General features: G+C 38.0%; 2 protein-coding genes across 2 annotated transcripts in view; one reads left to right on the forward strand and one right to left on the reverse strand.

Moving 5' to 3' along the window:
* Window positions 1-391: 391 nt before the first annotated feature.
* LOC134678969 (uncharacterized) lies at window positions 392-58,930 on the reverse strand. The gene is made up of 9 exons (XM_063537729.1): window positions 58,788-58,930; window positions 50,334-50,484; window positions 40,731-40,846; window positions 38,487-38,609; window positions 33,030-33,197; window positions 19,527-19,701; window positions 3,464-3,611; window positions 3,004-3,156; window positions 392-2,215 (listed from the first exon to the last, which is right to left on the reverse strand). The coding sequence occupies exons 2-9, from the start codon at window positions 50,474-50,476 to the stop codon at window positions 2,099-2,101; spliced, it is 1,143 nt and encodes a 380-aa protein (XP_063393799.1). The 5' UTR covers window positions 50,477-50,484; window positions 58,788-58,930; the 3' UTR covers window positions 392-2,098.
* An 11,016-nt stretch (window positions 58,931-69,946) lies between these two features.
* LOC134679236 (uncharacterized) overlaps window positions 69,947-72,089 on the forward strand; it is a 6,915-nt gene continuing 4,772 nt past the window's right edge. Inside the window, exon 1 of the mRNA XM_063538122.1 lies at window positions 69,947-72,089. This exon is cut by the window's right edge and continues 4,772 nt beyond it. Coding sequence (XP_063394192.1) covers window positions 69,981-70,478 — 498 coding nt within the window. The 5' untranslated portion in view covers window positions 69,947-69,980 and the 3' untranslated portion in view covers window positions 70,479-72,089.

Raw genomic sequence — 72,089 nt, forward strand, 5'->3', positions numbered from 1 at the left:
TCACCTACAACTTGTTACTCTAGCTGTAAGTTTTCCTAACAAATAAAATAAAATATTTATTTAATTACCTACAATATGTTTATCCAATATACTTGTATCTATAACTATAAAAATGCACAATTTTCGAAAGGCTACAAATATAATGACCACCAAAAAATACTTTCATACCCTAAATAAAAAAATCATGCTTACCAAAAAAAATTTCTGAACACCAAAAAAATAAGCCCTAAAATTACAAAAGTACCACCGCTTTAATTACGACTGCACTTCAAATTGTATTCGAATACCAAATATAATCAATGATTACCAAAAATCATTAATGATCACCAAATCTTGAAGACCAAATTAATGCAATATTTTCACCTAAATAAATCACTATGATTACCAAAAAATGTATACATATTACCAAATAAAGTAAAATGATGCCAAAATTACTAGCCCCTCCCGCTCAACCCCCCGTATCCCGCACCGCATACCTACCTAACCTAACCTACTTTTCTAGTACCTAGCATACTGAAATGCTACTACAAAAGTAGGTTAGGTTAGGTTTGAACTGCTATCAGTTAAATGGGCTAGGTTAGCACTGCGACTCTTACAGAAACGAAATGCTACTAGAAAAGTGGGTTAGGTTAGGTTTGAACTGCGACCCTTACAGAAAAGAAATGCTACTAGAAAAGTGGGTTAGGTTAGGTTTGAACTGCGACCCTTACAGAAACGAAATGCTACTAGAAAAGTGGGTCAGGTTAGGTTTGAACTGCGACCCTTACATAAACGAAATGCTACTAGAAAAGTTGGTTAGGTTAGGTTTGAACTGTGACCCATACAGAAACAATTGTGGTTACAATTTGGGGGTCATTTACTATTTTCGGGTTTACAATGATTATTTTGGAGTCATTTGCTTTAATAGGATAGCAAGATTTAAAAATTTGGTTATAATTTTACATTAAAATGGAGTTCTAATTTTGGTGGTCATTTACTATTTTTGGGTTTACATTGATTATTTTGGTGTCATTTTATTTAATAGGATAGCAAGATGTAAAAATTTGGTTACCAATTGACATTAAAATGGGGTTTGAAATTTGGTAATCATTTTCAATTTTTGGGTTAATAATGATTAGTTTGGTGTCATTTCCTTTAAAAGGATAGTAAAATGTAATAAAATTGGTAATCATTTCACATTAAACTGGTGTTATAATTTTGGTGATCATTCATTATTTTAGGGTGGTAAAGTAGATTTTTTTGGTAGTAAATTTTATTAAATCTGGTGATCAGTTAAATAGCAGCCTTTTCGAAATACCAAGTAACAATTGTAAAATAATTTAAATTACTTAAAGATACATTTTAACTGACCGCGCAACAATAGCGCCGCTAGCGGTGAATTCTCGCGATATTCTCTAATTCAAACTTCTTTGAAAATATCGATAAGAACAGCACTGGCCAAACTGTGGTATCATTTTGGGCGAGCTCGCTCCATCGTAGGCCACGTCTACGCCTCGGCTAGTCTGTGGCCATGAGTAAGCCCATTCATAATAAAAAAAATAATTGTGCACATTGACCTGTCAATTTAGTTCGCGAGATTCTGGAGGCAACCTTACGTTTTAGAAGGATACAAAAAGCTTCGTTTATATAAGGCATCACGAAACTGCCCTTAAGCTAGGGATAAAGACAGATGTGTGTGAGATCTTTCTGATGGACAAATCTATCAAATATCAATATTTGGCCACCGTTACGCACGGATGTGTCCGTGGGTCGAGCTCCGTAGTGCCGTAACTACACCGAGGCCCGTAGCGCGCATCGAGTGTGACATACGCTCGGTATCGATAGCTCTGTACTATACTCACGGCCTCTTGGTAAAATGGGGTCCTTCGAGCCAGGGCACTGTACCATTTTGCCCACTTTGCCAGCATACCCTCGTAACTCCCCGCGTACCTACTTGTGCAAGTACAAATTAAACTCGAATTTTGATAGAAATAAAGTTCGAGACTCAAAAGCACAAAAATTGTCCTGGGTGTTATGTACATGACTAGGTATATATGTATAGTTACGCCACTGGATTTCCGGCAATCGCATCTGTATATCCCCAGGCGGAGCCGCTCACTTAATAGACGTTGTGGAAGCGCAGGATGGCGCGGCCCCTGACCTCCGAGTGGCACAGCTTGCGGACCACCTCCTGCGCCTGCTCGGCCGGGAACACCGAGTGGGGGGGAGGGGCGATCTGGAAAAGGGGACTCATTTTTTTATAGAGATCTAAAATGAAAGCCAGGAAAAAAGGAAAAAGAAGCGATAGATAATCTTTAATAGAAAAAAAACCGGGCAAGTGCGAGTCGGACTCGCGCACGAAGGGTTCCGTACCATAATGCAAAAAACGGCCAAAAAAAAAAACGGTCACCCATCCAAGTACTGACCCCACCCGACGTTGCTTAACTTTGGTCAAAAAACACGTTTGTTGTATGGGAGCCCCACTTAAATCTTTATTTTATTTTGTCTTTAGTATTTGTTGTTTAACGGCAACAGAAATACATCGTCTGTGAAAATTTCAATTGTCTATATAGCTATCACGGTTCGTGAGATACAGCCTGGTGACAGACGGACGGACGGACGGACAGCGAAGTCTTAGTAATAGGGTCCCGTTTTACCCTTTGGGTACGGAACCCTAAAAATCGACTTCTCAAAATAGTTTGAAATGCCTTATAAATTATTGGCTGGTATTTAACTGATCACCAGATATAGTAATCCACTTGTTTTTCTGGTAGCATATTTCGTTTCTGTAAGGGTCGCAGTTCTAACCTAACCTAACCTTACCCACTTTTCTAGTAGCATTTCGTTTCTCTAAGGGTCGCAGTTCTATCCTAACCTAACCCACAAAATCGAAATCGCAAAACTATGTGTCGTTGAAGAGTTCTGATCTGATCATCATGAGCAGTTCTACTCGCTCGCGCAGCTGCTCCAGCGTGCCGTTGGGCTCCTCGGCCCTCTGTGAGTGGCCTCCCCCCTGACATTTACCTCCCCCCTGGCGACGAGCCCCACCAGCTCGCGCAGCTGCTCCAGCGTGCCGTTGGGCACGACCGCCACGTGCACGTGCAGCTCCTCGGCCTTCTTCGCGAACTTGGGCAGGAGCTTCTCGCCCACGTCCTCGGTCACTAGCACCACGCCGCCCTGGAAGGATACACTGAGTAAGTACACCGTATATAGCAACTATACTTTGCGTAGAATACCCCATTGCCCATTTCTATCCCCCGAAGCACCTCAGGGCCCGACGTCCTTGTGTATGACGATATTCATAAAGGAGTTTAAGGCACTGTAAGGAGCGGGAAACGGTGCCAAAGATCATCAGGCACTGCAGAACGCGAGGTGGTGCCGTAGTTCATGACGAGGTCGACGGGGCCGCCGCAAGCGGCTGTTGTCTCTCGGCTGCTCGCAGAGTTACTGACTAGAGCCACATGTACTGTGTAAAGGACATTACCGGCGCCAGGCACTGCAGTGAGCGGTGTAGTGAACGCGAGGTGGTGCCGTAGTTCATGACGAGGTCGACGGGGCCGCCGCACGCGTCTGTGGTGCGCTCGATCAGCTGTTTCTCGTATAGGTCCTCGTTCCATTGTACTACTTTTATTCTGAAAATAAATACATTTAACTAAATTTATTTAGTATTTCATAGAACGGTGGGTTTTTTTTTTGGAATACGAGTATATACGTATGGTTTTATTTATACATGTTTGTCAAATTTATTAAACTGTTGATAATGGTTTGTCACTATCCATCTTTTTGACATTTCTGTTTGTTAGAGAGAGACAAAAACAGAGGTCTGTAAAAGTGTGGGATGCTATGTTTTATGAAGAAGGGAAATATTACAACGTTTAGGAGGAAAAAAGCAGGAATATGCTATATTTTTTGAAACTTTTTATAGTGTCCGTCTAAGCTAACTTTGCATGTATGAAGTGATGACATTGTAGCTAGCTGGTGCCAGCTGACTTGTACCCACCATGGGGACGCTGACGTCGACGGCCACGCCCCGGCGTATACGACTCTACTATATTCAGTATTCTTTAATTAACATGTTCGTTCTCTGACTCACACTCCCCCGTCATATCGGTTTACCTACTTATTAACATGTAGTAGGAAATAAAATATATTCAAGTGAAATCAAGTGTTTGGAAGTTTAGTGATTCGTATTAATTAATTACCGCCCACCTACGGCACCCGAATATATAGTAAGGACAATAATCCTGTCAGTGATGATAGATCGATCCTAATGGAGCGTGGCACGACCATCCTCGACAACAGGCGTAGGCGAGTACTTGTTTACTATCCCATGCATGCCGCCTTGCGACCCGCAGTACTTAGGCACTTGTCCCACCAAGAGCGAGCGACGCGAGTAAAATAGCCCGTCGCACTCGAACACTCGCCTATAGCCGAGCGACAAAACTATTGGAGCTAACAATTCGCTTCTCCCCGCTCGCCCACTCGTTTCTAGTTTATCGTTCTACTCGCTTATCGCTCATCGTCGGCGGTGGGACAAGTGCCTTAGTGCCACAGGTTTGTGCCAGTTCTCGTTTGCCAAGGAGAGCGGCGCGGCGTCAGGTTGCTGTCTACTGCCACCGCATCGCGATGTATCTTACACTCGTTGTTAAGGAAATAATTCTTAAGATTGTACACCTCGCGGTTATGGAGGTCAGTGGCGTTTAGGAAGCTTTGACCTCTACACTTCCGTGAGATGTTATAAATTCTTGTTATTAATAAAATATTTATTATTAAACATACAATAATAACATTTGTAACAATAGAAATTAATAAAAAAATACTATAAATTAACTTAGAATTAAAAATTAATAATAAATTAGTACCTACCTAGAATATTTACAGTATAAAAACTTAACCCAATCATAACAGATATGCCCCGTCTAACAGTTCGGACTGCGGCAAGGACCCCATTACACTGGCGGCGTTACCTCTCTGTACCGCTATAGGGCGATTCGCTGAGAGAGGTACGCGCCAGCCCTACGGTCCCCTGTGGAATCGACCAGCCGCGCCGACAAAGCCTTCATGTCAGATGACCAAGGTCCCAGAGTCTCAACTGCGGGCGTCGCAAAAAAAAAAATGTATTTGTTTGATGTAGGTACAATCTCGTAACTGACGGATGTGGGGCAATTTGATTTAACGTTGTCCCCTACACTTCTTTTATCAAAAATGGGATTTTTTTATGTTACGAGGGTTGCACTGAAAATGTCGGGAATAGAGAAAACTGTCGCATCTAGACAGTCAATCTTTATTTTAATGCATACTTAAACTCAAACTGACCACGCATATAAATTTTCTTTTGAAAGTAATCATTCTGTAATGCACACGGCTCATAATCCCAAAGTCCTTTTTGTATGGCGATTTTGGGGCCTTAGTGGTTTTGTATGAAATTCGTAGAGTAGCCAACGGAATTGAAGTTTTTTTTACATATATCTATATATAAAAGATTTTTTTACTGTTGTCATATGAATATTTAGGAATGTCGAAATCTGCCGATATGCAACTTTTTTGGCAGTCTTTTTAATTAACAGCACAAATGCGATCTTAAATTTTGACGTCGCTTTGGAATGACATGCTTCTTTAAGATCACCCATGGGATAAAATGAAAGTGACTTTCATATATAATTTTAACTGCAAACGAGCGTACGATGAACTCTAGTTCATAAAAAAATAACAGAAGCCCATTGTAACTTTTATTTGTTCGCTGAGGGCATATTGAAAACCGTTTAAAAATGTGATCCGAAAAATCACTTGGCCAAAAATTCAAATAATGTTCGACATACAATTTTCAAATTGTCAGTAAATTTTAAATATAAATGACAACCAAATGGAATATACCTTAAAAGTTTTATAAAGAGTTACATTTTTATAAATTATATGCCTCATTCTATTATGTTATTTCTAAGTGTCCCATTCCCGAATATTTCAGTGCGACCCTCGTATTTCTACTCAGAATCACGAGCTCTTTCTATCCTAATAGGGACACATTTTTCCCAAGGTTTTTTTCCCATTCTGTTACCATTTTTTGATAGACTTTGTATGGCGGTTTCGGAATGGAAAGATCGAACAATGTATGGAAATCTTGGGACACTTTTTTTCTCAGCTTTAAAAAAAAGCTCATGATTGTGAGTAGAAATAACATTAAAAAATCCCAATTATGAAAAAAAGTGTAGGGGACAACTTTAAATAAAATGGGCCGGGTGTGACATATACGGTGAGCAGTAGTCGGACGCTCCGGTCTAGGGCATTCAGTTCAGTTAATAAAATGGGCCGGGTGTGACATATACGGTGAGCAGTAGTCGGACGCTCCGGTCTAGGGCATTCAGTTCAGTTAATAAAATGGGCCGGGTGTGACATATACGGTGAGCAGTAGTCGGACGCTCCGGTCTAGGGCATTCAGTTCAGTTAATAAAATGGGCCGGGTGTGACATATACGGTGAGCAGTAGTCGGACGCTCCGGTCTAGGGCATTCAGTTCAGTTAATAAAATGGGCCGGGTGTGACATATACGGTGAGCAGTAGTCGGACGCTCCGGTCTAGGGCATTCAGTTCAGTTAATAAAATGGGCCGGGTGTGACATATACGGTGAGCAGTAGTCGGACGCTCCGGTCTAGGGCATTCAGTTCAGTTAATAAAATGGGCCGGGTGTGACATATACGGTGAGCAGTAGTCGGACGCTCCGGTCTAGGGCATTCAGTTCAGTTAATAAAATGGGCCGGGTGTGACATATACAGTGAGCAGTAGTCGGACGCTCCGGTCTAGGGCATTCAGTTCAGTTAATAAAATGGGCCGGGTGTGACATATACGGTGAGCAGTAGTCGGACGCTCCGGTCTAGGGCATTCAGTTCAGTTAATAAAATGGGCCGGGTGTGACATATACGGTGAGCAGTAGTCGGACGCTCCGGTCTAGGGCATTCAGTTCAGTTAATAAAATGGGCCGGGTGTGACATATACGGTGAGCAGTAGTCGGACGCTCCGGTCTAGGGCATTCAGTTCAGTTAATAAAATGGGCCGGGTGTGACTAGTGATGTGCCGTTCCCGGGAAAATTCCCTTGGTGCGAAAATTCCCGGAAACGTTCCCGGGAAAATTTCCATATGAAGGGAAAGTAGGGGAATTTTGAAATGGCGCATAGATATACTATTTTATTATCAGAAATTCAGTCAACACTTAGCATCTTAAACTTTGAAAAAAAACATTATAAACTGTATCTCATTCGCCTACGTAAATTCCCTATACTCCCGGGAAATTTTCCCTTTCTTCCCGGGAAATTTCCCATTCTTCCTGGGAATTTTCCCATAGTTGCTGGGAATGATTACTCGGCCAAAATACATTTTTTTAAATAATACGCCATTATTCAACAAAATCAATACAAATCATCACTGTTTAATCAGGGTCAAAATAAGTTAGGTACTAATAAGAATGGTGGAGTTCCGTAAACTTTTTACCAAGAAACTCTTCTACATACGAGTGTTAAGGACGGGTTCTTGTGAATGTTTTTGCATTACATTATCAAAATATCCAATAAAATAATCTGTAGCCATAATTTTTTGGAGATTTTTTTTTTATATGTATCTATTTCTACGGAGAAAATTTCGAAATGATCTGACTTCGCATTCAGGTACATCGGGGGCTTAAAGTGATGCCATATATTTTTTTTGAAACATCTCAAGTGTCGAATGTTGTAAGCAAATCCACTTTCCAAGTGTTTTTTGGAAAGCCACTTTGCATTTTACGGTTTTTGGCTACTTTATTTTACTAAACGCAAACGCACTTGTCGTTACAGCTAGCTTTAATGAAAATTGTAATACACTTAATCTATTTCAATATTCCCCTGTTTGGGGAATATTCCCGGGAACACCGGGAAATTTCCCAGGAATTTCCCATATGGGAATATTCCTTGTTCCCGGGAAATTCCCACGGCACATCACTAGGTGTGACATATACGGTGAGCAGTAGTCGGACGCTCCGGTCTAGGGCATTCAGTTCAGTTAATAAAATGGGCCGGGTGTGACATATACGGTGAGCAGTAGTCGGACGCTCCGGTCTAGGGCATTCAGTTCAGTTAATAAAATGGGCCGGGTGTGACATATACGGTGAGCAGTAGTCGGACGCTCCGGTCTAGGGCATTCAGTTCAGTTAATAAAATGGGCCGGGTGTGACATATACGGTGAGCAGTAGTCGGACGCTCCGATCCAGGGCATTCAGTTCAGTTAATAAAATGGGCCGGGTGTGACATATACGGTGAGCAGTAGTCGGACGCTCCGATCCAGGGCATTCAGTTCAGTTAATAAAATGGGCCGGGTGTGACATATACGGTGAGCAGTAGTCGGACGCTCCGGTCTAGGGCATTCAGTTCAGTTAATAAAATGGGCCGGGTGTGACATATACGGTGAGCAGTAGTCGGACGCTCCGGTCTAGGGCATTCAGTTCAGTTAATAAAATGGGCCGGGTGTGACATATACGGTGAGCAGTAGTCGGACGCTCCGGTCTAGGGCATTCAGTTCAGTTAATAAAATGGGCCGGGTGTGACATATACGGTGAGCAGTAGTCGGACGCTCCGGTCTAGGGCATTCAGTTCAGTTAATAAAATGGGCCGGGTGTGACATATACGGTGAGCAGTAGTCGGACGCTCCGGTCTAGGGCATTCAGTTCAGTTAATAAAATGGGCCGGGTGTGACATATACGGTGAGCAGTAGTCGGACGCTCCGGTCTAGGGCATTCAGTTCAGTTAATAAAATGGGCCGGGTGTGACATATACGGTGAGCAGTAGTCGGACGCTCCGATCTAGGGCATTCAGTTCAGTTAATAAAATGGGCCGGGTGTGACATATACGGTGAGCAGTAGTCGGACGCTCCGATCTAGGGCATTCAGTTCAGTTAATAAAATGGGCCGGGTGTGACATATACGGTGAGCAGTAGTCGGACGCTCCGGTCTAGGGCATTCAGTTCAGTTAATAAAATGGGCCGGGTGTGACATATACGGTGAGCAGTAGGCGGATGCTCCGATCCAGGGCATTCAGTTCAGTTATTATATTTATAAGCTTTATTGTGTGATCTTTTGAGGGTAAAGTGTTTTCTTCGTCTTTTTGACTGTTCTTTGTTCGCAGCATCATTTCTATGATGTCATTAGCCTATTATTTCTTTGTCTCCTTGCAGGTTTAGTATATGATAGTATTGTGCTAATGAAAGAGGGGTGGGTAGTCTATTTTGCTGTGAGATATTTATTTATTTATTTAAACTTCATTGCACAAAGTATATACAAAAATGTACAAATTGCGGACTTAATGCCAAATGGCATTTTCTACCAGTCAACCATAGGGCCAAACAGACATCTACAATTGGTGCAGAGAGAGAAATATACTTATTCAGTGAATAAAAAAAGCAAACTATACATATAAACTACATAAATAAATAAAATATATATAAACTACTACATACATATTTATACAATACATACTATAAGTATAATAATGATGGATATTATTCGAACTCTTGTTTTAGCAAATGCTTACGCAACAACCGCTTAAAGATATTGTTGCGTTAGTTATGTGTTAGGCTGGTTGAGTTTTGTTTGCCTAGCAGACCTTTCTGTTTGGTTGTTTCATTTCTTGTTCTTATATTTAGCTAAAAGTTTAATGTATTTTAATTTGCAACGTTACAATCACTTCTTGATGCGTGGTCCACGGTAAAAAAGTTCAAGCGATGGCGTCGTATGCGCATTTTGGTATCTACCTACAATTAATAACATTTTATTTGTCATTGGCTTATAAAACGTTTATCATGCTGTATGAATGACACTTTTGTATAATGCTGTAAGTAAAAATATTAATAATACTACTTCGTATACATACTGTTGAATACTTTTTTTGTGCCGGTTGATCCATAAAAAAAGTATATTTAGAAAGTGGGATTAAATTGTTTATTTTAAAATTAATTTGGTTTCTGTATGGGAAAGTGTATGAAGCGGGACTAAAACGCCCAATGACCTTTGATCCGTGTACTTTTTGGTTTTTGATGAAAACGAAAATTTGCATACATAAATACGTCGAGTGACAATGTAATATTATAGTACCCGGCGATAAATAGTGCGCATTGCTTTTTAGAAGGGGAATATTGGAGACAACGAGAGAGAAAGAGACAACACTCCACGAAGCCGAAATTTCGATGTGCAATATTTATCGTCGGGTATCTTATGGTGCTGTCGAGAGTTGGTTTGATGATGGAGACGGGCGGTGTCTATGGGAATTTTGTGATGAAACGATGCCACGTAATTTTGTTTGGGGTTTTTAGAATAGCGGTCTCGGTGAGTGTTAGTTGTCCGTGGGAAAAAGTACGGGCGGCGGTGGGGGCTCGTGCGGAGGATGAGATTTTCGCCGGGAGGCCGTCGGCCGGGTCGCGCCCCCGGCGGCTCGGGGCCGGGCGGGGGCGGGGTCACCCCGCCCACACATCTTATTACTTTACCGCATATACAACTTTTTCTACAATCAACATCATTCAAAATAAAGATATATTCCAATTATAAACTAAACAGGCGTAATACACAAAAGCCCCCCAATGGCCAAGACCGGAATCGAACCAGCGTTTCCAACTTACATAGCCAACAGACCTCTAAAGACCATATACGGCCAATCAAAATACTATTAAACAAAAATAATTTAATTTTCACCACACCAGCCTATAAAGACTCAAAATTATCAAACGCGAATTTATTATTGTTTTCTTATATCTACCGATAGAATTGGCTTCTAAATAATGATTTTAATTAATAAACTACACATTTAATTTATAGTCAATTTTGAATCAATTTACTATAATTTTGTTTGATATTGTCCTTAAATTGATGCAATAATTTTGTATATTAAGAACGGGTCACTCACGTATTTTAAGTCAAGTGACCCGTTCTTATACTTAATAGCTGTCTGTATCTCACGGAAATCTTGTTATTAAACCAATTTTTCTCAAAAATGGACGGCAAAGTCGACTTTGCCGTCTAAAAAATAGGTCGCGAAGCGCTTAGTTTATGGTCAGTCAAAAATTAAAAAGTTAAAAACATTGCAATCTCGATTTTGGGACTGCAATGTTGCATACAAATTCCATTATTTGTCGAGTTCCAAACTTTTTAAAAGTTGAAATGGCCATATCAATTGAAGGCACAGGCCCATTAAACAGCCAAACAGATGATTAGTACCGCGACTATTTAGTTGTCTCAAATAGATTGGCGTATTTTCGGCAGAAAAATACACTTCTATTTTTTTATTAAAAAAATAAAAAGGCGGCAAGGGCTTTCTTCTGAAAATATATAGGTAACAACGTTGCTTTTGTAAAATATTTCTATGATATTTATAATTCTTGCACCATTTTTGAGAAAAGCACTATATATGACTCGACTGGAAGGCTACTTGCTGGGTTCGGATTCAATTAAACGGACTCCCAAGGTCGTCCGTTTAAAACGAATCCTCAGCCTGCAAGTAGCTACTTCCGAGCCTCGACAATAATGTACTATTATATGTTCGCTCGATAACAATAGTACATTACTGTCAAGACTCGGAAGTAGCTACTTGCGGACTGAAGATGCGTTTTAAACGGACAACCTTTAACCATAGTGCTTTTTTTTTTAAATGGTACAAAAAATATAACTATAATATAAATATTTCACAGAAGTAACGTTCTTACGTATATATTTTCACAAAAAAAAATAACTACAATAGGGGATACTACTGCAATGTTCTGCCGCCAGAGTGCAGCACTACCGACTCAGTAAATTCAGACTAACTTATACATACTCTGCCTTAAACTGTTTCTTAACAAATTTTCACAGACAATAAAACGTGACATTGATGCATAGAAGTGTATTTTTCTACCAAAAATACGCCAAGCTATTTGAGGCAGCTTAATAGTCGCAGTACCAACATTATAATAATTATTACTAATCATCCGTTTGACTGTTTAAGGTGGTTCTCCTTGCTCGATTTTCATACAACTTTCTTGGCACCCTAGCTCCTATTATATAGGGTTTCTTCACTTGTATATGTAATGTTTGGGTAGTATATATATTTCTGTCTTCGCAGAACGTAAAAAAATACTAGATTTTGATTAAAATTATTAAGAAAAAAGCCTTTGAATATTGGTAAAATTTTGCCTCATTGCTTGTTTGTGTGAGTGATGCTTATAGTATCGGTGTAATTCTAACATGGCGACTTCATTTGACAAGTAATCATTTTTAATTTGTCAAAGGTGTAACAGATGGCACTTTAAAACCGCAACACAGATTACCTGTGTATTTTGTTTTATTTTCACTCAATAGAGGGAGGTATATTTAATGCACAAAGCATGTTACGAGTATACCTACTCATTTAAGAATCTCCTTTCTGATATAATTTCATTCCCAGATTTAATATAACTTAATAATTATTATGATTATTACACAATAAAATACATTAATATATTTATAGAAAGGTCAGTCCAAACAATCATTCGCGTTACGGTCGTCCACCGAAAACCCTTGTGAATTCTGCTTTCGTTTCGGTAAATGTTCTCTGGAAAAGCCTATATTTATTGTAACAATGATTTTTAAACTAAAATACCTAGCTATATTTTTCTCAAAAATATATATAGTAGTGGACCCTATAATGGACGTGGAACCAGTTATGGGACAAAAAACCACAAATCCTCTAAAATAAGTATCTAAAAATAGTTTATAAACACTGTCTGTATATTATCATAAATATGAGTCTTAGAGCTGTTTCAATTTAAAGTTTCATTAAATTTGGTTATTTTTTAAGAAATTGGCGTCAACCCAAAAGTTGTCGTGTCACTGAAAAAAAATACCACTACGAATTCTTAACAACTTCGCTAAGAGAGGTGAGTTAATTTATTAAATTTTAATTAATTAATACTCGATGAAAACTAGAATGTGTTTTGTTAATTGCATTTACCATGAGATAATGTATACAACACACTATGTTGTGACTCCACAGATGTAAAAAAAATAGTGGTATTTGGCCCAATCCCATTATAGGAGCTGTAAAACTGCATGCCTCCTATAATGGGACAATTGACATTATAATGCTTGCCATGGCATAATTTCATGTTTAAACAATACAGAAGTAAAATGTAGTTACGAAATACGTCAACCAGGAGGTATTCTCGGACTTCGCATAAATTAATATCGTTTTTCCAAACTTTTATTTAACTTGCCCTGTTAGTTTGTGTGGGTCAAATTTTGGTAACTGAATTTGAGCCACTTTTCGATTTCCGATACAATTGAATTTTTTTGTAAGTACGTAATTAAGTATGCAAATCTGATGATAATGCAATATTATATATGATAACATCGACCTGATCTTATGATGGAGACAGGAGGTGGCCATGGGAATTTTATCGAAATAAACCCTAACTAATTGTGTTAGGTATATTAGAATTGTCTCGATGGATCTAATACAATAATAATTGGCTGTGGAAAGAAAAATACATTCATCGATAAAAGCTTATACCAAAAATTGATTTTTTTGCCATAACTTATACCCCATTTCAATATTTTATACTGATAGAGCAATGTCCATTATAGGGGGCCCATTACTGGATCCACGTCCATTACTGGGGGCCCATTACTGGAGCTTTGGTGTCCATGACTGGAGAAGAAAAAAACATAGTTTTAATTTGTTAAGTATGTGGAAACTCATTGCAATATCTTTGATACAACACGCCTAAAACATGAAAGACGGATAGGACTTTCATCTTTTAACACGCTAAGCGGTAGACCAGTTACATGTATAAGGGAAATATCATAAATACTCCAAATTTCTTCTTAAATGTCCCATGACTGGTGCTGTTACTATAGGTATGTGGAGAAAAATGTCATCTTCTTGTAAATAAACAAGATTCTATAATATCTTCTGCTTGTGCATAACAATAACATTAGTAGATGATACTTTTAGGGTTCCGTACCCAAAGGGTAAAACGGGACCCTATTACTAAGACTTCGCTGTCCGTCCGTCTGTCTGTCACCAGGCTGTATCTCACGAACCGTGATAGCTAGACAGTTGAAATTTTCACAGATGATGTATTTCTGTTGCCGCTATAACAACAAATACTAAAAACAGAATAAAATAAAGATTTAATTGGGGCTCCCATACAACAAACGTGATTTTTGACCAAAGTTAAGCAACGTCGGGAGTGGTCAGTACTTGGATGGGTGACCGTTTTTTTTTTGCTTTTTTTTTTGTTTTTTTTTGCATTATAGTACGGAACCCTTCGTGCGCGAGTCCGACTCGCACTTGCCTGGTTTTTTTTCAAAAATGCTGCCTTTCACCCGAGTTAAAACACTCTACTTTTCATTTCGCATACGAGGAAAGTAAAATGCATGTGTTTTTTTAAATACATTTTTATAGTAGGTATTTTTGAGAGTAGGTATTTTTGAGAGTAGGTATTTTCAATTAACAATTTGGCCAAAAGTAATTTATGGAATGGGGAGTCAAATATCAGAATGGAAATTGTATAACAAATCCATTTATACCCAAATTTCAATTGCTTATTGTAAAAAGAATAATAAAATCGTACTTGTAATTGGAACCTAAACTGCTCTAGTGCAGAAACGTATCATTTCCTGCACACCTTTTACAACAACAATGACCCTCTTTCATATATTCGGTCAAATTGTGCTTTTTGAAAAACTAATTATAGCCAGCCTTTTATGAATGTAGTATGATACCTTAGGGTATGGTGCTTTACGCACACTAGCGTCCCTTCCCCTCCCCCTGACGCAACCCACCCTTTTTGCATGAAATATGTCCCGGTTCACAGTTTTTTACATTTTTTGAGGAAAGTATACATTTTAGGAAAAAAAGTGTCAATGAAAGAAATAATCCTTAATAAATTCTTAATAAAAAAGGTCATATTCATTTTTTTTATATCATGCACCTAATTCATGTATTAGCTTGTCAAAATTCGAAATAACATAGTTTTTACTTAGGGTTCGAAACTCATTTATTATACACGGTGTAACATGAGGAAACTGAATAATTTTAGCAGCGTATTCCTGATCACATTTAGAGACAAAAATGTCCTATAAACTTTTTTGAAATTCGCCTAGTTTCAGAGTTAATACCAATAAAAAAAAAACAAGTTTCTATTGTTACATAGTTCAAAACGCCTTTTTGATGGCGATGTTGCTACTATGGGATTTAGTCTAAATATCCTTATTGATATGTCAAAAAGTGACAAGTAACACTTTACAAAAACTAAGTTTTACGAAAAAAAAAACCATTTTAAGTGACAATTTTTTGTATACAAATTCATTCATAAAATTAAAAAAAAAACCAAAAAAAATTTTTTTTTTGGCGAAATTGACCTAAACACATATTACATCTTTTCCTTTTTTTGACCTCATGTATACATTTTAGGATAAAAGTGTCAATGAAAGAAATAGTTCCTTATTAAATTCTTAGTAAAAAAGGTTATATATTCATTTTATAACACTTATTATACAAGGTGTCCTCAAGAAATGCGAAAGATTTTATTTCTGAGGTCAAATTAAAAGAAGGAAAAAATGTTTGTATGAGTTTAGGTCAATTTCGCCGAAAACAATTTTTTTTATTGTTTTTAGGGTTCCGTACTTCAAAAGGAAAAAACGGAACCCTTATAGGATCACTCGTGCGTCTGTCTGTCTGTCCGTCTGTCACAGCCGATTTTCTCCGGAACTACTGGACCAATCAAGTTGTAATCTGGTACACATATGTAAGTTTGTAAACAAATGAATTTTAAACATGGGGGCCACTTTTGGGGGGTAAATGAAAAAATTAAAAAATAAAAATTTTCAAACTATATCATGTTACATATCAAATGAAAGAGCTTATTGTAAGGATCTCAAATATATATTTTTTATAATTTTCGAATAAACACTTTAGAAGTTATTCAAGAAAATAGGCAAAAAATGACTATTCCCCCCTCCCCCTTTATCTCCGAAACTACTAGGTTTAAAATTTTGAAAAAATACATAAAATAGGTCTATGATGACAGGAAAACCTATTAGAAATGTACAGTCAAGCGTGAGTCGGACTTAATTACAGTTTTTGATCCGACTCCTACGGATTTTTTAAAGATTTCACTCACGTTTCGCATAAATAATGTTTAGTTTTAAGTTTATAAAATACATATGTATGTTAGTCTGTAAGGTATTTGTAATATGGGCCTTGTTCCCTGAATTAAATATCTAAATAAATAAATAAATAAAATAAAAAATACATTGTTAAAAATTGTGTAATATACGGAATCCTTGGAACGCGAGTCCGACTCGCACTTGGCCGCAATTTTTTAATTTTTTGAGTATATATGTATGTACATAAAAAGTAAATGTTATTGGTAAACTTGTCAGTTAACATGGATTTTTACTTTTTTTTCGGTAAACATAGTTTTTGCAACGTGTTACTTAATTGTCACTTTTTGACATATCAATAAGGATATTTAGACTAAATCCCATAGTAACAACATCGCCATCAAAAAGGCGTTTTGAACTATGTAACAATCATCATCATTTCAGCCTATATACGTCCCACTGCTGAGCACAGGCCTCCTCTCATGCGCGAGAGGGCTTGGGCTATAGTCCCCACGCTAGCCCAATGCGGATTGGATGTAACAATAGAAACTTGTTTTTTTTTATTGGTATTAACTCTGAAACTAGGCGAATTTCAAAAAAGTTTATAGGACATTTTTGTCTCTAAATGTGATCAGGAATACGCTGTTAAAATTATTCGGTTTCCTCATGTTACACCGTGTATAATAAATGAGTTTCGAACCCTAAGTAAAAACTATGTTATTTCGAATTTTGACAAGCTAATACATGAATTAGGTGCATGATATAAAAAAAATGAATATGACCTTTTTTATTAAGAATTTATTAAGGATTATTTCTTTCATTGACACTTTTTTCCTAAAATATATTCTTTCCTCAAAAAATGTAAAAAACTGTGTACCGGGACATATTTCATGCAAAAAGGGGGGGTTGCGTCAGGGGGAGGGGAAGGGACGCTAGTGTGCGTAAAGCACCATACCCTATGGTATCATACTACATTCATAAAAGGCTGGCTATAATTAGTTTGTCTTCCCCATACATTAGAACACAATTTAACCGAATCAATAGCATGAGAAATGAAACGGATATTTCTTGTTTTCTTTGCATTAGCATTTTTCTCTCGATAATTTAATCAATTTGCAACATAAGTAGAAGAATCCTCATATATCCATAAATATCAAAATATAAAAGGACATACATTTTCAGAAGAATTCCCCGTGCGACGTTGCCAAGTGGTTTAAAGTACAACATGCTCGCAACGTTTGGATGTCAATAACTCGACAATGAAAAATTATATTTCAAATCAATTCAAACTTGATATTTTTGACAGTAATGGGTTACTTAAATAAGAAGGCATTTTTCGCCCGGGTCTACTATGGTCAAATGGTCTAGTGGCTTTTAGCTACTGAGTATAAGTCTAACAAGTTGAACAGCATGACAGGGTTCAAACCACGAACTCGAAGACTCATTTCTTTTTGTATTTATTTATTTATTTTGTTTCATCTTTTTGGAAATTTTATATGCCTTATTTTAAAAGTTATTTTAAGTAAATGTGTTGTATTTGATTATTTCATGTAGGTATATCATTTCAATAAAATTTTGGAAACTTATTTTATACCTGGTCAAGCAAATCTTGTCAGTAAAAAAACCGGGCAAGTGCGAGTCGGACTCGCGCACGAAGGGTTCCGTACCATAATGCAAAAAAAACAAAAAAAAAAGCAAAAAAAAAACGGTCACCCATCCAAGTACTGACCACTCCCGACGTTGCTTAACTTTGGTCAAAAATCACGTTTGTTGTATGGGAGCCCCATTTAAATCTTTATTTTATTCTGTTTTTAGTATTTGTTGTTATAGCGGCAACAGAAATACATCATCTGTGAAAATTTCAACTGTCTAGCTATCACGGTTCGTGAGATACAGCCTGGTGACAGACGGACGGACGGACGGACGGACGGACAGCGAAGTCTTAGTAATAGGGTCCCGTTTTACCCTTTGGGTACGGAACCCTAAAAAGGCGCGAAATTCAAATGTTCTATGAACGATATCCCTTCGCGCCTACATTTTTCAAATTTGCCGCCTTTTTCTACTGACAAGATCTGCTTGACCAGCTATACTTCGTCGATAGTTGACTTCTTATATACCTATTCTGCGATCCTAATTAGCCTCATGCATGACTTTTTTTTAATTATTTTAATCATTATTTATATCCTTTGAAATCGGAAAATAAAAATACTTTTATAAATCTTCCCATAATATTATTAAAAAATAATTAAAATACTGAAAATATTTTACTCACGTAAGTTTAGTTTCGAAGAATAACATACGCTTAAAATAATTCAAAAGAGAATGCTAAAATTATAAAATAAAAAAAAACTGGCATTGTCGGGGTTTGAACCATGTATCTTAGCTACAATCTGATTTTTTTCAAAATAGAGGCTACGGGTGCCACGAGCACATGACATTTGATGGTCGAAAACATTAGTTGCTTCTGAATGCGTTGTAATTCTTAATCGTTGCTCAAACAAGAATTTATTATTTAATTTCCAATCTTTTTTCAACAATAAACATTTCATCCGCTGCGCCCTCTAGGTTACTTTACTGTAACATTACGAATGTGCTGACATTTGACACTGACTTTAAGGTGACTTTAAGTACGTAAGTGTGCGTGAATGCAAGAAATTGCAATATTTTGCAGTTGGATTCCGGTAATAACGAAATGAGACAATGTTGAGTTGAACATGTCTCGATTTAGATGTAGTATTTTTTATAGTTTTCGCACATATCAACACATCTTATGAAACTTTGTATTTTGGGAGAAATAGTGAAAATCCACAATTCGTGCACAGTGACGCCATCTTTTGGCTGATAATCGGCATCCCATCCCTAGACATCCACCTTAATGGGCCTGTGCCTTCATTTGATATGACTATTTAAACTTTTAAAAAGTTTGGAACTCGACAAATAATAGAATTTGTATGCAACATTGCAGTCCCAAAATCGAGACTGCAATGTTTTGAACTTTTTAATTTTTTACTGACCATAAACAGCGCACTTCGCGACCTTTTTTTTAAACGTCAAAGTCGACTTCGCCGTCAATTTTTGAGAAAAAATTATGTAACCCCTCTTATGCGGCCTGTCAAATATAATCATTGAAAAAGTGACCTTGACATTTAAAACAATAGGTTTAAATTCACACGCACGGATCCGCTAAGCATACGCGGGGTTAACCCTCATGTCCTGAAACCCTCGCAATGCTCAAGATTCCATTTTTCGAATCACCCGTTACGCTATTGCTCAATTTTGGAATCTTTTACTTGGTCGAATATCAATATTACCACAAGAGATTAAATTGTAAAACAAATAACTATTATCCCTTCGTTATGTTCCAATATATTTTATAGCTATCTATTGATGATACCGATTGTATTTTAAACAATACTCACTCTTCGCTGTCCTTGGCATACAGAAAACCTTCATCGTTGAGCGTGGCGACGGATATCCGGACGCGATCATGCCAGCAAGACTGACGGAACTGGTGGGTGGCTATGCGCAGAGCCCAGAGCGCGAGGCCGCCGGTGCCGACTATGAGCACGGTGGCTATGTCCTTGTGGTCGGGCCCTGGAATGTTCATATTCACATTTAAACTTTGAAATCTTGTAAAATATCCGCGCAGTCCTTTTTTAATAACTTTTTATATCAAAAAAATGGTTTTAATACAAGCTTTTATCGCTGATTTCTTTCAACAGTCAGTTATCATCAGATCAACTCGATGGTACCATAATGTTGCACTATCACCCAACTTACGTTAATTACTTATATAGTTGAAGTTTGAAAAAGCGCTGGTGGCCTAATAATAGTCTGGACTCTGGAGGAAAACGGCGTGGATCGAGAAAAGTCGTCGACATCTCTTCTAAATACCTAAAACTGGTATGGATGTGTTCCTCGTAGTCTCTAGAATACGACTTGACCGGTTTTAGTTAATGGAGGAGGGGACATGTCGACAAAAGGGGGGGGGGGGAGTGGGCTATGGGACCGATCGGTGAGGTGTGTTCGTGTGAGGTGTCGTTTGAAAGAGTATTAAACGTGCTATTATTGTTTCATCATAACTGTAGTCGTTTACAAAATATTTTAAAATATATGTTTTTTTACCGTGCGTGGATGGCATAAGTACTGATTAAACATGCGTCTAACTCAATAAATTGTAACTTTACTCCAATTATATTCTAACAAAATGTACGCGAAATTTCATTAGCTTTCCAAAAATATAAGTTTTATTGGTGTATGAGAATCAGGTATAGCTCGTCTAAAGCCCCAAAGCTCGTTGGGTCCGGATGCCTTTCCAGCGTATATACTAAAGGGCTGCAAAAACTGGCTAGTACTGCCTTTAGCTCACATTTTCAACCTAGCTTTGCGCACTGGGGAATACCCGAATCAGTGGAAGGTAACACGGGTGCGGCCGATTCCTAAGTCGGGCGATACAACTAAAGTTGAAAATTATCGTCCCATTGCAATTCTCTCCTCAGTCGCAAAGTTATTTGAATCTATCGTGAGCAGGCATGTAGCCTCTCAAATACAGCCCTATCTCTGTGACTCCCAACATGGTTTTAGGCCAAGGCGATCAGTAGAGACGAACCTTTTAACCCTGGTAGACTCTGTCTCCGAGCATTTGGATAAGGGGATACAGGTGGACGTCTTGTATTTCGATTTTAGAAAAGCCTTTGATCGCGTAGATAACGATATACTACTCAGGAAGTTATGTACCATCGGTTTCTCTCCAAAACTGCTCCAATTTTTTGCTAGTTATCTACGCGACAGGCAGCAGTACGTACAGCACGGATGCTTCATTTCCAATTCCTACCACACTCGCTCCGGAGTAAGCCAGGGTTCAATTCTAGGTCCTTTTCTGTTCGGCGTAATGATTAATGACTTGGCGTCTCTCTCTAGATGTGCCCGATGTCTGCTTTACGCTGATGACCTAAAGCTTATTTATGGTCTGCAGCAACTGTCCGACTCTGCATCGCTCCAACATGATATTAACCGGATCTATGAATGGAGTATCACAAATAAGTTGCTTTTTCACCCTGAGAAGTGTTCCGTGATGTCCTTTAGCCGTGCTCGTTGTCCCGCATCTGTGAACTACACGCTGGGATCTGAACCAATAAAACGCGTTGACACTGTCAAAGACCTGGGTGTCATATTTGACCCAAATCTTAATTTTCATGGCCACATAAGAACCCTAGTTTCCGACTGCTATCGGAGATTAGGCTTCGTCATCCGCAATGCTCGTGAATTTGACAACCCCTTTGTGATTAGACTTGTTTACACCGCCCTGGTTAGGAGCAAACTCGAGGCAGCGTCTGTAGTGTGGAACCCCCACGAGGTCACCTATACCCTGCTTCTAGAAAAAATCCAAAAGGCGTTCTTGCGATTTTTATACAAAAAAACCTACGGGTACTATCCCTTCCTTTACCCGACGAAATTTCTGCTTGGCACCCTGGGCTTTTACTCCCTGGAAGTGAGGCGTAATTATGCTCTCGTGACCGGGGCGTGCCGAATAATACGTGGGGATTCAGACTGTCCACAGCTGGTCTCACAACTGGTACGCCTTCTTGTGCCCCCTCTGTTTCAGTCAATTTAATTTTAGGCCACGTAATCGCGACTTACTGGCAGTTCCCAAAGCGCGCACTGTGGCGTACAGGAACTCTCCTTTAGTTCGCGCCTTACAATACCTAAACGCACTTCTCAAGTCAGCACCTGAATGCGATGTTTTTGCCAGTAGTTGGAAGACGTTATGTGACGAATGTAAGAGGTTATGCGAGGCGATGGATGATCACCCGTCTTCAGTTAGTATTTAAGATTATTGTTATTGTATAACACAACTTTATGTTAACGTTTTAGGATAATAATAATATTGTTTGCATTCCACAGTGCCTTAGTGTCTCACTGTAATACTGTGTAATATGTTTGAAATAAAAAATAAAATAAAATAAATAAAATGATATTATACATATAACCAAGTAAATAATTAGGAATTTTGTTCAGCATGGGTCACTAAGCGCCGTCACGTAAATGGCGGGCGACCGGCGTCAAGTTTTCATTACTTCTCGGGTTCTATTTTATTGATCAGTTTGTGATAAATACCATTTGAAAGAATATTGAACATACTATAATTGGGTTTTCAATAACTGTAGTCATAAGATTAGTCATTTTAAAAATAATTGAAAACATATGATTTTTTACCTAGCTAAATTAATGAATTTTATTACGAAAAAATGTATGAATGCCTACTATAAAGTGATATTTTTCTGAACAAAGAATACATTGGGCTACATCGTCCGACTTGTTGAAGTGAAAACTTCTTTAGCGGCGCTGAGCACTTTTTGAGGTGGGAAAAAAATGATAAACTCGATTCAGCGTAACGCGTAACGTATCGCTGACGTCATGTGTGACGGACAATGTTATTCACCAAAGAACTTTAGTCATAACGTATCATAATCAGGTCAATTATTTAAAACTGGACTTTTATATTAAGCAATAAAGCTCAATGTTCTAATCTTGTACGGGCTGAAATACGAGTATCACAAGCCAAGCGCGCACCACGATTTTAGTTTTTGCGACACGATTTTAGAATCGCGCTGTAATATATCGCAGAAAATTCACTGCGCGCACTGCGATGAAAAAGTCGACGATTTGTTTGAAAGGTGTAAATATATTTAATAATGCTGTAGTGAATGTTTACCTAAAACCTGTGAAATGTGCTAATGAATTATTTGAGATTATGCACAGTCATTCTCAACATGGATTTCGTACCAGTCGTTTGTCATGAAACGTTGTCTTTAATATGTGATCGCTGTATGACTTTGAGTATTTATACCACAAAGGTGATCCCCGTCTATTTCCATAATTAAATGGTCAACATCTAGCGTCTTCAGCAGCAGGTTCCGACATGTTGACGCTTGAAGAGCGAAATGCCGACTGAGGTCCGGGTGCGATCTTATTATCGCAGTGCGCGCGGGGCCATACAACTCCGTATGCTGCAATTCACTTTGCGACAATCGCGTCGCGAGCAGTCGAGGAAAAATGTGACAAATCACAATTTTAAAATCGCTGCGTTTTTTTGTCGCATATACATACATACATACATACGTTACGTTTCTGCGACTAAATTATCGCGCGACAAAAAGTCGTGGTGCGCGCTTGGGCTCACAGTTACATTTTAACTTTATATCACTCAAATATAATTCAATAAAGCTACATCTTGATGAAATCGCTAATAAAAGTGAACTCTAGTAATATAAATGTGAATATAACTCAAAATATGTTGACCAAATATTTAGATGCGAGGTCTGCAAGGTAACTTCACAATTTCTATTCGAATTTTAAATAATTAACGCTAAGCTCACTGGCCAGCAATTTCAGAACTAAAGTTTTTCAATAGAAAGGAGGATGGGTCAATTATACATAGTGCTGCAGACATTTTGGACTAGTCATTGAGTTTTCACTTCTGTCGGCACTCCCGGAGTGCAACCCGTTGTTTTTATTCAGTGCAAATCGCCACACGGTGATTGTAACATCTAAAATTGTCATAAAAAATTACATAACATTTTCTTTTTGTGTACAAAAATATTTTTTTGTATGGAAATGTATAATAATTATTTCGAAAATGATATATAACTTGCCCTAGTTGCTAAGACTAGGAAGGAATATAGCATAGATTGGACCTGGGGAGCCGACCGTTTCACTCTCCCTTTTTGAGAGGTCTGCATGGTACGATCTCCCGACTACCGGGCCAGATCGACTTTGTTTGACCTAAGGAACAATCGTGCGAAGCGGCATTGCCTGAGACTAAAGTGCATGCTGTTCCATACATTTGTGTTCCTTACTAAATCTACTAGCTAGTGTTATAGCATAGGGGTTGTGCACAAATCACGCGAGGTGTTTTTGGCTACTTTTTGACCCCCCCTCCCCCTTGTTGATATTTGGTGAGGTTTTTGGCCTCCCCCCTCCCCTCACACAACCTCACATGTATTTTTTTGAAATTTTTTCTTTCGTCCTAATTTTAAGAAAAACAGTATTGCATATAGAAAATCTTGTTTATTTTTAAATTTTCGTTAAATAGTCTCGCTATTTTGAAGTGCGGAGTGAAGATTTTTGTTTAACGAAACCGAGAAAGAGTATCTACCCATGTGGTACGTTTCTTTTTCTTAGTTTCGTTCACTGTAGAAAAATACACGTGAGGTTTCCTTATACCCCCCCTCCCCAACGTGACCTATCGTGATTTTTTTCGTGAACCCCCCTGCCCCTATCGAACCTCGCGTGATTTGTGCACAACCCCATAGCTCAAAATGAACTGAACAAACTTAATATCTATATGAGTAGGTTCTAAACGTGTGATAGTCTTCTACTTACTTATAGCTTTTTATATCGCAATCGCTACTTAACTCTCTTGTATGACTTACAGTCGAACAGAGAAGTTATGAGTCGCTATTATAGATCTAAGATCATGTAGTTACAGACGAGCGTTATTTAAATACCGTAGTACATCTTATAACTGTCAATAGAGTCACACTTACAAGCTAAAACTACAATGCCAAACGCCAATAAATCAATAGGCAGAAAAAACTATAAATTAAACCGTAAAATAAAATAGTAAATAAATATAGATAGTTTACTCAATATTGACCTAATGTTACTATACTATATTACTATACTTAAAACCGGAATTCACGGATAGTTATTGTTCACTGTTTCCAAAATTAAATGTGGTAGACCACAAATAAAAATATGTTGCATTAAGATAAATTTGCAAAGAGGCCCTTTAAAATTTTGTTTTAATAATACACCTAGTATATGTACCTAGTTGTTGACAGTATAATTAATTTCGCCAACATAAATCCGCAGATAACGCCGGCATCAGTGCACTAAAATAATTTTATTACTTGTTTTTATTTACTCGCCATTAGATTTTACTTCAAGTTATCAGATTGTCTTCTTCTTCCTCGCGTTATCCCGGCATTCTGCCACGGCTCATACATGGGGGCCTGGGGTCCGCTTGACAACTAATCCCATGATTTGACGTAGACACTAGTTTTACGAAAGCGACTGCCATCTGACCTTCCAACCCAGAGGGTAAACTAGGCCTTATTGGGATTAGTCCGGTTTCCTCACGATGTTTTCCTTCACCGAAAAGCGACTGGCAAATATCAAATGATATTTCGTACATAAGTTCCAAAAAACTCATTGGTACGAGCCGGGGTTTGAACCCGCAACCTCCAGATTGCAAGTCGTACGCTCTTACCGCTAGGCTACCAGCGCTTCCTTCAAGTTATCAGATTGTAAGCTTACAAAAATGCAACGAAAGAAGATAGTGGCACAGAAAAATAATGTGCTACGTCTACGGTGCTACTCAAATAGTAGTCACTTATTTTGCATACTGGAGCGTGCGGCGACAAATATCCCTTTAAAACGCTACAAGCCTCAGATGTCAAGGTGATTTTAAATTATTAACTACGGAGTGGATTTGAAAACCTTTTACGTGTAGACGTGAGTCAAATAACAACACACATATTAAGTCCTTTATATGCAGTGGTCTCGCAATCATGAAAGCTACGAACTTAACGATGTTATGAACCTAGAACTGGGCTTTTCTCAAAACATACTTAAGTTTTTTGTGATAAAAGACAAAACAAACAAACCATCATTTATATCGATATTTTATAACAGAACCTGAACCAGAACCATTTCATTTTGGATACCTACATTATAAAATGTACTGTCAAACAATAATAGAATGCTGCTGGTCTACCAGGCGCTCGCCGCGCCGTGTGTTTGCTTGCTTGCTTGGCGAAATTGGTCCTGGCATACCTACATATATGTTTATAGTTGTACGGTAACTAAACAACATTTTTGGAAAGTTAATAAATAGTTTGTTGATTTTATTCTAAAAAATTCACGCTATATTTAATGCATTATTTCTTTCTCAATAAAATGGTTAATGTAGGGCCTCAGATTTCAAACAATCGATTACAGAAAATTCACAGAAAATTTAATATGCTTGCAAATGGTATCCACCAAGTATCAGAAAAATAGAGCCGGAAATATAATGAAAACTCAACGATGGCCGGGCTCAAGCAAGGTGACGGTGCACAGAACCCATGCTGAACAAAATTCATGATTACTTAGTTATACAACATTATACAGCAATAAAATTTATAATTTTGGATAGCTCATAAAATTTCCCGTATATTTTGAAAACAATAAAATTTCCCTTATATTTTGAAAACATCTATTGCCGTAATCTTATAATCTATTGAGTTAGAAGCATGTTTTACCAGTAGTACTTACGGGGCTATCCATAAATTACGTCATCGATTTTCGACGATTTTTGACGCCCTCCCCCCTAAAACCATCCAAAAATCATGCTTCGAATGACCCCGTTTCCTCCTACGTCATGCTACCATGCTACCATCATCCGATGTCCAGACCCTCCCCCCCCCTAATTTGAAATGACGTAATTTATGAATAGCCCCTATGTCCATGCACGGTTAGAGATGGGCGCCAGCGGGTAAATACCGGGAAAATACCCAAAACTACCCAATCTACCCGATATTTACCCGTATCTACCCAAATTGTTGGGTATTTATAATTTATTCGTATAATTGAAGAAATTCATTATATAACTAAGATATATCAATATTATTATCGTATAAATATGAAAATAAGTTAAAATAAAGTATACAAATCACAATCTCACAACTTTTTTGTACACAATTAATTTTTTTTCGTGATATTTTTTTTATACCTATATACCTACTATTTTTTAAGTGTTGTCATATTTTGGTTATGATATTTCTACATTTTATTTTATTTATCGTTTAATACAGTAATTTTTTCGTTAGGTATATGGCCAAATTTGATTTACTATAACCAGTTTGGATGAAATTTTGTGTGTATCTAAATTGTTTGATCTCAACCAGATCCCGAAAATGAGGATTCGAGAGCCTCATTAATCCGCCACTTTACCGAAAACTTGCCAGAAATCAGCACTGACGAAATCGAGATGCCCCTCAGGCAGCTTAAAAATGGAAGAGCCCCAGGCGAGGGCGGCGTTACGAGCTTCTGAAAGCGGGAGGTAAACCTGCACTGAAGGAGCTCCAGAACATCTTTAACGCCGTTCTTTTCGATGGGAGAACTCCAGAGGTGTGGAGTAGGAGTGTAGTCGTGCTGTTCTTCAAAAAGGGAAATAAGGCCCTATTGAAGAACTACCGACCCATTTCGCTCCTAACCTACATCTACCTACAAGCTGTTTTCGAGGGTCATCACGAACCGCCTAGCACGAAGACTCGGCGAATTTCAGCCACCGGAGCAGGCCGAATTTCGAGGAGGATACGGCACCATAGACCACATCTTCACAGTGCGGCAGATTATACAGAAGACTGAAGAGTATAAGCACAGGGTGCTTAGCATTTGTGGACTATGAGAAAGCCTTTGACTCCATTGAAGTCTGGGCTGTTCTGGATTCCCTGCAGCGATGCCAAGTCGACTGGTGATATATCCAAGTGTTGAGATGTCTGTACAACGCAGCTACCATGGCCGTCCAAGTCCAAAACCAGCAGACTAAGCCTATCCCCATGCATCGTGGTGTGAGACAAGGGGATGTGATTTCCCCCAAATTGTTCACAAATGCATTGGAGGATATGTTTAAAACGCTCGACTGGAAGGAACATGGTATTAACATTAATGGCGAATACATCTCACACTGGCGATTTGCGGACGACATCGTCACCATGGCTGAGACGTTGCAGGATTTAGAGCATATATGCTGACCGGTCTAGCTGATTCTTCTCAACGTATAGGTTTCCGGATGAATTTGGACAAAACGAAAGTTATGTTCAACAAATGTGTTGCTCCGGGACCTATTTCAGTACAAGGGGCTGTTCTCGAGGTTGTTCAGGAATACGTCTACCTCGGGCAAATACTGCAGTTAGGAAGGAACAACTTCGAGAAAGAGTCAAATAGAAGGATACAGCCGGGCTGGGCAGCATATGGGAAGCTGCGTCGAGTCTTCACGTCGTCAATCCCACAGAGCCTAAAGACAAAAGTCTTCAATCAGTGCGTCCTACCCGTGATGACATACGGAGTCGAAACGTGGACACTCACGGTAGAGTCAGTCCATAAATTCAAAGTCGCTCAGCGAGCAATGGAAAGGGCTATGCTCGGAGTCTCTCTGAGGGATCGTATTCGAAATGAAGTCATCCGTCAGAGAACTAAAGTCGTCGACATAGCCCACCGGATTAGCAAGCTGAAGTGGCAGTGGGCCGGTCATATTAGCCGTAGAATCGATAACCGTTGGGGTTGACGAGTTCTCGAGTGGAGACCGCGCATCGGCAAACGTAGAGTAGGACGCCCTCAGACTAGATGGAGCGATGATCTTCGCAAGGCGGCCAGCAAGAGCTGGATCAAAGTTGCCGCAAATCGTGCTCAATGGCGTGCAATAGGAGAGGCCTATCTCCAGCAGTGGACGAGAGTAGGCTGATGATGATGATGATGATGATGATGAAAACACAATATGACCCAGTAGGTGGCACTGCTATCGGTATATATATATATAGCCAATAGTGTTTTTAAACAATCCAGGTACCGGTTGAAATATACTTACACAAAATTTCATCCAAATCGGTTTCAGCAAATAATATTAGGTGATATACCAACAGCAGCGCCACCTACCGGGTCCAATAGTGTTTTCAAACAATCCAGGTACCGGTTGAAATATATACACAAAATTTCATCCAAATCGGTTTCAGTCAGTAATTTAATATTAGGTGATATACCGACAGCAACGCCACCTACCGGGTCCAATAGTTTTTCAAACCATCCAGATACCCGTTGAAATATACATATATAATAGTCATATACACAAAATTTCACCCAAATCGGTTTCAGTAAATCGAATTTGGCTATATACCGATAGCAGCGCCACCTACCGGGTTTAATTGTTTTTCCCAACCCTTCAGGAACCCATTGAAATATACACACAAAATTTTATCGTTATCGTTCCAGCCGTTTAGGAGAAGTAGAGTGACAAACACACGTATTGTAGAACGTATGTTTAAGATATTAAACATTTGTCAATTTTCTTAGTCAATACAAATATTATACGTTTTATATAACTACATGAGTATCAAAAAAACTGTTATTTGCAATATCTCCATTCAATTTACTACTCCGTTTCCAACTTTTATTTATACCCACTCATTTGGGTAGAAAAGGTAAATACCGGGTAGATTGGGTAAATACCCGATAAATACCCGATATCTACCCCGGGTATTTACCCGCCGCCCATCTCTATGCACGGTAAAAATGATATATTTTCAATTATTTTGTAAATGACTACAGTTATGACTACGGTTATTAGAAAATAGAAACCAATTGAGTCGCTGAACTTCAAACTCGGGTAAATCCATATGTCAGATCATGCGACTTTGGTATTATGAAAAGGTAATAGGGTAGCTATTTGCTGAGAGGGTCGAATGGATTTACCCGAGTTTGATGTTAAGCGACACAATTATAGTACGTTTAATATTCTGTCTAATGGTATCCATCACCAATTGTTCGAGAAATAATGAACAGTTGAGGTCGGCCGCCCGCCATTTACGTGATGGTGCGTAGTGACCCATGCTGAACAAAATTCATCATTACTTGGTTATATATCATACACCAATAAAACTTATGTTTTTGGAAAGCTAATGAAATGTCTAGTATATTTTGTAATAACATTAATTGCGGTAAAGTTATAATTTATTGAGTTAGACGCATGTTTTCTCGGTACTTATGCCATCTAAGCACGGTAAAAAATCATATATTTTAATAGTAGTTTATGTGACTGCTACATAATGAAAGGCATTCAAATACGAATGTCGGTTTATGAAACGAATGAAATGAGTTTCATAATAGTATCACACGAGTGTTTTAATGCCTAATTATGTACATATGTACAGTTAGATACACTGCTTTATCTACACCCATATATATTATAAACTTTCTATGATATATTCACTAACTTCATATTACAGCCGACTTTGCTCTCTGGCGAAACTCGCGGATATGAGATAGCGTCTCCGAAATATCTTTATCGCACATTTTACACGAAACTTTTGTTATAGTTCCTTTAAAAACAACAAAACAAATTATTTTTTACTTATAAACTAATTAAAAGATAAACTGTACTGCAAATGGCGGCAAATGAAAACTTTTTTCACGCACGTCACGCATCCGTAGTTTTTTTCATTAAGAGACAAACTAGAGTCGGGTTCGATTACCATATCGTCCGATACCAACTTACATGCGAGATTTGTCAATATTGTATGCAATTGTCCTTTGATTTCGAATAAAACGTCATCTCAACTGATATTAGAATAGGGGTCAAATCATCAAATTGCTTTTTTTTTCAGAGATGTTCGAAATTTGAAATGCATTACCAAATCGATTTTGATATAGTAATGCAGAGCTCGGCGGGGGTGAGCTTTTTTTAGAGTTTGCACAACATGGACATGCCTTGTCATTAGATGGTATATGTGGTGTAATTTAATAACTAAAGAAATTATTTTATTTAGGCTGCCTTTCCGCTACGATCTTTACGTCGCCATTAAAATAAATAAATCTTATAGCAAGCTTTTTTAGTAAACCTCTTCAAATAATATGTATATCCATCCATATGCTACTATTAAAGTTTATTTGTACATATGATTTACATTTAGATTTATTTATTTCATAATATTAAATTACAATATAAATTATTTTACACTAATCTATACGAATTTATATTATGATCGCCAAGTAGGGAAATAACAATTGATTATAACTATACAAATGTCAAGCAATACACAATTTAAAAACCATTATAAGCAACCAATGGCATTGTCATTTTATTTTGATTATAATTAATAAAGTTTTATTTTAATATTTATTTCTATATTAATATCTACACTTGACATAAGTGACGTCAAAACGGCTCACCCCTGCCGAGCTCAGGTAATGAAGCTATTACCACATTTTCACAGATAAGAAATTTGCTGTAGTAAAACAGTTTATCGTAATGTGGGCCATTATTTACGAATTTTGAAGGCATCATAGATAGTTTATGATATGTGTGTAGATAAAATATTTTTTCTACTCGGGTACTTTTATCTGTCATTTACATAGTCACGAACGAACATATAAGGGCATACATTATTAATACTCCTTAAGTCTATAGTCTATTGCCCAAAAAAGCACTTGTATCGTTTTAGAGACATTACGATACGGTAAGCTAGTGCAGAGTAGCAGGTGGCACATACCGGTACATTGCTACCAACGTGACAAACGATTGAATGCATACGGTTTTTATTAAAAAAGAAACAAATTTGTACTGAGTTCATTGCTACCAACATAATAAAAAATACTTTTATACCCTACAGCACCACGACCCTGGTGCGGTGCGGTAGTGTGTAACGGCTTTAAAAAAAACATAACCATAGACATTACTCGTTTGTTCCTCGTTTCCCGCCTGTCCCGGTAATTTCTTGTTCTTTGAGTACTTTGCGTTACTATTTGTTTTGCGTTCATAAAAAGTGTTGAAAATGGACAAAGAGGACTACGTATTGTTTCTACACCTGAAGAAATATCCGCTGCAGCACAAGCAGCGACCGAAAATTTGTTGCCTAAGTACTAAATCTCAGCACCTATACGACAAATCTTATGAGAAGTGCATGGCGTGGAGATTGGAGCAGAAAACTTCGTCATTCTCTGAAAACGTCTTTGGTGTATTTTCAAAGACTAATTGGAAGCACCGGATCAGATCTATCTTTTAAGCAAGGTTGGTATAATGTTATAAAAAATTTTGATTCACATTTTTAGGGTACACAGTACAACGAGCTATATTTATGTACATTTTATATTTTTGCATTGAAACTTAATATTATTTAATTCTCCTTTTTCTTGTTACAGGTTGCAGTAATATTTGGTATTATGGGTGCTTGTCGCAGACAAGAGCTACATACATATAGTAATACCTACTATCCAAAATTTACATTGACATTTTCATAAATAAAATTTTGTTTATATTTTTTTGTATTTTATTTAATATTGCCTACTCATAGAAAAAGCATTGTATGCAACGTCGTATAAGTAGTCAAAAAATGCTCATGGCGTATTTATTAACAATGTTCGCCTTCGGCTCACATTGTTACCCACGCCACTCACATTTTTTGACCCCTCTTATAAAACTGTTGCATAAAATACTATTGTAAACGACTACAGTTATGACTACTTTTATTATGAAACGATAATAGCACGTTTAATACTCTTTCAAACGATACCTCACACGAACCGATCGGTCCCATAGGACTCAAGATGTGAACAAATATCAATGCTGGTCGGCCGCCCACTCCCCCCCCCTTTTTTTCGATACGTCTCCCTCCTCCATAAAATAAAACCGGTCAATTCGTATTCTAGAGATCATGAGGAACACATCCATACCAGTTTTAAGGTATTTAGAAGAGATGTCAACGAAAATCGTGAAGTAGAGGACTGTTGTGAGGAAACCGGATTAATCCGAATAAGGCCTATATTAATAAAATGCTACTACCGCCTCCCGCTCTCGTACTAAATTACAAATCCCGTTTACGGATTGATTCTGGAACAAAAAGTATACAAGTCCGGGTTATAAACTATCTGCATGTCAAATCCGTTCACCCGTTTTTGTGTCAAGTACGAACAATGCATTGCTCAACGGTACCTCGAGCTGTTAAAGTCCGGAACCAGCAATCGGCGTAGCCCTATGTCACTGACCTTCAGATTACTGACACGACCAAAGCCTTTGATCATGTGGACTATGAAACAGTAGGTACTAACATAGGGTGTACCGCAGGGAAGTGTATTAGGCCTCCCGCTTTACAATGTTAACTGACCTTCAAGGATCTTGTGCAGGTAGTCGCTGCCCGTGTTGACGGTGTTCATGGCGAGCAGCGCGCCGGTGGGCAGCATGGCGGCCACGCTCAGCGGCAGCTCGGGCGGCACGCGCACCAGGCACTTGAAGTCCGGGACGACGATGTAGTCCGCGTAGCCGTGGGGGACTCCTGGAATGTTTCAATTACAAATTAAATAATGAATATCATGATGATGATCATGACCATATAAAACTTAAATTAAGTTGGTTAGACTTGTCTTCTGTTAAGAAGATGACATTCTATGTATGGTCTACGAATTTGACTTCTATGCCACTTCTTATACCTTGTTACAGTGACAATATGAAATCCCTAGCAACTTTCATGTTGATTGTTGCTATGGGAAGGCATGAAATGGCACACAATTCAAACTGTGTCTGTAATCAGTAAGCTTTTTTCTTATTGTGCACTCATTTTTGATTATGCTATTTAGCGCCACTTTTATCCCAATCTGTGCCAGGTAGTAGGTAGGAATGCTTAGTACCTTTATGTTAGCTCGTGGTACTGTGGTATTCTGAACAGTAAGTTTTGAATACGCTGACGATCGGTGTGTCCTACATCTTAAGGATGTCTAGGGCTGTTCTGCCGACTAACCACCAAAAGATGGCGTGACTGTGCACAATTTTCGAATTATCACTATCGTTTCCAAAACTCAAACATTTTCAAGACGTGTTGATATCATGCGTCGACAACAAAAAATATGACGTCTAAATCATAGATTAGTATATGTTATTACTGTAATAGATAAGAAACTCTCGGACATTTGACGTTCACGTCTGTACTAATGCTGCCTCTAGCGGACCTGCTCTCAACTAATGAGACTGTATATACAGAAACACGCACACATGTACACACATACACGCAGACATTCACATAGATGTGGGCTCTTTACCTACAGGTAGAGTCTCTAACAATGTTATTATTGGAAACTGATTTATGCAGTAATCTTTGTCGTCCGTATATTTTTCAATAAATAAATGAAAACTGACTTTAGTTCAAGTATAATATATAATTCATTAAACTATCTCCTGACTTTGTGTTTCCATATTTATAGGCGGTCTTTTTCATCTCGTCTTCCTGGTCCCAAAATGTGGTTTTCCCCATTAAAATATAATTTATATCTCTGCACCAATTATTACTTTTCTTCTCCTCGTACCGATGTACAAGAAACATCAGACCCAATTTCTGTGACAAGAAAGCACACAGCATCGGCGCGAAGCCATTGCTATTCTTACGTCTTGCCCGCGTTGGTTTATGTATCTGGATAAAAGCTCAATTTAATTACAAATCACACGGTTGGCGTTATATCACATATAAAGAAATATAGGGAATAATATACGTCTATTAAAAACCAACTCTCAAATAATCTCAAAATTTACCGTCATACCAAACATCAATAAAATTGTTTTTATTCGTCAAAATACGTCAATCTGTAATTTTACGGTGTTTGCACTGCACTCATATTAAAAGGTTAGTAACTATCTCAAAACATTTTTTAATAAAAAATATTTTTTAGATTTAATTAAATACGATTAAGTTACCTGCTTAAATATTTATTTGGTATATTTTGTTTTCTACCATCTATACAGGGCGTCCCACAGCTATGCCACATGGAGGGTAAGTACCCTGAATATTGTAGATAGAACATTTTGCTGAAAGAAGACATTATTTTAATTTAAAAAACAATTTAAACTGCATTCATAGATTTTTAAATAATTACGTGGTTGAACCGGGAATCGAACCCGCTACACGAAAAAAAAAAACACCCTGTAGCTTTTTCATACCGATCGAAAGGCTTCATCATAAGGATTATTTTTTGCTAAATAACATAGTGTCGGTAATAAAAAGAAACCCATGAATTTTAACATTTTTAATTCAAATTAACCAATTTAATTTATCAAATGCTCAAAATGAGTGTCATTCTGTTGAATACAAAGCCGCTCTCTTTTGATTATTTCGCTAAATTTCACATCAAATGTTAAAATTCATGGTCTTCCTTTAGTTTCTGACACTATGTTATTTAGCAAAAAATAATCCTTATGATGAAGCCTTTCGATCGGGATGAAAAAGCTACAGGGTGTTTTTTTTTTCTCGTGTAGCGGGTTCGATTCCCGGTTCAACCATGTAATTATTTAAAAATCATGAATGCAGTTTAAATTGTTTTTAAAATTAAAATAATGTCTTCCTTCAGTAAAATGTTCCATCTACAATATTCAGGGTACTTTCCCTCCATGTGGCATAGCTGTGGGACGCCCTGTATACAAGAATTATGTATAGCCACACTCAGCCCTCCTTATGCTAAAATGCGGTATGTCAAAAACGAAAGAACTGGAAATGGAACTTGATGATTAAAATTTTAGGTACTTGAATGTTTGCATTAAATTTTCAATTCAGATACCGCTAGGGCACCATGGCTGAGGGATAAACTTGGAGCATAACCAAAAGATGGCGTTATAGGCATGTTGACAAGTTTTTAGAACTGTATTCATTTTATAGATAAACACGTAATTATTACAAAAAAATATTTAAAATTTTTATTCATTAATTTTAAATACTAAATAGAGCTTAATTAGTTTAGTGTTTAAAGTTTGAGCCTAAACGCTCCAAGCTGTCACGTGACGTCACGAACAGATAAATAAACAAACTGCTGCCAAAATGTCAGTCCTAGCGTAGAACAAATGCTGTAGTATTTAATTAATCTCTCTTTCTAAAAGATCAGTATTACGTAGTTTTACATGTCTTATGCAGTGCCTATGTGTAAAAGAACAACAATCAAGACCCTAGAGTATAAAACAAATATTTGTTACATGATACTTACGTTGCAGATACGAATTTTGACTTGAATGATATTGTTACTTGCGAACTATATGTATGCATATTACGTTCAGCGATAATAAAACCATTTCAAAAATGGATCACAATAACTGATTTCACACAAAAACACTTGCAGTTACAATTTAAGATGAATTATTATGATTTATGATACAACTAAAATTGTGAGTGCAAATAGTGGGTGCAGATATAACTTTTAATTTTTTTTTTGTTTCCGTCAGCCAACATGGAAATGATAGTTCCATTCAGCCAAATTATTAAAAAGATTTTGGTGAAATATCGTATTATGTAAAATTTTATTTATTTAATAACAAATAAATATATATTTTTACATCATGTAATAATATTTTTTGTACGTAATAAATGTCTATTGTCGAAATAAAAAATATATACAGTTTTTGAACATCCAAACTCTTTGGCGGTGTCGTATGGATTACGGTCAGGTTTGACGACTAGTCTGTGGTGATTCTCACGTCATGACGTCACGCGCTCCGATTGGCGTTTGCAGTCACGTGATACTGGGCATTATTTTAAATACTTTTGATTATTTTTAATTAATTTATTACGCATATATACACTTGCAAATTATGATTTTCAGCATTCTAATATTCCCTGCTATGGTAAAAACATAAGTAACATAACATGTTATATATTCGCGATTCATGTCAACATGCCTATTACATATCAGCATTACATTACTCGTTTCTGAGATACTATACCGCGGCCTAAATCGAAATATATTTACACTCAACAGTCTGTAAATTTCATCGAAAATTTGTAAAAACTGCAAAATATTGCAATGTCTTGCATTCACGCACATTTACGCACTTAAAGTCAGTGTCAAATGTCAGCAGATTCGTAATGTTACAGTAAAGTAACCTAGAGGGCGCAGCGGATGAAATGTTTATTGTTGAAAAAAGATTGGAAATTAATTTAAATTCTTGTTTGAGCAACGATTGAGACTTTGACAAGGCACTTAGAACCAAACTGATATTTTCAGACACTAATCGTCATGTGCTCGTGGCACCCATAGTGTCTGTTTTGAAAAAATGCAGATAGTAGCTAAGTTACAGGGTTCAAATCCCGACAATGCCAATATTTTTATTTTATATTTTTAACATTCCCTTTTGAATTACTTTAAGCGTATGTTATTCTTAGAAATTAAACTTTCGTGAGTTATATTGTAAAATATTTTCAGTATTTTAAATATTTTTTAATAATATTAAGGGAAGGTTTATAAAAGTATTTTTATTTTCCGGTTTTCAAAGGATATAAATAATGATTAAAATAATTTAAAAAAGTCATGCATGGCATGAGGCTAATTAGGATCGGAGAATAGGTATATAAGAAGTCAACTATCGACTAAACAAAATAAAAGTTTCCTAAATTTTATTGAAATGATATACTTACATGAAAAAATCAAATACAACATACTTAAAAAACTTTTAAAATAAGGCATATAATATAATATTACCAAAAAGATGAAATAAAATAAATAAATAACAAAACATGGAGAGTGTTGGCCGGGTAAGGATGTGCACTCAAATCATGGTATATGTAACTGTAACGTAGTCTTATTACACTCCCAATCAATGATTGGAGCCACGGGGCTGTTTTAACATATTTATATGATGGCGAAACATGCCAATGCCAACTTATTCGCATTGGCACGTTTCGCCATCATGTAAATATGTTATTTTTGGCTACTTGTAGACAAACGTAAAGGTTACGACCACGTTGCCGTTTCAAGTTTTCAAGCGGAATGGCAACGTAAACGTAATTACATACGTACGTTATTACCATATTAAATATTATAATAAATTATAATGCCATGCCATGCCATGCCATGTTATAGCAAATTAGGCACTACTTAGTTAGCTCACCTATGTTAAAGTGATATCTTTGTTTGTTACTATTAAACTTAACTTCGCCATTTTGTTTGACGCGGATAGTGTAAAGGTAACTCACACAAACAAACGTTTGGCAAAATTTTCTGAATTTTTGAATGAATTTTTCAATAATATTATTGAACAACTGGTCATTATATTTCATTTTGCCAATACGCACACACACACACACGCACCTTCGGCCTTCGCATTAAGAAACTTATACTATTGTTCTATGTTAAACCACTGTTAGACACTTGTACTATTATTCTGTGGTAAAGCACTGACGTCCTGGACGCTTCGGACCTTCGGCCCTACGCGGAGCTCGGCCTTCGGCCTCCACATTAGCTGTACGCGCCACGTTTCACGTCAGCGGCTGTGTGCCTACTTCCATTTTTTTTGCCAAATTCTAATGCTCGCTCGCTTGATGTAAACGACGGACGAGTGGGCGATCAGTCGCCTAGAGCATTTGGTCGTGTTCGGACGGGCCACTTCGCAACGTTGAATGAGCGACGGGCACTCGTTCGCCTGATCTAAACATCTCTAGAGCATATGCCCTAGAATCCTAGTTTTTGGGTTGCACTTTGTTTACGCTATAATATCCACCACCATTCAACCTTTATGATTATGTTACCTGCCTGCAAATCAGTTGGATATTGGAAATTCATAGGATTTAGGATGCAAGATGAGAAAGACCCCTGACCTTCGTACGGGTACAGCACGATCCTGTCGCCTTCCTTAATGCCTTCAGTGTCGGCGTTTTTGCCGATGGCGTCAACCACTCCGGCCACCTCGTAGCCTGGAAACAGGGCTCCGTCGCGTAGTCCTATAACAATATTAATGACAATCAGGTTGGTGTCCGTTTTTAAGCGTCTCAAACGCTCCTGTTTTGTGGGGATCCAATGGCGGAAATGCATTAACCTTGTAAGGTCTAATGTACACTCCGTTTCAATTTCAATATATTAAAACCTTTCATAGGCCAAATAAAGTAACATTGCTTTTGTTAATTATTTTCTTAAACAAATGATATTCATCGCGATTTACTATAGCACACGTTTCAAATATAAAATAGGAACATTATGTATGGTGAATTAATTAACTTCAGATTCTTCAAAACAATACAAATATTTTTTGACAAAAACATCCAACTTCGCCAAAAAGTTTAAACGAAATGAATAATCTTTATTCTAATGCAACTAGTAAGCCACCTAAAGTTGCCTCCAGAAAGTCGTGAACTAAATTGACAGGTCAATGTGCACAAATGATACCACAGTTTGGTCAGTGCTATCACAGGGCGGACACGCCATACATCGAAAATCATTTGCGTTTATATGTGTGCACGGCACGTCTGTACACGCGTCATTGTGTGAGTAAGTGGCTTAGGGCTGACTCGTGCGGCGCGCGGGGAAGGCGAAGCCCAGGTTTTCCGAGGCCGGCCGAAGGACACGACGAGCGGCCCGCTGCGTTGCATAATTCGTTCGACCGAAATACGTAAAAAAACAAAATATAGGTTTATGTTTAACAAAATATAGGTTTATATTTTATTTCGCTCCAATTGTTGAATTGGCTTTGTCAGTTTATAGTCCTGCACATACTTGGACTTTCAACACGCCATTATTAAATATACCTTATTGTTGATGCCTATTGATTATTTTATATAACATACATAATTATTTCTTAAATTCTTAAAATTAAATTAAAAATCAAACGCGAATGTCCCGCGACCAACAAGTTCTTTTTTGTGAAAAGAGTGTTAAACTAAAAATAAAACATTTACGAGGAATATCTGTGTAGAAGGTCTAGTCACCGTAGGTACTTTAAATATTAAATGTTGGCTTAACATTCACAAATTCAACGAACGGGTTTTAATTCATATGATATTATTATTTTTACGCAAAAGTATAGCCTTATTTACTGATACATATTTCGTCTCTTTGGAAAACTATATTGTTATTCATTTCTACAATAAGTAGGTATCCGTACTACCCGTACATCGCACAATACACCGGCATTTTGAACGTTGCGTCATCGCGTCGCGGCGTCGCTAGCCGAACTGAGCGTACGTCAGGAGTCCGTCAGAACTCAGTCGCGGGGCGAGGTAATCCGAGCCGGGGCGGGGCGGTGCGTGTCCGTTCTGTATGATAATACTATTACTTATTCTGTGGTGCTATTTTCAAAAAAGTTTGAATTAGAGAATATCGCGTCGCGAGAATTCACCGCTAAGGGCGCTACTGTTGCGCGGTCAGTTAAAATGTATCTTTAAGTAATTTGGAATTATGTAAGTTATTTTACAAATATGTATAAATTGGTATTTCGGAAATTGTGCATTTTTATAATAATAACATTTTTATAATAGGTGATAACATAGAAACTGATTTCGGCTCAAAACACAAATAAGGCCAGCCCAGACGGGGAAATATTTCGTACAATGCCGAGCTCTTGAAATAAACAACTTGTCCCCAAACCTGCATACTAACATTGAAAATTGTCAATTTCGCATCCGCACCTCCTGATTTACTCCGCACATTATTTGATTGGTAACGTCACAACCACTTTTCTCGTTACATTCATATAAATCTAAATCGTTTGTGACCCCTAAACAACTATCACATGGGTAGTAAGTGCAATATCTTACTTATCGACATAATGTACACTCATGACTATTTTTTCATTGCTATTCCTGGTATCATTTTATTTGTCAAACTCATGTAATTGACATGTAGTTCACGAGATTCTGGAGGCGACCTTTTAGCCATAATTTTCACGATTCATCAAATGATGATTTCCGTGAGAAATTTCATGATCAAAAATTGAAATCACTATAATATTAGTATGCCTATATCTGAAGAGTTCACTCGATTTCTCGAACTAGCATATCAACTTGATGTCACGGAAACAACTGCAAAATACATATATTAGAATCTAGAAACTTTTGTTTAATACAAACCTATATGCGCAGGCGTTGAAGTGTGAATCCCGAAGTTCTCCATCTCGCCCGACAGGCTGCCGATGGACGAGACGGAAGATGTCGAGCACACGGACGCGGAACGGGTGCGATTCGCCCTGCAACGTGAACATCCAACGACTTTAGGAGTACTCCTAGCGATATATCGAGTTTTATTTGTGACGAGTTTTAGCTTTAACTGAAGCTGGTGGTCACATTAAGTTTTTAGGGTTCCGTACCTCAAAAGGAATAAGTTTTTGGCAAAAATTTATTTTTGGTAGGTACAAGCTTTTATTGCTGACTGTACTTTTCTTACGACAGGCAACTAATATTCATCGAGACAATTCTAAAAACCCCTAACACAATTAGGTTGCGTTGTTTCATCACAGAGTTCCTATGGCCACCTGTCTCCATCATCAGATCAGCTCTATGGTACCATCATATTGCATTGTCATCCGATTTATATATGCATGCAAAATTTCAGCTCAATCGGATACCGGGAAGTGGATCAAATTTAACTTGCAAGATTTGATTACAGACAGACAACCGTCAGGTGAAACCAAATAAAAGCTTGTAAAAACGGAACCCTTATAGGATCACTCGTGCGTCTGTGCGATCTTAAGTAAACAAATGAATTTTAAACATGGAGGCCACTTTTGAGGGGTAAATGAGAAAATTAAAAAAAGCGGCCAAGTGCGAGTCGGGCTCGCCTATGAAGGGTTCCGTAGCAGAAAGTAACATAATAAAATTGCGGTTTACGATTTATGGCGTATTAAAAAAAACCTTTCCGGTGGCGAATGCACTAGTCTCAAAACGCACTATTAGTCAATGCGCTCTAATTTCGAAAGTGTTTATTTCGAAAGCCCCTCTTCTCATAAGAAACTAGGCCCAAAATAATATATTTCCAAAAAGGCTCATTCTCGATTTACACGAGAACCATTTGAGAACTAGTCCAAAATACACCTTTCCCAAAATACCCCAAATTGTGTTCACCTGTGCGTGGCGTAATACTTTATTCTCATAATGCATAGGTCTCAAAACACACTAGTTCTAAAATACCCTATTTTTTTGGATTTGTGATTGCTTTCAGCCGTAACCATTACCCGTTTGATGCCAAAAAAATTTTTGGCAAAAATAGGATTTATTTAATTACTAGCTGTTGCCCGCGACTTCGTCCGCGTGGAATCTTATCTTCAACATACATCTTTTCAACCCCCTTTTAACCCTTTTAAGGAATGCATTTTTAAAAACTTGTATTCTAATAAAATGCCCTTATACAAAGATTCAAGTCCAAAAACATTTTGTATTTACTTTTTTTTTTGTAATCAGCTATTACGCCTTTCTAAGAAGTTTCAAAGCATTTGTAATGGATTCAAACTTTCAACCCCTTTTTAACCCTGTTAGGGGGTAAATTTTACAAATCGCTGAAATCACTTTTTCTTTCATTTAATAATATCCTCAAATACAAAGATTAAAGTCCCGCGTTCGTATAATTTTTTGATATCCACACAAACTTTCAACCCCTTCTTCACCACCTTAGAGGATGAATTTTCTAAAACGCTGAAATTACTTTTTTTTTAATCAGTTATTACGTCCTTCTAAGCTGTTAAAAGCATTTGTAAAGGATTCAAACTTTCAACCCCTTTTTAACCCTGTTAGGGGATGAATTTGACAAAACGCTGAAATTGATTTTCTTGTCTTTTAATAATATCCCCAAATACAAAGGGTCAAGTCCCGCATTCGAAAAAAAAATTGATATCCATACAAACTTTCAACCCCTTTTTCACCACCTTAGGGGATGAATTTAAAAAAAAAACGCTTAAATTAGTTTTCTTGTATTTAAATTTAATACATTTTTGCAAAGAGTCAAGTTCCTGGCTTAAAATAAAATTTGCACCCCAAGACGAAATTTCATCCCCTTTTTAACCTCCTTAGGGGTTGAATTTCCAAAAACGTTGCAATCACTTTTTTTTGTAACCAGCTATTATGCCTTTCTAAGAAGTTTCTAAGCATTTGTATTCAAACTTTCAACCCCTTTTTAACCCTGTTAGGGGATGAATTTTCAAAAATATGAAAATATGAGGGTTTGATTGCATTTCATTACTATTAAAAGTTTATAATATTTTAAAAACTGCATCATATTTTGCTACGGAACCCTATAAAACTGGTATGGGGAATGAATCGGGCATCATCTAGTTACCTGAAAACGATACCAAACTTGACTAAAAAGTCCAAACTAATCCACCAGTTTTCTTTTTTTGAGCGTCTGGAGCTTTGTACTTTGCCCCCCCCTCCCCACCCTCTGACACAGATTTCAATCTCTGACAGCCTGAATTAACATATAGACTACTTCTTTACCGCGAGTAACACCGCAGGGCGTAGCTAGAATAATATTAAGTGGATATTCTATGGTCTTTTTGCTATACCATACCCTACGCTGAGTTGGCGAACGTCGCAGTACTTTCAATATTTTATTTTACATCGAAAGTAGTCAAATTTATATTTAATGTTAATGTTTTTATAATCTGCATTCACTGACTTAATATTAGAAATAGACACACAGAGCGGAACAAAAACGTCAACAAATGTGGAGCAGAATGACATTTCGCACCAATTGCATTGATGATAAAAACGCTTACGTAAATTTTGAGTCAAGATAAATGTTTCGTACGGAAAAGAACTTACTGCCGTAAGCATTAAGTGTCAAATTTGCAAACATAAGTACCAACAATGTTAAAACTTTTAATGCGATGGCATGAAACGTCACGTGACCATTGTATTTACGTCAAACTAAAATAATGAACGAATGGAGTCGCTTTGGTATACTTTAATATAATTTTATCTACTCGTCGACTATAATTCTTGAATTAAGATTTCATATACCAAACTTCAATTGGGTACTTTTAATGTGTGGGCTCCCAACTCAACTATAATATTCATTACGATACAGTTTAGTCAACTATAATGAAATTGACCAATCACAGCTCTCCGCGCTCATATAGCTCAAATTAATTATTTATTTTAGGTTGTATAGTAGAAACAATTGGTTCATAAGTCAGAAACGAGCATGTGACACCCTTAAAATAGCAACATCCATAGACTACGAAAACCACTTAGTGTTGCTTGTTAGTCTCCATAGGCTACGGTGGCCAAAATCGAGAAAACAACTGTCTAAAAATTGAATTTAGCGTGGAGCAAGTACCAGGGCCTCATGAGTTACGAGAAGGTGTCGTTGACCAACGCGCCGGGCGCAGCGCCGGGGGCGCGTACCAGTATTAAGGTATCGCGGCTGCTTGCGTATCTTAGCTGTGAATACTTTTGGTTTGATTTGTTTGTATGATTCTACTAGTTTAAAGTACTATTTTTTTGGCTCGTAGATAAAGTATTGTATACAATAGTGATATAATCAAACTTTTCAATCTCGTACCTAACTTAGGCAACTCAGCAAGCTTCGTTGCCTAAACACGGTACTCGACTGAAAAGCTCTCTATTATATCACGATTGTATAAAATACTATTACAGAAAAATCAAAATGAGAAATAAAACTTTATATTCTTCCTTAAACTATCGCGGTTATTATATACTTATAATGTGTAATAAGATTACATTACACATTATAACTAACGTACACGGGTTCTTGGCATGGTTTAATTTTATCGGGAGCTCAAATAAGCTATGCCGAGAACCTGTGTACGTTAGTTATAATAAAACATTTTTAGGGTTCCGTGTGTCAGTCAAGCGTGAGTCGGACTTAATCAAAGAATTATATGACAAAGAACAACTCTCAATCTTCAAAAGTGTGACCAAAAATGAAATGCAAGTGTGTGCGTAAATTGTCTATGTGAGATCAAAAATAGTGATGTCATATTACAACATATTAATAATCTGTCGATGTTTGATTGCTTTATCGACTACTTTTTCAAATGTGTTATTTTAAACACTAAAATTCTATGACATTATGACGTATAAATAACACTTGCACTGCGTTTGCCATAAAAATCGTTGCAGACTTATCTTAATGTAACTCTTACTGTATTGGAAAGTGAAGTTATCATGACACGCTAAACATGAACACCTTCAAAAAAGTATAACAATCGTTATTATTTGAAGTCGGTTATAAAAGATAATATCTTAATAATGTCTTGTGAAGAAATAATTACATAGCTATTAATATACCGACAAGTTATCGATACTGTCATATGAACATTTTGTCAAGCCCTAGCGTAAACTAACAGTTTATGTTTTTACACAAAATATTCTAAATTATTGACTAATATGATAAAATATTAGCACGGAACGGAAGAAAAACTTATAATGAACTGTATTTTTTTAAGTAATTAATAACGTTGTTGTAACACGGACATTATATTTAAATCCACCAAACAATTGAAAACTATGAAATATCAATGACATTTCGAAAATCGATCGTCCGAGATAGTACTTGTGTTTAGTAGCAAATGTATAAACTCATACTAAATACTAATCAATATATAAATAGGCCCTTGGCCTTATCCGATTAAAATAAATCACTGATGATCTCCAAAATGGAGTTAGTCAGGAAACCGCGCGGTTTCTTTGAGAAAATTACTTTATTTAATCTCAGTAAATTAACGGAATTTAAAAAAACACCGTGTATATTAATAGGCACTTTTTGGGAATCATGGTGTAGCAAAATGTTCAAGAGGGTCACATGCTGATAATGAAAATATATTTTTAGTATAAACGAATAGTTTAATCACGTTTTACTCTGCGTGACCTCCCACTCAATACACATACTTATGTATGACCTATACATTAAAATAAATTTAAGAATGCAGTTCAAAATCAACTGACTTACCTTTAAGACAGGTTTAGCATTTGCAGTTAGACGATGTAGGCCCTTATTGGTCGTGTATATCTCGGAAACAGGGAAATGGGCCGAACACACAAGTGCCGTTTTGTATGGCTTAAAAAGTGCATCACCCCTATCTCTTGCTATAATAGCAGTCCACTCTGCACGTCGCATAGGTTTTCTTGGAAATCTTGAATTTAAACATAATAATATTCCTTACGAATTCTATATAAAAATAAAAAAATATATAGACCTCACATCGACTCATTAGATTTTTGTTCCTTGACAGGGATTCTTTGGTACTAACAAAATAATTTATTCAAAACCATGAAATTACTACCAGATTACATAAATTCTGTGATGCTATCAAAAGAACTAACCGAAAGAAATATATTCCATCCTTTTTCCTTTTTTTATCGTTGTTATTTTTGCATATTTTTACTGCACATTTCGTCATTGTTGACAACTTCACATATGAGCGTTCCAAACAAGACTAAATGAAAAAGTAACGCGTGATCTGTTTTAACGTTACTTTTGCGGGGCCATTTTTTGCGGCTGATTGGGTATCCAGTTCTTATTCTATATCAATGTCTGCATTAAATGGGCTTTTAGATAGTATTTTTTATAAATCACGTTTCATACAAAAATATGAAAATATGCGCGTTTGATTGAATTTCGTTACTACTAAAAATTTGTTATTTTAAGGATTGCGTCATATTTTGCTACGGAACCCTAAAAAACTGGTATGGGAAATGAATCGGGCATCATTTAGCTATCTGAAAACGACACCAAACTTGACTGAAAGGTCCAAACACATCCACCAGTTTTTAGGGTTCCGTACCTCAAAAGGAAAAAACGGAACCCTTATAGGATCACTCGTGCGTCTGTCTGTCTGTCTGTCCGTCTGTCACAGCCGATTTTCTCCGGAACTACTGGACCAATCATTTTGAAATTTAGTACACATATGTAAGTTTGTGACCCAAATACGGACATGTAACGTAAACAAATGAATTTTAAACAGTTTAGAAGTTATTCAAGAAAATAGGCAAAAAATGACCATTCCCCCCCTTTATCTCCGAAACTACTAGGTCTAAAATTTTGAAAAAAATACATAAAATAGGTCTATACCTATAGATGACAGGAAAACCTATTAGAAATATACAGTCAAGCGTGAATCAGACTTAATTACAGTTTTTGATCCGGCCCCTACGGATTTTTTAAAGAGATTTCACTCACGTTTCACAAAAAAAATACATTGTTAAAAATTGTATAATATACGGAACCCTTGGAACGCGAGTCCGACTCGGACTTGGCCGGTTTTTTTTTTCTGAGCGCCGGTAGCGTTGTACTTTGAGCCCCCCTCACCCCCCTCTGACACGGAGTTCAATCTGGCTACCGGGCGTTTTGGGCTTAGGTGGACGTGTATAACATTCGTACCAAATGGCATTGCTGTACCCCAAAATGTCATACTACTTGCCAATAGAAAACGTACTATACGTGTTCTTTAAAGGCAATTCACTCGCGTTTCACATATACAAATCACAGACTTAAATATACCCTATACCGAAAAACGTAATTCAAGACCAAAAAAGCTACTACAATGATGCCACTGCAATAAATTATTTGTAAAATGGTAAATTCCTTTTTTATAATTCACGCTAAAATAAATTATATATTGGCTAAATCAACGAGATCGCCGAATAATAGTGTGCAGCTCGCTTTATGTTTCTTATGGCCGCCATTTTTATCTGCCGTCGGCTATGACACCATGTTAAATGGCTCACGACTCACGAGGAGACTCGTTAATTCCACAGTAAGAAATAACGTGACACATCGTAACGATACAGATTAAAGTGTTAAAGACGATAAGTGTTTTACTTTTTATACCTATTGACACTATAAAAATGCCTCGTCATCTTCCTCTATATAGTCGAGTAGGTACTACTCTGTGATTGAAGAACCTTATAGTATTTATACTTAGCTCGTTAGAATTGTATTGTATCAATCAATGTTAGTTGACTGTTGGAAAGGAAATAAAGTGCAGTCGGCGACAAAAGTTGTATAGTTTTGACAAAAACCTTTTTTATCAATGCCAATACACGGTGTAACATGACAAACCGAATAATTTCAACAGCGTATTCCTGATCATATTTAGAGACAAAAATGTCCTATAAACTTTTTTGAAATTCGCCTAGTTTCAGAGTTAACACCAATTTAAAAAAAAAACATGTTTTTATTGTTACATAGTGCAAAACGCCTTTTTGATGGCGATGTTGGAGCTATTGGACGAAGTCTAAATATCCTTATTGATAGATGTCAAAAAGTGACAAGTAACACTTTGCTAAAAGTAGTTTTTACGAAAAAAAAAGTAAAAATAAATTTAAAGTGACATGTTTACCAATAACATTTATTTTTTATGTATAATACATTTAAAAAAATTGAAAAAATAATAAAAAAAAGATATTTTTTAGCAAAATATACCTAAATTACATTTTAATTTTTTTTCCTTCTTTTGACCTCAGAAATGCGTGGTTAAAATTATTCGGTTTCCTTTCCTCATGTTACACCGTGTATAAACAAGGATATTGGAAAAAGGTTGGCGAAACCTGGAATGTTTACTTGACAGTGACATAAGTGACATGGACAGTTTTGAGAGTGACGTATCTGTAGTAGCTTTTTTGGTCTTGAATTACGTTTTTCGGTATAGATGAAGCAAATGTCACGATTTGTATTGAAACCAAGCGTGCCGACTTTTTACCACCTACTGTGACGTCACAGCCGCAATTTAGTGATGGGAAAACCTAACCGATTCAAAGTCACCAATCAATGCCCCTCTACCCCGCTACGATTCAACTGTCTTGCTCATACTCATAAATTTTATATCTGCGGTCTCGCTCGCTCACTCCCCGCTCTCCCGCGAACCACGCCAAAAATCAGAAATTGATTGTCATGATAGACATCGATTTTCTGACAGACAAATGATAAAGACAGACGAACGATAAAGACAGACGAGTGATGAAAACAGAGGAATGACCTTCTTCCCAACTTTTTTCAATGAAACTGGTATTTTCAAAATCTTTGACTGGATCATGTGGAAAACAAAAATAATGAAAGTTTATTTAACACTATAGAAATTTATAACCCTACTAAATAGGCAGATATATAATCGTATGTGGTTAAATTACCCTTCTTTTTTTTTTAAGGTGTCGTGTAAAATTAGCACATGATTTTTTTATCAATAACAACTACTAATATTTTTTTTTGAATAGTTAATATCATTCATATGTCCGATATCGATTAAAATCGATTATTAGAAGCGATCGGTAGAATGAACAACACTAGTTGCTAAATTTGACAGACGAATGATAAACGGCCTGTACCACGAAATCGAAGCAATGCACGACAGTATCGCTAGTTCCGATATTCATCGTTTCTTAACTCACAACGTCAGATCAAACGCTCAAAGCAAACGCGCAATGTAATGTAAATATAGTTTTGTAACGTCAATCTATAGTTACTTAGGTATATTATTGGAATCACTATTTGGAATACTTAAAAAAAAGTTTTAAAATTAATTTACGTATAATATAATTTTAAAATTACTTACATGTGATAGGAAATATGTCCTTGCCCTTGGGTGCTTGCAATTTTTGGGCTGTTGCAGTTAATTTTATTATCACGCAACGAGGAATTTTTACAATTTTTTATGGACTACCGGCTGCAACAACTGGCGCGCGTGGAATGTCAATAGCGACGGCCAACATCGACGCTTGGTCTGGGTTCGGACACGCGAAGTAGATGCATTTGCGTTATCTAGGGTACATTTAAGACTGTGTAAAAAAATACATTGTTATAAATCGCACTTGGCCGGTTTTTTTATAAATAACCTACCTATAATGACTGGAGCATTGCAACTATGGGAAAAATGCAACTACTCTAAAAATACGAGTGTGGCCCATAATTTTCGAAAATCATTTTTTCTTCAAGGCAATTACTCCGTTCCCATTTTTTCCCAGTGGAATTTCTTCGCTTTATTTTAATTTTCCTGGACATTTTATCATAAACTAAATTTTCCCTTTCTCAATTTATTCCCAGGCGTACGCGCCGATCCGCGCGCCGTACACGGGCACGGCGGACACACATTCCAGCGTGGGCCCAGGCACGATGGACCCTGAGCGCTGGTGGTAGTTATTACCTGTAGCAGGCGCCGGCGTACGCGACGCGGATCCGCGCGCCGTACACGGGCACGTCGGACACATTCCACCGTGGGCCCAGGCACGATGAACCCTGAGCGCTGGTGGTAGTCGTTACCTGTAGCAGGCGCCGGCGTACGCGACGCGGATCCGCGCGCCGTACACGGGCACGTCGGACACATTCCAGCGTGGGCCCAGGCACGATGGACCCTGAGCGCTGGTGGTAGTTATTACTTGTAGCAGGCGCCGGCGTACGCGACGCGGATCCGCGCGCCGTACACGGGCACGTCGGACACATTCCACCGTGGGCCCAGGCACGATGAACCCTGAGCGCTGGTGGTAGTTATTACCTGTAGCAGGCGCCGGCGTACGCGACGCGGATCCGCGCGCCGTACACGGGCACGTCGGACACATTCCAGCGTGGGCCCAGGCACGATGGACCCTGAGCGCTGGTGGTAGTTATTACCTGTAGCAGGCGCCGGCGTACGCGACGCGGATCCGCGCGCCGTACACGGGCACGTCGGACACATTCCAGCGTGGGCCCAGGCACGATGAACCCTGAGCGCTGGTGGTAGTCGTTACCTGTAGCAGGCGCCGGCGTACGCGACGCGGATCCGTGCGCCGTACATGGGCACCTCAGGCACGGGCACGTCGAAACTGAACACGCACTCTTTCAGCGTGGGCCCGGGGGACTCGATGGACACCTGACGGCACAGCTTGCTCATCTTGATCGCTGCGGATTAAAGGTCAAATTAAGCTATCTTTACCTCGAATATAGACCTGTACTTAGCCGTAGTGTTAATGGAAAACGCCAATCAAAACCTAAACAAAGTATGGAAATAGTAAATTTCGGATAAATTATTAGCGAATAAATCAGTCGTGAATTTATAAATCGTGAATTACTGTTTATTCGTATGATTATTCCGATACAAGTTTATTCGAATAATGCCCGTCTCTGTTCGCAAATATCGTCAAGTGAAACGTTATCATTTATCAACCTTGTCATGTCACGTGTGATATAACTGACGATACAGCTAGGGTTGTCAGGACGGGAGATATTTATCTGTTTACTAACTTTTCCGCGTAGTGATAAACTTTGCTATCTGCTGCTATACTTATAATGCGAAATGGTGCTGTAGATAATGCAAGATTGCAGCGATCGGAATGGGTCGGTTGGCAGAATCATCATTTCGCAGAATTGCTTTTTGCATAAGATTCATGGCATACGGTTGTTTCGCACAAATTTGTAAAACTGAATAACCTCTAGCCGCCCAGAGACCTATAAAAAGGGAGACCTTTTTATAAATTCAATTTTTGCCAAAACTCATGACTTTAAAATAAGACATTATAAGTAGCTATATAGAATAATTACGTAGTAAAAACGTAAAACATTTCGGCCTGACTCGATCGGTTAAAATCTTTATTTTAGTTTACTATTACGAAACCTTCCACGAATCCCACATTGGTTTGCAAATACGTTACAATAATTATTCAAAACTACGCACAAAACCGTTGATTGCCGAATTCAAATCAATATAGAACCGTGGCACAATCAATTAACAAATAATTTAGTAGGTACCATCGCCCACACTGTTAACTGCACACCGGTGGGCCGTATACCTTTAGTAATAAGGTCCACCGGTGTACAGTTAGGAGTGTTGCTGTTTGTACAATAAAAGAAATGAACGGCCTCTGTGGCAAGATCCCATTTGACTTCATAAACAAACAGTTTGAACATACAGTCGCCATTTAATGTATCCGAGCGTCCGTGGTACTCAAATATATCTGAACACGCATCTGAGCGTTTTCCAAAAAAAAATGTACATTTCATTCATGTCTTCAAAATATTGACTTCTTGGGCTCATTTTACTCAGAATTTCACGCCTCATACCTACATGAAAAAATGTGTCCCAAAATTTTGTACGAAAAAATATTTTTCCAGTGCGTCACGTTCATACAAATAAAAAAATTCTTCATACAAAAATGTGACGATCTGGAAAGGACATCACACATTTTTTCATGTATGAGGCGTGAATGTACAAATGATTCTGAGTAAATGGACCCAAGAAGTCAATATTTGGAAGACATTAATGAAATTTATGAAATGTATTTATTTTTGAAAAACGCTCATCTATTATCAAGGCGTTAGAATGCGTGCTTGGCCGCTCCGATATATATCATGGCGACTGTACAATAGAATTACGACACTATTGACATTGAATAAGACTTCTTTAACACCGTGCCTAAATATATGTAGTTGACGTCATGGAATAGGTATCGGTAAAAACAATTAATAAAGCATTATTCAAAGTTCATGTTGTCCCTTTCGATCTCTAACGAGTTCGAAAAGGATGGTATGATGGTAGAATATGCAAGCTATCCGTTATGACAAAAACATACATCTAAATATAAACACACTGGAAGAGGTTAAACGACATCGAGATTTGTTAAATGAGTTTGGCCGACATACTTAGTTTCTAATGTATCCTTACACCGTCGTAATAAAGTTTCGAATGACTGGCTTCTTTAATGCACTTTGACTTTTGTCAACTATTTAGCACTTCAAATGAATTTGATCTATAAAAGTTACCTGAAAAAATATACCTATAAGGCTAGATCTATTTAAGAGCCCCCAGTAAGCTCATTTCTCCATACAAACGTAGTTACGCTCTCATTTTAAAAATACTGGCTAGATTGCTCTGAACCATTGTCGGTACTTAGGTACAGTCAAAGAATTTAATTTCCGACCCATTTCGTACTTTGTCACAGTGACAATCAATATGAAAGCCGCTAGAGACCTCATACGCTTGTCACTGTGACAAAGTACAAAATGGGTAGTAAATTAAATTCTTTGGCTGTACAATAGGATAAGGTATAATTATATACATATATAGATCTGGTCTACTTCTCATTACGCCAAATGTGAGACGCAAATACACATTGAACTAAGAAATTGGACAGGTGGAATATGGAATAAAATCCTAACTTACACTGTTCACATCAGTTTGGCTCGAGACAAAGAACTAATAGTATAAATAAGTCAAGCTTTACCTACCTTTGAGTCAGTTGAGATGCATCGGCATAAGGAATAGTCGGAAAAGCAAAACTCTGTACTAACTTTCAGTGGGAGGAGTATGGGAGTAGGTACTTAGGTAATTTTTATCAAGCAGATACCTATATCTGCAATCCAGTTTATTACAACTATAAATGCAATTATCTAATTCTATCCAAAAAGATTAATAAAGAGCAGAAAATGAAACAGAAAGGGAAGAAGAAATACAAAAATTCAACTGAAAGAGGCCTACACCTCTTATGACGGTTTTGGAGTAACTTGTTTGTAATTAAGATTTATCTTAGACTTAGAAGTACAAACACTTTATAGTGTATGGTTACCATATGCCAAGTAAACCTCCAACACTGCAAGGATGCAATGTCCGAGCTAGGACAATATGTTAGGAGGGCCGAAGTTGATATAGCACTGCTGCAAGAACCTTATGCATGGAAGAATCGGGTGGCAGGCCTGGGACACCTGGGGGCTGCTCTCTACTACGAAGGGAATGGTGAGCTACCTCCTAGAGCATGCATATATGTGAGCAATAATATAAGAAACATGGGTTGTGTCATGACCATATGTTACAGAGACCTCGTGGTGGTGGAGACACACTTCACGATGAAAGAAGGGAGAAGATACAAGGTGGCGCTGGCGTCCTGTTACATGTCGGGCGACGGAGTGGCACCGACAAAAGAACTAGAAGAAACGGTACTTAGGCCTACTGTCCACGGAAGCATGTACGCTTGCTTGCAGCCTACATACAAAATCGCACAAATCTGTCCACGAAGCAGCTAACGCGACGTTGCCACTCCGTGGACAGAGTTGTGCGGTTTTCTATGAAAGCTGCAAGCAAGCGTACACCAAGCGTATAATGACGAATACGCGTCTATGCAGCTACGCTTCCGTGGACAGTAGGCCTTAGGTACACAGGTAAAGGAACACCCCTGATTGTTGGTTGCGATGCTAACGCACATCACGAGGTGTGGGGGTGGCACCCAGGGTGGCATAGGGCCCATATTAAAGAATACCAAAAAGGCCTAACCAAAGTACAGAGATTAGGGTGCCTTATAATGACAGGGGCCATGAGAACGACCCCGACACATGCATTGGAGGTAATGCTAGGTCTGAAGCCACTCTGGATTGAGGTAGAGAAAAGAGCCACGGAATAGTGGTATAGAATGAAAGCATGCAAGGAATGGAGACGAAGCTGTGTGGACAAGAGACACGCGCTTATACAAAAAGAGGCACTATCAAAATTCGAGATGTTGAATAACGACCATAAGGTCGACCAAAAGGCAGGAGATAATTGACAAGAAATATAGGATACATATAGGAGAGAGAGACAACTGGAAGGTAGAAGTCAGTCACCCGACGACTATCTGCTTTACGGATGGCTCAAGAAGAAGCTCGACGAAACTAGTAGGAGCGGGCATAGTAATACCTAAACTGGGAGAGAAGGTATCAATACCGTTGGGTAGGTATGCTAGCGTTTTTCAAGCAGAGGTATGTGCAATAGCGCGCTGTGCACGTATAATTAAAGAGAGTGTGCAGCAAGAAGGCGCGGTTGTAATATATACAGATAGCCAAGCAGCACTGAAGGCACTAAAGAAAACATCGGTTACCTCATCTCTCGCGAGAGAATGTCGAGAGGAGCTTAACTCGATAGGCAAACGAAGAAGTGTCACGGCGGTGTCAGGTGGCATGGGTACCAGGACACTAAGGAGTGACGGGAAATGAGAAAGCGGACGAGATGCCGAGGATGGGGGTGGAAACGGATCACATTGGTCCGGAACCGGCTCTGCTTATGTCAGCGGACGTCACGAAGGGAGTCATAGAGAAGGTAAAAGAGATGGAAGCACAAAGAGAGTGGGTGGACAGTCGAAGATGATGATCAAAGGCATAAATCACAGGAGAACAAGGTATCTTCTGAAACTAGGTAAGAGCAGTCTGAGACTTTTGACGGGTATCATTACTGGTCATAACACTCTCAACAGACACCTTAAGACAATGGACATTAGCAGAGACGCCTCCTGTCCACACTGTGGTAAGGAGGAGACTAGCTTACACCTACTAGCGGAATGTATTATGTATGCGGCACCGCGATATAATACATTCGGTAAAGACACATTAAAAGAAAACGAACTAAAGGACGTCGAACTTAAAGACGTCCTTCTGTTCTGCAAGAAAACAAGATTTGAGAAAAATCGTCAGGGAATGCCGCCGGGACAGTAACCTGCAGCTCCAACTCCAGGCAACTGGACTGAATGAACGCGACACGTGATCGACAGCCCGCCTGCTTCCGGCCAGGCGTCCCTACACTACATCTACAATTCTAGTAGAATTATTCTACATGGTTACCCAGAAATAAATGGCATTTTTATTTTATTTTGTTACATCTGCAATACTATCTCTATTAATTAAAGCATTAAATACCCCTAATATAAGGTGTGAAAACAAAAGGAAGGAATGGAAAAGTTTGTATTGTTTTTATCATCATGCATTAAGAGAGATTACGCTGGGGTCCCAAAGCGTTACAAGTTTAAATCTTGCCCTGAGAAATTTTCTTTTATTGAAGAAGAAGAAGAAGAAGAAGAAGAAAGCATTTATTAGCCAATAACAATAACATAACCTTAAAACTAAGAATTATTACACAAAATGAAAAGTTGTGCTATATGGTCCTCACTCAGCTAGGTGCCACGGTATGAGCCACATGGCACATACCGCGACGCTGATTTCCATAAGGCCCAGTGGATGGACTAGGTGGCACTCAGTAAAGGGCACGATTACAATGCCTCAGGCTAATTTAGGGCTAGATATATAATTTATTTATTTTGTTATTTAATATCTGTTTTAATAAATGACACTAATACAGACAAGTGAAAGCTTAAATAAAATTAAAATTCTAATTACTTAAATAAAATTAACCTATAGGTCTTCTGGATGTTTGTGTGTATGTATGTAAAGTGTTTATGTGATTGGTGTGTGTGAGTGTGCACGGTTGCCTAAGTGTTGCATTTTTGCTTAGCCAGTATGAATTTACGGAGGTGTATTTTAAAGGTGGACACGGTTTTATTCCTTTAATTTATAAAATTAGAGTGTGGGAGTACCACCATAAACAATTCCTATGAAAATGTACATATAATGGCACTCCACAATTTGCCCCTTAAAGGTTGGTGTATACTTGTAGTTAAGCTTAGATGTATTCTAACGTAGCAGTGAGCAATTTTTTTTACATTAACAACTTATGCAGTACATTCCAAGGGTTCCGTACATTACTCAATTTTTAACAATGGATTTTTTATATGTGAAACGCGAGTGAATTGCCTTTAAAAAACCCGTAGGGGTCGGATCAAAAACTAAGTAATTAGTCCGACTCACGCTTGACTGTATATTTCTAATAGGTTTTCCTGTCATCTATGGGTAAAGACCTATTTTATGTATTTTTTTCAAAATTTTAGACCCAGTAGTTTCGGAGATAAAGGGGGGGAATGGTCATTTTTTGCCTATTTTCTTGAATTACTTCTGAACTGTTTATTTTAAAATTATAAAAAAAAAATTATTTGGGATTCTTATAACATAATGAGCTCTTTCATTTGATATGTAATACGATATAGTTTAAAAAACTTTATTTCTTAATTTTCTCATTTACCCCCCAAAAGTGGCCCCTATGTTTAAAATTCACTTGTTTACGTTACATGTCCCTCTTTGGGTCACAGTCTTACATACGTGTACCAAATTTCAACTTAATTGGTCTATTAGTTTCGGAGAAAATAGGCTGTGACAGACGGACAGACAGACAGACGCACGAGTGACTTATAAGGGTTCCGTTTTTTTCCTTTTGAGGTACGGAATCCTAAAAAGTAATAAATGTTTTTACAAATGTTTTAACTACACATATTACTAAACAACAAAACTAAGAGAGAATGAACTCCAGTAAATAAATTGGTATACCTTACTTACCCTACTACGCTTACCCCGTTTAATAACTATAAATAGTCACTCAGCATGTGATAACAGAGTGAGAGCACAAACAGTTTTAACAACTATCACATCACACACTATTTATTACTGTGCCAACAAGGGCGGCTAGAGGGCGCCCAACTACATACAAATCAGTTAATGCAACTTCCTCTTCCTCGCGTTATCCCGGCATTTCGCCACGGCTCATGAGAGCCTGGGGCCCGCTTGACAACTAATCCCATGACTTGACGTAGTCACTAGTTTTTACGAAAGCGACTGCCATCTGACCTTCAAACCCAGAGGGGAAACTAGGCCTTATTGGGATTAGTCTGGTTTCCTCACGATGTACATAAGATCCGAAAAACTCATTGGTACGAGCCGGGGTTTGAACCTGCGACCTCTAGATTGCAAGTCGCACGCTCTCACCGCTAGGCCACAGTTAATGCATATAAGTTCAATAATAATAGTTACTTGTTTTACAAGGTTTTTGTTTTAAAATCAAGGGGGCAAAGTTTTTGTTTAACCACTCGTGCTAATATTGATACCCGAGCAAGCAAAAGATTCAAAAATTTAACCACGAGTGTAGCAAGTAGGTTCGAAAAATGGAATCTTGAGCGTAGTGAGGGTTTCAAAGCATGAGGGTTAATCAAAATTTGCCCCCGAGTAAAACACAAAATTTTTCACCACAACATCCCGAAGCAAATATCAAATGTAAAATATCAAACAAAATCAAATGATTATTAAATATTTATCAAATCATCATTTAAAAGTTAATTGTACCAGCAAACATAAGAAAACAACTCAAAATTTGCATTTGATTACTGTGACATGCAAAGACTTCACGTGAGATTAAAATGCCACTTTGCTATCAGTTTTTGAAGTGCAAAGTAAGCCTTTCCGGGATGGTGTGGTGAAAACAATATTATCACTCTACCTTGCTGCTACTACCACCGCTGAACCATAGAAAAATATAGTAAACAAGAGTGGTCACTCCATACATCAGTTTTGGTATGCTCAACAAGATAAGACTTTCCGGTCGGTGCTACATCTATTGTCACTTAACAGTACTACTACTGCAAATTAGCAGTTCTGGCCCCAATTTCACATCGGTGACAGGTGCGGCGAATTGGAAAATCACTGTTGCTGACGTCACAGGCATCCATGGGCTACGATTACCACTTACCATAGGGCGGGCCGTATTTCTGTTTGCCACCATCATTGTATTATTTAAAAAAACTTTATTATATCGGAAAAAACAGATATTTCACCTGCAAAGTTTCTGACAATTGTCAAAGATTTAGAAGAATTGTAGGTAATTCTTGACAGGTAATGAGTTATATGTCGGAATTTCGTGACAATTGTAGTGTTTCTTGTGACAATTGTCATAAACTTAGCAAGAGAAATATCTGTTTTTTTCCGATATCATAAAGTTTTTTTTAATAATACAATGATGGTGTCAAACAGGAATACGGCTCGCCCGATGGTAAGCGGTAACTGTAGCCCATGGATGCCAGTGACGTCAGCAACAGTGATTTTACAATTCGTCGCACCTGTCACGTTGGTGAAACAGGGGCCAGATCATTCCGCTACTCGATGCTAGATGCCAACTATAAAAATATTAGTCTTTATGGTACCAAAACTGGTGTATGGAGTGAGCACTCTATGTATTATTTTCTCTATGTATTATTGTCAGAATTTTAAAATCCATTAACTGTAAAAAAAAGTGTTACTGGTCTCACTGCAGCCGAGTGCGAAAACAAAGCAACCGAAACATTATATAAACAGTATAATGACCTTTCAGTCCGTGAAGGTCATCGTAAATCAAAATAAAATTGTATTGAGGACGCACAGAATATCCAGAATAACTTAAAATACCATAAAAAAAAACAATTAACTGTTTTTTAAGCCAACCGCAAAACAAACACAATTACATAAATATCTCTATTGTCTCATTTGCCTACTTCTTTATTTTGAACCCAGTGCTTAAAACGCATTTCTAATGGTATTTATATTTACAAAATTACCTTATTCACGTCGATTAGGTTACTTATTATAGAACTCTGTAATGTTCGTCTAATTTACACGTCTTCTAGTTATTATATTTACAAGGACAAAGAACAGATATCTACACAAATACGAGGTTTTGTTTTATGTTTAATACGTCCGTCTATTTTAAATTTTGACCTATAGATATGACAGTTATTTGACAGATGACTTACACACTCCTGTTCTATACCCAAGGCCCCAACGTTTTCTGTTCTCTTTGACGGCGCAGCAACTAGTATCATTTCTCTCTCCTCGCTCTTTTAAAAATGCCATTTGTCAAAAAAAGACAACCATACTGTTGACAAGATGGACTTCAAATCAAAGTGTTGCCTTTTTTGGTAGAACCAGGTAGTGTATGTGAGCGTAAAAGCGTATATGTGTGCTGTTTTAGGGATGTGAAAAGTCGATTTAATCATGCCGCAGGAGACCAGAGGGCTGGCCAGTATTTTGCTCAACGCATAAGTATTGCCATACAACGTGGCAATGCGGCCAGCCTTCTGGGCACACTGCCCATCGGCAGTGACTTGGGGGACGTTTTTTATTTATAGGCTTTTTATTTTAAGTTTATTTAGTTTAGAGATAGTTTGTATTATTATTTGTAAGCTAATTTAATGTTTTATATTTACTTAATTATTTGTGAATTAAAATTCGAGGTAATTATGATGATAAAAAATTTAATCATGTTATATATCGATAAACGCTACACAGCGGAACGAAATAGCGATTGATTGAAGCTTCAATATCTTCGTTAAACATAATCGTAATTGAAATGCTAATGGATAATGAATATATTATAATGTAATAAAATAATTCAATTATTGCGGAACACATATTTTAGTAGGTATTTATGTATTTTTCTCAAACATGCAATGAAATATTGATGTTATGTTCCTTATAATAGGCTGCGAAGTATGACGTTTCAGGTGCGGCTAGGACAAAAGGTCGTTAATGGAATTTCATACACCTCTTGCAGGCCTAGGCCGGCAAAGTCCTCTTTATTAATTTTCATTTCACAGATATTTGTGACAGAGCATTGTGGCATTCATCCATTAAAAAAAAAACTAGAGGCAGTATTTGCTTTATGGTTCGTAATGACACTCTGCCACTACGCCTATAAAAAAAAACATAAAACAATGTTTCCTATAAGTTGCAGTTTTATTTGTATAAAATCAACATGAACTTAATAAATAATACATTCTATAATTTTATAATTTTAAATTATAAATTTAACTACACAAATAAAAACATTTAAAATATTTCATCTAAACGTTAGCGGTAAAAAGGTCTTCTCAAACACGCGTAGTTATATTTTTTTAAATTGTTATGGAGGTAAAGTTGAAAAATATTCATTCTGTTTTATTGGATTTATGGTGCGTTGTTGATTTTTAGTGTTCCGTACAAAACTTTGTTTACGGAACACTTATGGGATCACTTCGGTCTTGCAAATCAGTTAAATACGTTTTTCTCAGAGACCGTTTGACATAGATACCTAAAATTTGGAACAGTTATAGCAATTACCACCACTCATATTGTAAATAAGTCAAAACTGCTTATTTCTTATTAAAGGGGGAAATTTAGGGGGTTGAGAGGGGTAGGCTGAAACTTTTTTCATTTGTAAGTATCGTGTGGGGTACCATTAGAAAGCTTGCAAAAAATTGAGTCGATGGACTGATTTTGACTTCATTTTAGACTGCAATAGTTTCGTCAAAAAGTTTTCATACAAAAATTTTCACCTCTGTCCTGGCGATTTTCGCGAAAACTATAGCTAACAAGCAGCTGACCAGTCAATACCCAACTTAAAAAAGCATGGAGACGGCGGGAAAATTATCAGTTTAACTTTATCTTTATTAGTTTTTCAACTGCAGCTTGACCTTTGGTTGCTTAGGGCTCGCTAACTGATGCTTACACTGGTCAATTCATATTAGGCGAGAAACATCCTTAGTTTAAACTTTGGCATTGAAATTTATGACTTATGTCTTTGACACAAAGTTTAATTCTGCTTGCTTATTTTTGTGGGATATTTAATTTTATCTCAATAGCCTACTATAAGTATGAGAGAGATCTACAAAATACGACCTTATTATATTGCAAAAATAAGTTTCAATTTCGAACGGGCTTTCCAACCAATGGACTAAACATCTCAAAAATCTGAAAAATTCAAATTAAGAATTCCGTTCTTGACTGTCGTGTTTTTTTTGCCAGAATAGGACACATAGAGTTAGTAAGGCGTATAGAGATAATACTTATGAACATTTATGAATTTATGAACAGCTTTGGCCTCATGTATAGATTTTATTGAGAGTATCTGATTCGTCGAAACAATATACACAATATTCCTTTTCATTAAGTACCATTACATTTCTGTATTAATTGTATAATTATAATATCTAATTATATTCAGTACTTATGTATATTTTTGAACGGATCAGTGAGCAACAAGATTCAGGGCTATAACCGCGAAAATAGAAGTTCGCAAATTGCGAGCATTTTTCTCTGTCACTCTAATTACGCCTTCATTGGAGTAAAAGAGAAAGATCCCCGCAAATTGCGAATTTCGGTTTTCGCGGTAGCCCCTCAGTCCTGTTACGAGAAAATAATTTTGGAAGTCATTAATAGTATATGACAGTTAAATATCACAGTTTTTAGAAACAAAGGTAAAATTGACGAAATATTTAAAGTAAGCCGATTTTGTTTTTTCTTTAGCAGTTCTAAATAATATTAAAGTCTATATATATGGCATAGAACTAGAAACAAAATCGAATAAAAAAAAAATAATGAGTTCTAAATTCTAATTGAAGGAGTATACATTTAAGGTATTATAGGCCAAGCGCGCACCACGATTTTAATTTTTGCGACACGATTTTAGAATCGCAAAGTAATACATATATCGCAGAAAATTCACTGCGCGCACTGCGATGAAAAAGTCGACGATTTATTCATTCTCAACATGGATTTCGTACCAGTCGCTTGTCATGAAACGTGTCTTTAATATGCAATTGCTGTATGACTTTGAGCATTTATAACACAAAGGTGATCCCCGTCTATTTCCATAATTAAATGGTCAACATCTAGCGTCTCATTTTGAGACTCCATTGGAGATGCAGGTGCCGAGATGTTGGGGTTTGGAGAGCGAAATGCCGACTGAGGTCCGGCCGGGGTGCGATTTTATTATCATAGTGCGCGCGGGGCCATACAACTCCGCATGCTGCAATTCACTTTGCGACAATCGCGTCGCGAACAATCGCGGAAAAATGTGACAAATCACAATTTTAAAATCGCTGCAATTTTTTTGTCGCATATGCGCGCACTAACATATAAACACATACGTTGCATTTCTGCGACAAAATTATCGCAGGACAAAAAATCGTGGTGCGCGCTTGGCCTTACTCTAAATTATTATAATACATCAAGCATTCGCGAGATGCTCGACTTCGGTATTCAAACACAAAGCAATAGTACAAGAATCTAACTAAATGCAAAGGCCGAAGGAGCGATTCTAAGATCCGAAGCGTCCGGCAGACGCGCGCCTCCCGTAATTTTTCCAAGTATTTTTAAGTACAAGTGTCTAAGTCGCAAGATCCAAAGGCTGAAGTCGCATTGGGCCGAAAGCCCGAAGCATCCAGGAGGTCAGTTCTAAACACAGGTAATTAATACAAGTGTCTAAATGCGAAGGCCGGAGGCCGAGCTCCGCGTAGGGCCGAAGGCCCGAAGCCTGCAAGATGTCAGTGGTTAAACACAGAACTGACAGCCTGGACGCTTCGGGCCTTCGGCCCTACGCGGAGCTCGGCCTTCGGCCTTCGCATTTAGATACTTATACTGTTGTTCTGTGTTTAAGTACTAACATCTTGGACGCTTCGGGCCTTCGGCCCTATGCGGAGCTCGGCCTTCGGCTTTCGCATTTAGACACTTGTACTATTGTTATGTGTTAAAGCACTGATATCCTGGACGCTTCGGGCCTTCGGGCTACGCGGAGGTCGGCCTTTGGCCTTCACATTTAGACACTTGTACTATTGCTCTGTGCTAAAGCGATGACATTTTGCTAAAGCTCGGCCTTCGGCCTTCGCACTTAGGCACTTTGTACTATTGTTCTGTGTGTGTAGTTGAATACGGTATCCTAAAAACAGGCAAACAATCTCTGTAAAATGTAACGATGCGAGCGGTACGGCTACCATCAGTTTGGCATTGACATAAACGCTACCGTGGGCGTGAACGTAATTTACTTTCTATGCATCTCGCTCGTACTGACATATTAGTGCGAAAGAGATATACCTATAGGAAGTAAATTACGTTCACGATATCATCAGGGGCTACAGGGGCTACCATCAGGGTAGCCGTACGGAACACTAAATGCCTCGAGCTATCTCGGGCTTGGCCAAATTATTTGACTTTAATATGAGTTCCGACGAAATAATAAAATAATATTAATTGTCATCGTAGGTGTTGGAATTGGCAGCGTAAGCAGAATTGATTTTAAATAACTTGCTGCCTCTGCCGCCAAGTCAAAGACGAAGTATGTATATGGTTGCTTATGGCAATTTTATTATTTGAGAAACTAAGAAAAATGAGTTACAGTTTATTAGAAACAGTTTTGTGGCATATTTTAAATGAATGTAACTACAGATTCGTCAACACTGTGGAAATTATACTTATTTACTCCATGCATAAAGCAACGATGTATGTGAAACATGATATCAACATGAAAGGCTATGTAAACTTATGTAACGAAAACGACAGTCAGACGGATACAAGGCGAAAAAATCAAAGATACATGAAAATATACGGGTAGTAAAAATACACGACTCGTGTAAATCATACGCGTGATAATGATATAAGTACGTGTTGGTTATATTTTGGGTGTAGTTTACTGTTTGTTTTTTCTATAAATAATACTTGGGTTTCGTGGATTTTTTATTTTATTTATTTCATTGCATGTTTGAGAAAAGCACTATACATACCTCGGCGGGAAATGGGGTTGCCCGCGCTCAGACCTATCCGGCCTCGCTTCGCTCGGCCGTCTATATGTCTTCGGCCGGCAACCCCTTTCGTCCCGGCCTCTGTAGTGATGTACTATTAATTAAAAATCTGAACTTTCCCTTGGTTCCCTGCTGGGGCGTGACGATAAAATTGTGATCTGATAACCACAATAAAGAATAAAAGCGTTTTCACTTCTCATGCTCAAAAAGTACACCTTTATGTCGTGCGTAGACGACATAAAATCGCATTTTATGCTCTAGAGCATAAAAGTAAAATTTTCTTCTAAGACTAAGGTGTTTAACCACTGACATCCTGGACGCTTCGGGCCTTCGGCCCTACGCGGAGCTCGGCCTTCGGCCTTCGCATTGACACTTGTACCTACTATTGTTCTGTGATAAAGCACTGACATCCTGGACGCATCGGGCCTTTCCTACGCGGAGCTTGGCCGTCGGGTTTAGACACTTGTAATATTGTTCTCTGCTAAAGCACTTATGTCCTGGACGCTTCGGGCCTTCGGCCCTACGCGGAGCTCGGCCTTCTGCCTTCGCATTTAGACACTTGTACTATTTATTGTTCTGTGTTAAAGCACTAACATCCTGGACGCTTCGGGCCTTTAGCCCTACGCGGAGCTTGGCCTTCGGCCTTCGCATTTAGACACTTGTACTATTGCTCTGTGGTAAAGCATTATCATCCTGGACGCTTCGGGCCTTCGGCCCTACGCGGAGCTCGGCCTTCGGCCTTCGCATTTAGACACTTGTACTATCGTTCCATGTTAGAGCACTAACATCCTGGACGCTTCGGGCTTTCGGCCCTACGCGGAGCTCGGCCTTCGGCCTTCGCATTTAGACACTTGTACTATTGTTCTATGTTAAAGCACTTAAATTCTGGACGCTTCGGGCCTTCGGCCCTATGCGGAGCTCAGCCTTCGGCCTTTGCATTTAGACACTTGTACTATTGTTATGTGTTTAAGACTGACATCTTGGACACTTCGGGCCTTCGGCCCTACGCGGAGCTCGGTCTTCGGCCTTCGCATTAGTGGTCCACACCACGTTTCACGTCAGCCATAGCGGCTGTGTCCCTGATACAGCCTCTCTCAATTTTTTTTTATTTATAAAGAAAATCGTTGTTTGTAGGACCAAAAATCACTCCAACAAACAATGGAAGAATAGGCATTGCAACAATTAGGATTGTTCATTTTTTCATTTTTTTTTAAGTTCTATTTCGAAAACCATTACGAGATATAAGGTTTTTAAACAGTTTCCGACATTTGCTTTGATATAATAATTGAGGATTGAAGATATTTCAACAAATATCCTTATGACCTTAGTTTGACCTTCACTTGGGCTGAATTGAAAGTCATCGCATAATAAAAGTTATCGAACCATAGTAAATAAATCCGTCACTCACGTAATTGTCATTGTCATCGATTGTCATTAAATTTGTCATTAAACTATAAATCAAATCGTAATAAGCATAGACTTATAATATATAGAGACGGTGTCTCAGCGAGCTGTCACTGTTGCCACTTTTGTTTAGTGTACGATTAACAATTTAACACCACCTTGCTGTAGCCATGTCGATAAAGTCATATCGATAAACTATCGACATTTCTTACAATTTTAATTTTACTTCAAATGTTTGACGATATCTAAAATGAACAAAAACGCTTTTATTCTTTATTGTGGTTATCAGATCACAATTTTATCGTCACGCCCCAGCAGGGAACCAAGGGAAAGTTCAGATATTTAATTAAAATATATAAATACCTATTAAGATATGTGTTCCGCAATAATTGAAATATTTTATTATATTCTACGACGACCGGTCTGGCCTAGTGGGTAGTGACCCTGCCTGCGAAGCCGATGGTCCTGGGTTCGAATCCCAGTAAGGGCATTTATTTGTATGATGATACAGATATTTGTTCCTGAGTCATGGGTGTTTTCTATGTATTTAAGTATTTGTATATTATATATATCGTTGTCTGAGTACCCACAACACAAGCCTTCTTGAGCTTACTGTGGGACTTAGTCAATCTGTGTAAGAATGTCCTATAATATTTATTTATTTATTTATTTATTATTCTAATATATTTATTATTCATTAGCATTTCAATTATGTATATGTTTAATGAAGATATTGAAGCTTCAATTAATAGCTATTTCGTTCCGCTGTGTAGCGTTTATCGATATATAACATGATTAAAATCGACTTTTCACATCCGTAAAAGAACACACATACACGCTTTTACGCACACATTCACAGCCTGGATGCATCAAAAAAGGCAACACTTGATTTGAAGTTCACCTTGTCAGCAGTATGGTTGTCCTTTTTTGACAAATGGAATTTTAAAAGAGCGAGGAGAGAGAAATGATTCTAGTTGCTGCGCCGTCAAGTAGAACAATAAACGTAGGGGCCTTGCCGCCTCCCTTCCGTGTTGCTCGAAGGATTATCTTATCTGTGTTCGTGCACGCACCATAGATATAATATACAGAGATACCTACCAAGGGCCCAACGTTTTCTGTTCTCTTTCACGACGCAGCAACTAGTATCATTTCTCTCTCCTCGCTCTTTTAAAATGCTTACTTACTTACTTACTGCCGTGGCGCAGCGACCCGAAGTGGATCTTGGCCTCTGACACTAAGGAACGCCATGCTTCTCTGTCTAGCGCCGTTTCTGTCCAATCGACGGCACCGAGCTCGTTCAGATCTTTCGCGACCTCATCGCACCAGCGATACCTAGGACGCCCAACCGGTCGTCGACCATCCGGACGGCCCGAGTACGCTCTCCAAACCGCTCGATCTTCACCCATACGGACCACGTGCCCGAGCCATCGGAGTCTTGAGGCTTTCGTTTCTCCTACTATATTGGGCTCGGCCACTAGATCTTCGATTTCCTGGTTCCTGCGTATCCTCCACGAGCCATCTTCTCCGCGAGTGGGTCCCAGTATCTTTTAAAATGCAGTTTGTCAAAAAAGGACAACCATACTGTTGACAAGGTGGACTTCAAATCAAGTGTTGCCTTTCTTGATGCGCCCAGGCTGTGTATGTGTGCGTAAAAGCGTATATGTGTGCTCTTTTAGAGATGTGAAAAGTCGATTTTAATCATGTTATATATCGATAAACGCTACACAGCGGAACGAAATAGCGATTAATTGAAGCTTCAATATCTTCATTAAACATAAACATAATTGAAATGCTAATGGATAATGAATATATTATAATATAATAATATAATTCAATTATTGCGGAACACCTATTTTAGGAGGTATTTATGTATTTTAATTAAATATCTGAACTTTCCCTTGGTTCCCTGCTGGGGCGTGACTATAAAATTGTGATCTGATAACCACAATAAAGAATAAAAGCGTTTTTGGTCATTTTCGCTATCGTTAAGCCTTTGAAGTAAAATTAAAATTGCAAGAAATGTCGATAGTTTATCGATATGACTTTATCGACATGGCTACAGCAACGTGGGCCTCATTGTTAATCGTACACTAAACAAAAGTGGCAACAGTGACAGCTCGCTGAGACACCGTCCTTATATATTATAAGTCTATGGTACCTACCAAGCGAGCTGTCAGTGGGACCCATAGACATAATATATATATAGACGGTGTCTCAGCGAGCTGTCACTGTTGCCACTTTTGTTTAGTGTACGATCATAGATATAAGAATATATACAGATGCCTTCCAAGCGAGCTGTCAGTGGGACCACTTTTTGTTTAGTGTACGATTAACAAAGCGACCCACTTTGCTGTAGCCATGTCGATAAAGTCATATCGATAAACTATCGACATTTCTTGCAATTTTAATTTTACTTCAAAGGTTTAACTATACCTAAAATGAACAAAAACGCTTTGTTTCTTTACTGTGGTTATCAGATCACAATTTTATAGTCACGCCCCACGAGAGAACCAAGGGAAAGTTCAGATATTTAATTAAAATACATAAATACCTACTAAAATAGGTGGTCCGCAATAATTGAATTATTTTATTACATTATAATATATTCATTATCCATTAGCATTTCAATTATGTTTATGTTTAACGAAGATATTGAAGCTTCAATTAATCGCTATTTCGTTCCGCTGTGTAGCGTTTATCGATATATAACATGATTAAAATCGACTTTTCACATCCCTAAAAGAGCACACATATACGTTTTTACGCACACATGCACAACCTGGGTCGCCTAAAAAGGGGCCACTTGGATTTGAAGTCCATCTTGTCAACAGTATAGTTGTCCTTTTTTGACAAGTGGCATTTTAAAAGAGCGAGGAGAGAGAAATGATACTAGTTGCTGCGCCGTCAAATAGAACAATAAAGGTAGGGGCCTTGTGTACGATTAACAATGAGGCCCACGTCGCTGTAGCCATGTCGATAAAGTCATATCGATAAACTATCGACATTTCTTGCAATTTTAATTTTACTTCAAAGGCTTAACGATACCTAAAATGACCAAAAACGCTTTTATTCTTTATTGTGGTTATCAGATCACAATTTTATAGTCACGCCCCAGCAGGGAACCAAGGGAAAGTTCAGATATTCAATTAAAATACATAAATACCTCCTAAAATAGGTGTTCCGCAATAATTGAATTATATTATTATATTATAATATATTCATTATCCATTAGCATTTCAATTATGTTTATGTTTAACGAAGATATTGAAGCTTCAATTAATCGCTTTTTCGTTCCGCTGTGTAGCGTTTATCGATATATAACATGATTAAAATCGACTTTTCACATCCCTAAAAGAGCACACATATACGCTTTTACGCACACATACACAGCCTGGGCGCATCAAGAAAGGCAACACTTGATTTGAAGTCCACCTTGTCAACAGTATGGTTGTCCTTTTTTGACAAACGGCATTTTAAAAGAGCGAGGAGAGAGAAATGATACTAGTTGCTGCATCCTGAAAGAGAACAGAAAAGGTTGGGCCCTTGGTGGGACCACTTTTGTTTTTTTTTTTCGTCCATCCTTTGTAAAGCCTCCTCCACACTCGTGCGCGAATCGCGGCGCGAAGCCGCGAACGTGAGTGTGGCGTCGATTTTCGCAGACAGTGAAATCGACTCCACACTCGCGTTCGCGGCTTCGCCCGCGATTCACGCGCATAGTCTGGAGGGGGCTTACGATTAACAATGAGGCCCACCTTGCTGTAGCCATGTCGATAAAGTCATATCGATAAACTATCGATACAAAAACGCTTTTATTCTTTATTGTGGTTATCAGATCACAATTTTATAGTCACGCCCCAGCAGGGAACCAAGGGAAAGTTCAGATATTTAATTAAAATACATAAATACCTACAAAAATAGGTGTTCCGCACTAATTGATTTATTTTATTATATTATAATATATTCATTATCCATTAGCATTGGAATTATGTTTATGTTTAACGAAGATATAGAAGCTTCAATTAATCGCTATTGCGTTCCGCTTTGTAGCGTTTATCGATATATAACATGATTAAAATCGACTTTTCACATCCCTAAAAGAGCACGCACTCATACACAACCTGGGTCTACCTAAAAAGGGTACACTTGGATTTGAAGTCCATCTTGTCAACAGTATGGTTGTCCTTTTTTGACAAACGGCATTTTTGAAAGAGCAAGGAGAGAGAAATGATACTTTTTGGCTAGCCAGTCTCTATGTCGACTCCACACTCGCGTTCGCGGCTTCGCACACGAGTGTGTGAAGTTTTTTTTTGGCATTGTCGCTTGCATTTTTTTTTTCATTTTTGACGTTAGATGTGACGGTATGTATTATAAGTCTATGGCTACTCATGACAAGGCAGTATGGCTTAGAGCTTTAGCCTGTCCAGACGGACGAAAAAAAAAAAATTATAAGTCTATGGTATGTATTTCACATATCTAAATAATAAATATTACAATATAATAGTTTATCAGTGTTTAGAAGGTAATGCCAAAATCTTTGTGATCCAGTTTACTTAATAACAAATGATTAAAGTGAAGTTTTTAAAACCGCTTTAAAAGCAAAAAAGGCAATCCAAACAAACATTGTTCGATCCTCCTTTTAAGTATTTTTTCTCGACGTAGCGGCATAACATGTAATTATATAGGTACATTAACGTTAACCGAGACCAAAAACACCAATTTCTAATATCCCGGACCTATAATTACTTTGGTATTCATAGGTAGGTAACTAAAATTGTTTTATTTTTTCAGAGCAACATGTCAAGGCAAAGGCATTTTTGTTGTGACGACGAGACCGGCGAGATCATCACGTACCTCGTTAACAACGAGACGGGCGAGCCGACGCCATCTTCGTCTTCCGTCGTGATCGGGCCGCGCGCGTCCGCGGCTCCAACTGAGACCATACAGTTTCCTAAGGGATACATGAGCAAGACGAAAAAATTCCAAGCGTTAAAAGAGAATATAATCAGAGGTTCCAATGTGTTTAGTCCAAGGCTGCTTCTGATACCGATGGCGGCAGTTTTTCCAGCGGTTCTGATCATGTTACTTATGATTGCCGAAGTGTTTATACATGTCTGCTGCCACAAACAGAACAAGTCGCTGAAGGACCCGAGCCTGTACTACCGCAGTCCACTCCACATGGTCACAAGCATCTTCTGCGGAGTGTGCCGGGAGGACGAGATGTCATCCAAGATTGGGCAATTGCAGGATCAGAGGAGGTGCCGCTATGGTTACTTTAAGGGAATGACTATTTAGTAGAGATGCACCGGATATCTGGTTACTATCCGGTATCCGGCCTATCCGGCTATTATGTTAATATCCGGCCAGATACCGGATAGTGACCTGTTATCTGGCCGGATACCGGATAGTAACATTGCTTGATTTCGGAGTAAAGAAATTGGATTTAAGAAACAGACACGGTCTTAATCAAACTTGTTTATTATTTTAAAACAATTTAATCATTCCACTGACTTGCACGCGCACACATTTCGAACCTAGAAATGAGTCCGCGCGAACTTTTACTAGGAAACAGGTCAAATTTGCAGAATGCGCACCTGAAAAACCGAAATGTAGGTATAGTTCCGCCGGGCGAATATCCGGCGGCCGGATACCGGATATTCGGCCAGTGGCCAGGCCGGATATCCGGTATCCGGCCAAACAACTATCCGTTGCATCTCTACTATTTAGTCATTTTAATTTACAAGTATCAATGTGACATAGATATAATTAGACATGTTAGAGATCTGCCCAACTACCTCTGCTGTAATAAAGTAATATGGGGGGAGAGGGACAGTGAGCAGATTGGGAAATATAATGATTTTTTGTAATAATAGGTTAAGACTTGTGGTTATGCCAGAAGAGTTATACCAATGCTCAAATAATTTGAGTATGAATGCTGGTCACTTATTGTTATTGGATACACTGCATCATAATATAGCACTCTTAAAATGGGCACCGAGTTTTCGCATAAAGCATAAATCAGCTTAAAAAACACTCAAAGCCAGGTTGAAACCAGCATGTCAGCTACGCGCACAGGGAGGCGAGATGGCGTTACCAGATGTGGTTAATAAGTGTAACCTTTGCATGGCGATGTGTACAATAGCGTGCGAGAATCAAGGCGATTGTTTAAGTTAAAACTGAAATATTGTCAGAATAATCAGCAACAAATAAAAATGGATATGATAGCTATAGTTCGTTTTTTTTTAGCATTAGAAAGAACTCCACAGAAGTAAGCGTGCAGTTTATATCAGGCTCTTTAATTGTTAATAATAATAATTATTGAATTATCTAATGTAGCACAGTCAATAGATATAATTTACTTAAATTATTACCGCTAAAAGTGCCGGATTTGGAACCACAAGCTTACTTCTGCGAAGTTCTTTCTAATGCTAAAAAAAACGAAATATAGTAGTCACTCTAAAAAAACGTTTTGGTGTATTTTGTAAGCGAACAAAAGGCTTAAATCCTAAGTCGTGCCTTCCTGTGAGTGTTTCTGGTCTGCATGATCCTGTGGATATAGCTAATGCTTTTAAAGAAAGTTTTAGGGTGCATCCGCCGCTCTCTGAGCGGTCGGCGGTGCGTGATTCTCAGGCCGTCAACACCACGAGTCTCACTGTACAATTTTCAACAAAGGATGTTGCCACGGTGATTAATAATATAGTTAGAAGGAAATCTCCGGGGGTCCGGCCTCTGTGTCGAACATTTAAAGTATGCGGGTCCCCTGGTCCCCACCTATCAAGAGTACATGCTTTGTTTTTTAATTTGTGCATTGCCCACTCTTACCTTCCGAATTAACTAATGTACACGGTAGTCGTACCAATAGTGAAGAATAGGACTGGAGATGCCTCTGACATGTCCAATTACAGG

This window comes from Cydia fagiglandana, chromosome Z (genome assembly GCF_963556715.1).
Source record: "Cydia fagiglandana chromosome Z, ilCydFagi1.1, whole genome shotgun sequence".
NCBI classification, from domain to species: domain Eukaryota; kingdom Metazoa; phylum Arthropoda; class Insecta; order Lepidoptera; family Tortricidae; genus Cydia; species Cydia fagiglandana.

Coding starts and splice junctions, on each gene's coding strand:
- LOC134678969 (XM_063537729.1), bottom strand. CDS start 50,476: ATGAGCAAGCTGTGCCGTCAGGTGTCCATCGAGTCCCCCGGGCCCACG. Junction 19,702..33,029: donor CCTGCACAAGATCCTTGAAG/GTCAGTTAACAT, acceptor TGAACATTCCAG/GGCCCGACCACAAGGACATA. Junction 3,612..19,526: donor TATGCCAAGGACAGCGAAGA/GTGAGTATTGTT, acceptor ATTTATTTTCAG/AATAAAAGTAGTACAATGGA.